Consider the following 57877-nt stretch of genomic DNA (forward strand, 5'->3'; position numbering starts at 1 on the left):
CCAGAAAGTAAAAGAACAGTTTCCACAAAACCTTTATGGTGCCTGTTCTCAGGGATAGAGGACTATCATGAAAGTAGGAGAAAACTCTCAATTACCAGTGGTCAGTTGCTCACCATTTGTTATGGTTTAACCCCAGCCGGCAGCTCAGCCCCACCCAGCCGCTCGCTCACTCCCCGCCCCGGTGGGATGGGGGAGAGAATCGGAAGGGTAAAAGTGAGAAAACCCGTGGGTTGAGATAAAGACAGTTTAATGGGTAAAGCAAAAGCTGCACACACAAGCAAAGCAAAACAAGGAATTCATTCACTTCTTCCCACCGGCAGGCAGGTGTTCAGCCATCTCCAGGAAAGCAGGGCTCCATCACGCGTAACGGTGACTTGGGAAGACAAACGCCATCACTCCGAACGTCCCCCCCTTCCTTCTTCTTCCCCAGCTTTACATGCTGAGCATGACGTCATATGGTATCGAACATCCCTTTGGTCAGTTGGGGTCAGCTGTCCCAGCTGGGTCCCCTCCCAAATCCTTGTGCACCCCCAGCCTCCTCGCTGGTGGGGTGGGGTGAGGAGCAGAAAAGGCCTTGGCTCTGTGTAAGCCCTGCTCAGCAGTGACGAAACATCCCTGTGTTATCAACACTGTTGTCAGCACAAATCCAAACCACAGCCCCGTACTAGCTACTGTGAAGAAAATGAACTCTATCCCAGCCAAAACCAGCACACTGTTTCTACACAGGAAAGTGGTAAATGGAAATGTAATAACGGAGTTCTGCACCGCCACTAAGAAGGCAACGTTGTGATGTATTACATAGCTGGTCCTCAGGAATTCACTGGTAGCTTTACATGCACAGTGTTTCCTAACGGGAGGGATCCAATATTCCTTTGTTCTTACTCTTCTCTCATTTAAGTATCAAACTTCATAAAAGAAAGGAATATTCTTTCACTGTGTTCCAAGCATGCCTGACCACCTCTCATGAAGTTCACATATGTCCGAGCAGTTTTAGGGAAACTCTACGTTGCCTCAAGAGCTGAATTGGCTTTTGGGCAATTCTAGCATGAAGAAGCTGCAACAGCTGGATATCACCATTCTCTTTTCAACCCTGCAATAGTATGCTAAGGCTACTTTAATACTTAAGCAATACTAAAAAATTGGTCACACTGTTAAATTTGCACCGTGGTGAATTCAGGTGCTTTTGTGTATTTCTGAGGTAAAATCATCACTAAGGATGTGTTTATGCCAGGTGTGATTCTGTCCAAAACTGCTGCCCCTCCAATGGAAATAGAGTGTTCACCTTTGAAGTATTTCTTATTCTGGACCAGGGTGCAGCACCTGCTGTTGCCCTCAAACAACATGGTTTTAAATTATAAAGATCAGATTAATTAAAAAAAAAATATTGGCATTTTGTTACATATTATTAGTATTTAAAATTCTCTCGTATCGCTTTTGCAGTCTTTCCTTCATTTCCAATATGCAAGAATAAAGCACTCTTACGTCTTTCCTAACAAATATTTCTTGCTACTCAAGCTATAGAGCTATCCTTGAAACTACATTCCTGGAAGATCCAAGCACACAGGAGAATGGATTTTTTTTTTTCCCAGCAGGCAGGACTTCACAATCATTGAGGTCTGTCAGTTTGTCATATGTAAAAACCAGAACAGTCAGCGAACAAGAACCTGCTGAGAATTGTGGCTAGCTTGAAAGCCCAGGACAGAAAAAAGTGAGTTATGACATTATTTTCTATAGTTGACATTAGTTTATAGATGTTGAAACATAGGAGTTCGACATCTGTTTCACTTGACTGGCTATATTCTAAAACGCAGTAAATGCTGCCATCTAATGGTATCTGATCGTTGAACAAAAGCTGTGGGCTCATTCCAGTCGCACCAAACAGAATAAATAGCTTCACCTCAAAAGCATCACTGTGCACCGCAGGCCCAAAGCAACCCAAGCCGGGCAGGACTAGGTCTCAAGCAGACCCATCAAGTCTCTCTGCGTCCCGCTGCCCAGTGCTGCTGACACCAAGTGCAAATTTCTGGGTTATCCAAGAGGTCTGCAGGCCATCTTTGTCAACTTTTTTCTGAACAGAAGCTGGTTCTGGAAGTAATAAAGCTAGTTCAAACCGTACTGTATCTGAACTCTAACTCTCAGCTTTCGTGTGCCTTTATTTGTCCTGCAAATAGCTTAGATTTTCCTACATCTGTCATATTTTAATAGTATTTAACAAGGTAAATGATAGTAAAAAGTGACTAATTACATTATTGTTCCTGATATTTTTGGCCTGAAAATGCTAAATCTTTTCTGATTCCCTGTAAAAAGTAAAACCTTTTCAGGTTTTTTTTTGTGCTAATAGGTAAGCTATTTTTGGAAAATTATATTACTGTGGTTCTACCCCTCTAATAACAGATTACGTCTTGTAATAAACTGAAACTGAAGATACCTCTTACAAAACAGACAAAAACGTGTTAAACATCTGCACTCTTTATTGAAGAATCTAAAATAGTCCTATTTCATTAGTGGCTCTGAGGCCACCATGACGCTTCACCTGACCAACCTAAACTGCAAAAACCCAGTAAAAGTAATATTAATACACGTTGTTCATACATGGTTTTTTTTCAGAACCAATGAAATAAATATTTCCTCTAACTTTAATAAATGTTGTCTTGTAAGATATACCATGAACTCCTTTTCAGATTACTAAGTAATACTTTCTATGGCATTTGGATGAAGTATAATAATGACATTTTATGTACAATAATTCTTAAGATTTTCTGGAAACAATACCTCTTGCATAACATCCTTTGATTTTGGTAACTATTATTATCATAATTTTCATACACTGAATGATTTAAAGAACAAGTTATATACAACTTTCAAGCACAGACATCTGAGGACGATATGTTAAATCCATTTAGGCGCACATGTAAAGACACCTCAAAAATTCTTAAGCATAAACAAATCCATTCAAAGGCACTAGGAGTAAGGTGGTCCCAAACAACACAGAAATTAGTGGCTCATTATACTCAAGTGTCTTGAGTGAGCTCTTCTACAGAAAATGAAGTAATTATTTAATTTTGCTACACTAACCAGTTTTTCAAACCAGGCTTTTTCTCTAAAGAGAAAGACATTGTTCTACCGCCTTGTGTGCTTATAAATCATATTAATTACATCTGATCTTCTACAGATTTCTTCTGTAAACACAGAAATATGAAGTAATAAAAAAAAGACAGGTGTAAAAATTAACTCACCTACTTCAGTAGCTGAGGAAAAAAAATTCCATGGTTTGATCTTCCTCTAATATTTATGACATAGTTGTTCAAATCTTAATTGTTTTAAGGAGCATTTGCAAAACTGAACAATCACAATACTTAAAGGCTGCCATCATTATTCTAAATTTAGAGTATTATGCTCCAGGATCAACATATTTTCTCCATCTGAAAATAACTGATATCAGTTTAATCAAAAATGCTGCAGCCTGGGGCAACCTTATGTGTCCACGTTATCGCTATCTGTTTCAGCAATGCCATCATAAAATAAAGGGAGAGAGATGGAAGATGTAGCCCTTGATTTATCTAGCTTCCTACCATTATTTTCATTACGCATTGATGAAATAAGACTTTTCTTCTCAAGTGTTTCTTCTTCAAAGACAGCACTGTTATAATGTTTATCACTGTGTAAGAAGGACTTATTTTTAAAAGAACGCTGCATCAAATACCTCCTGAAGGCCCTTTGAATAGTAAGAGCCGATACCTCCTCTTGTTTTCTTTTAAGGGTAGTAGTAATTGGCTTGTAAGAAACTTTAGATGGATTGGCAGCCACAAATTTTTCTTCCATGTGTAATTCAAGACCACCCAAATCCCCAGATTCTCCCAAGACCCTTTTAGTGAGAGCAAGCAAGATATCCAAGCAGTGGATCTTATCTCCACTAACTATAGGGAGGTCCAGGGATATGAGCTCAATTTTATTAGGCTTTGGAATGCGTAAGGGTTCTGCCAGAGCATCTGCAAAGTCTGAAAGAGCAGAATATTCAATAAACTGTGTTGCCTGAGGATCAAATTTTCCCCAGATCTCATAAAACATATCAAAGTCATCCTCACAAAGAGGATCTGTGCTTTCTTCAGTGGCAACACTGAAGTTCTCTAAAATGACAGCTATGTACATATTTACAACAATGAGAAATGATATAATGACATAGCTTACAAAAAATAAAATACCAACCCCCTTACTTGTGCAATTTTTTTTCTGTTCATCTGTTAAATTTAAGTTGGGAGCACACGAATCAGGTCCTTTTAACAGAGGGACCAAAAGACCATCCCAGCCAGCTGATGTTGTAATTTGGAAGAGACAGAGCATGCTACTTACAAACGTTTGAAAATTGAAAAGGTTATCAATCCCACCTTCCCAGCCAAGACAGGCAAAGTTTGTCATGCCCACAATGGCATAAATGAACATAAGCAGAAAAAGCAAAAGACCAATGTTGAACAGTGCGGGAAGAGACATCAGTAATGCAAAAAGAAGAGTTCTAAGTCCTCTAGCTTTTCGAATTAATCTCAGGATTCGGCCAATTCGTGCCAAACGAAAAATTCTCAGAAGTGTAGGAGAGAACAAAGTTCGAAAGCCTTCAGAAAGTCCAATACCTTTGAAATGAGAAAGAAAACAAAATGTTGTCAAGCCATATCCGTGAAATTCCCTATTTACGTCCATTTTGTTATATTCTATGCTTCAGGTGTTGACAGTAACATTGATCATATTACCTCCCTTTCAACAAAACATTATCACCAATACTGCAATTGCTTACAAAAGAGCTTAGGAAAAGAAAGACAAATTGTAATACCTTTAAATATTAAAGAGGTATCAAGATTATGTATAGTTTGGAAACTGCATTCTCCCAGATTTCTCTAATTCAGGGGGTGAAATTATGCATTGCTCAAGTACTTAAAAAATCCTTTTAAATCCATTCAGCTCCTGTGCTGGAAGCTATGGGGCTTGTCTCCCAGCTGCTGTCTGACTGCTGCTTCTTCTACAGGCTTAAGCCACATGCTAAATCTGAGACTTTCATTAATGCTTGGTGCTTGAATGAGACCAGAGAAGAGCAAGAAGAAAATAAAGGAAAACTGTCTTTCAGTATTTGTCCTCCCCCATACCTCATTCTATGATCCTACTACCAGAGTAATGAGTACCTCCAGCAATACAGTAGTAATGTAAATGATTACAAACAGAAGTTAGCGTTTTTCTGGGTTGCATGGGATAGCACAGGGGTACTGTGCTTAGGGACGAAGCAGAGAACTCAGATCAGGTTTTCCTTCCTGTCCTTTATTCTATGACATAACCTGAGCCTGAGTAGGAAGCGCAGACCAAATAAACTGTACAAGAAACTAAAGCTATCTATGACCCTTTATAGAGGAAATGATAAACATCTAGTTTTATTCGAAAAGCAAAACAAAACCAAGCCAATTTTCACAAATTCACAAGCAGTGGCCCAGATTTAGAATGGTGCTGAGCAATTAAATTTTCCTGAGCTTTCTAAATCAGCCCTCAGGATCTGGTTCCTTAAAAGAAAGACCTGGAAAATGAAATAAATCTTTCCCCTTTTTCATACAAATGTAAATATAATACAAATATAAAAGTATTTTTAACCTGAATTCACTTTTACTATGAAAACAATAGTTAATGTGATTACATGTAAATCGAAAGCATAAAAACATTAAGACAACAGTTTAAGCACAATAACTTAGAAAAGATGTTACTGCATTAAATTCCTATTCTGTTAATTACTCAATAAAACTCATACTTTAAAAAAAAATTGAAAACTATCCATTTACCTTTTATTACTCTGCAAAAAATCTAAGGGAAAACAAAAAGATATCCTTTTAGAAGGAATCACTTAGCATATGGTTTGAAAAAGTACAATGGATCTGGAAATTGTTTATCAGATATACGTAGTGGTTACTTCATATTGAAATTTGGCTTAGTATCGGTAAGACACATTACCTGATCTAATAACAATTGATACTTACTAACTAGTGAAAGGATCACAACAGCTAAATCAAATATGTTCCAGCCACTGGTGAAGAAGTAATGTCTTAGGGCAAGTATTTTTATGACACATTCCCCAGTAAATACTGCCACAAAAAAAAAGTTGATTTTATTAAGAACATCCTTGACGTTGTTCTGGCTATTTTCTGCCATCATAACGACCATATTTAGACAGATGAAAGTCACAACAGTAATGTCAAATGCTTTGTGTGATACTAGATCAAACAGTAATCCTTGGAACACATTCTGTGGAGGGAACGAGAAAAACTGCTTAATGCTACTTCTAAGACCCAGGCTACATTCAAATATTAATCAGTAATTTATGCTTAGAAAGAGAATTTAAGAGAACATAAATTTAACAATAAGCTTCTAGAAGCGTTTTTAGGTGATTTCTTTAGACCTTCAAAGAAAACACTCAGTACTTGGCTAAGTATTTTCAGGTATCATGCAACCACATTTCCTTAGGAAAAAAATTATACAGCAGGAAAACATTCAGAGTATATTGTGATTGCTCTTTTGATTGAAATGCTTATTAGAGCAGACATTTTAGGATAAGCAATTCTAATTAAAATGTCATAAGCAAGAAAAACTCTGAATAGTTACTATGTGAAGCCAGGCCTGGAATTAATTTAAGAAACTATAAGAACTAAAGCATAAGATTATTTAAAAGTAAATGACAGCCATGGGGCATGTACTACTCACTATTCATTCTCACCTGCAATAATCCAATCTAGTTGCAGAAGCAATATCATGCAACTTAAGAAACCAAGATCATGTTATGAATAGAAATACTTAATATGAACCTCTATAAATAGATTGTACATTTGAATAGGTGATAAATAGGCTGTAAATTTCCTTAAATTAAAACCCACAAAGAAAGACTGCAATAGATAGAATTAAGAAAAAGAGAATAAAATGTAAATACTATATTGAATGAGGAAGATGATGGGCTCTAACGTGACGTTTATTTCCAGATGCCTGGCTACTGAGTTTAAATATGGTCACCGTCTTTATATCTTCTATCATATTCTACTTAAGATGGTCTCACCAATGGTCTTGGGATAGGTTTTTGAGGTTTCTTGGATCCAAGTTTTTTTAGAGCATTATAGTACTTTTTCTGTTCCTCAGTCAAAAATAGATCTTTTCCACCTAAGTAAAGGGAAAGAATACTGTTGTTCAGCTGAAGTTTAAGCAGTCAACTAAATAAACACCAGCAAGTTTATGTAAAAAAAACGTAAGTTACAGCTGTCATGGGTAGGATCTAAGAGAGCACAGAGACAAAATGTGTCTTCACCTTTTCTTCCTTTCCCCTTGTTCTTTGAAAAGATGTACTGCAAAAAGCTGATCAGGGTTTGATCATGAAAGTCTAGTCTAGGCAGTGTTCCCGAGTCAGTTTTGTCAACTGTGAGAGCCTTTCTGAAGTTTTACAAATCTATTTCATATTTTAAAAATCATGAGACTCATCAAAAAGTAATATACTTCACATTTTTGGGAAAGGCAGGAACAGAAGTATATTGCTGGGCTAGCAAGTAAATGGAGAATTATGAATAAGCACTTTGGGATCAAGTTCTATGGGGGGTTCCTGATAATGAATTTCTGGTACTCATCTTATTACCATCTATGCCACCTGTATAACTTAGCAATAACTTTGAACTGAGTATTCAGAAGCCACTCATCATAAAAGCATTGAATGATTAGTATTTTGTAAAACAAATGTTAACGATGTTCAGTAGGGCATCTGCACTTTGAACCACTCTAGCAAGACCTCTGAAAATTCAGTTTAACTTCATTATATGGAATCGCAATGAAAATCCCCAAGCAGCAGCAAAGAAGCGAAAAAGAAAAAAATGCACACTTATAGCATGTACTGAGAAAAGAAAAAAGTGTTAAGTTCACATCAGCTTTAAGTGTTCAGGCTCATAAGCTACTTAGTCAGCATTGTTTCTGTCTGTTGGGATTCTTATAACTGGGACTTTGTTATAAAAGGAAATTATTATAGTGAAGTCGGACTGTTGTTCCTCAACCCCTACATATCCTTTCTCTGTTCAAATGCAGAGAGCAGAAGAATTTCTTGTGGGTCTTATGGCTATCTATCTCTACCAAGGGCAGTAATTCTTTGGTGTATACACTTATAAGTCAGCCTATGGAAATAACAGATGGCTCCTGTAGAGATTCTGTCTTCCAAACGTGAAGCTTGAAATTGTAAACCTCAAAATTGTAAACCTCCTGCTGGGGTCTCCTTTTGTGGTATTTTTTTAATGAGCAAGGTGCTTATTTGTTTTAAGACTTCCAAGTGGATTAATTGACTCAGCTTGCCTTGATATTCTGGATACTTTAAGCCCCTAATTAATCAGGGAGAGAACTCAACTGACAAATAAGCTTTGCACAAAGAAGTTGAAGTATACCAGTCAACCAGTTGACTGTTGCTTTTCTTTGGTTGTTCCATTTTCCATTCTAAGATTTTGCCTTCCATTTCTTACTGAATAAAAAGAACAGGGAATCTAACAATTATGAGGAGAAAAATGGAAGCAGTCAGTGCTTAATGGGCTTTAAGAAGCCTTTAAATTTCTAGACGGCCTCTTCCTGGGGCCACGGCTTGGATCTCAATGCAGAAATTTTTAAAAACCCCAGTAAATGAATTATTGACAACAGGAATTTTTAAATGCAACTAGTTTTAGAAGAAGTTCTGATTAACAAGATCTTTTCAAGTTTCTCTACCAGGAAAGCAGTGGTTACTCCTCCCATGAGCAGTAGTGTTTCTTGATTATCCTTACCACATTTGTTAGGTGTTTACTCTCAGCAAAAAGGGTTATTCTGTTCTCCAAAGTAAATCTTCAAAGCATAAGAAAATAATTCCACTCTCTGTAGCAAAGTCTATACAACTTTTTTTTGGCTTCTCTTTTCTAAAACTACCCACTTCTTCCTCCTCATCCTCCTACTTAGAACAAAATAAGGACTTGGCATGAAAATAGAATTTACAGGTAAATTACTAAAAGCTTTGAGGAAAAGGGGACTCCTATTTTCAAAACTTGGTATCTAAATATTGTTTTAAATTTCTCCAGTCAAATAGTTATCTGAAAATGTTAGACATCTAGACGTCAAACTAGCATTCACTTAATCAAATTGGATCACAGGAGATGCTGAATTAGCTCATGTAGTACTTATCTTTTTCCTTTGTTGGTTAAAATTGCTGATAACCACTCCAATGAAAAGATTCAGCATGAAGAAAGATCCAAAAATAATGAAAACCACAAAATACATATAAATGGCTAAGAACGCTTCAAACTTTGGCTGGTCATCTATCTGTTAAAAAAATCAAATCATAAAAATAATATTGGTAAAAATCAAATAATCACAGCTTTATCATTTCCAATTTATAATAACAAATCTTTGTATTGTCAGAAGGAATAAATTATTTCTACACATTTAAACCTTTATTTAGATGTATAAGTAGAACAGCTGTCTTGTTCAGTCTTGTTACTGTTTGTAAAGATAATTACAAACAAAGACATATACCCAAATCCAGCTCTAGCAAATTCTTAAGTAATAGCTAAACAGTTCCAATCAGAATTGATACTGTGAATACATAGATTAGAAAAACTCAGACTAAACATAATGGTGAACCGTCATCCTCTTGAATGCTATCCCAGACAAGAAGCAGTTTTAAAAAGCCAGCTCACTATGATCAGCTCTCCAAGGAATGATCTTTTTAATTAGCAGCTATTTCACTATATTCAAGAGTACAGCGCTTGAATGAATAAGGAAAATGTAAATCAAATTAAACATAGAAAAGTTAAAACATACTGTACTAGTGAGAGAGTGAGAAACAATCCATAGGAATGGGGAAGAATTACTAAGGATGTCAAATATAGGGAAGAAAACTTCCAGAAATAACTGCTAAACGTGCATGTCATTTTAATGCTACTGTACACATTTTAAAAAGATGGAAATTTGCTTCAGAGGCACAGTCCCTCCAAGACTTTCTGAACTCTGTTCCCAAAACAGACTTGTCCAAAACTTGCAACATCTGGCCCTCTGCATTCTCGATATAGCAGGTTTTTGTGTGGTGTTTTGACCAGTTTTCTTTTGTCTAAGTTCCAGATATTTGGTACTCCACGGATTATTGTTTCCCTGTGTAGTTTGAAGCATTCACCCACTTGTATTTCTGACTTGATATTGCAAACAAAGCTGAAAAATGAATTCTATGGGTAGAAAAGGAAAGAAGGAAAGGGAAAAAAACTAAAATTTCATTTTAGTGACGTACCTCACGTGAATCCACTGCTGCATACATAATATCCATCCAACCTTTAAAAGTTGCCTGAAAAAAATGCATTATTAAGGTTTTTATCACTAACATAAAAATAAATAAAAAAATTAGATAGAGCTAATATAAATGTGTTAAGAGTTGTGGAAAAGTGAGCAGTGTGCTATAAAAAATGTGCATCACTTCCAAAGATCTGCTTGCAAGTATGATTCACTGGAGTTTAGTAAAGAGAACAAAAAATATTATTTCCTGAAAAGAGAAAAAAATTGCCATGAATCTCGTGAAATGTGTTTTAATGTTAACTCTTGTTAAATTGAAATTTTTGTAAATTCTCTGCTTTTTGAAAAAGCAGGAAAAGTTTCAGCTTAACTAGCAAATATATCCTAAAAGGATAAAAACCATTTCTAAGAAAACAGCAAACGATTCCTTCCTGCAATTCCTAGCAACTCTGCAGAATCATAGAACACTTCGGAGGATACAGGGCAAAGAACTTCATCTAGAAAAGATACAGGGGTATCAGCCATACTTAAAAATGCCTTTCTCTCCTTTTTTGTGGTATTAGGGAGATCAATAAATTAGCATCCCAATACTTCATCACTTATATAATAAAAGAAAATATAGAAATATAAATAAACTGCATTGTGCTTTTTCTTTCTCATCCACTCTGAACTAACTTTTACTAAAGAAAATGAGAATGACTTTAAATCCGGCAACATGCAGACTATTTCAGGTTTAATATGTTAACGAAAATTAAAACAAAATTGAAAAGCCATGAAACACAGTGCTTGATTTTAACACAAGGTTGCATATGCTAATGTGTTCTTTAGGAGGAACTGAGCAGCTTATAGATACGAAAAATATTTATGGAAGCTAAAAAAATCCCAAATTTCAGTGAGATAAACAGAAGAGTAGTGATGTCCCATGGGCTGCTCAACATATTTTCTTGAAGAAAACAAAACTGAGCATGTTTTTATAGAACTTACCACTTGGAGAAGAGCCAAGTATCCCATCCCAACATTATCAAAGTTCACAGCATTATTTGTCCATGTTCCATTATAGAAAGTACAATTATATTTGTTATCAATTAGACTGATATTTCCTTTCTTGAGTGTGCATTTCCAAAATTTTTTTCCAAGTAATTTTACTCCTGCAATGTTAAATAGGAGCCAGAAGACAACACAGACGAGCAAAACGTTCAAGATTGAGGGGATAGCTCCCAAGAGTGCATTCACAACAACCTTAAAAAAATAAAAGGAATGAAAAGAATGAATTATTCACATTCAATAGAACACCTTCCCAGAAAACCACTTATTTTTTCTTCTTCTGTATCTATTGCAGATTCTCACCCATATGAAAACTAGTAGATGACAAATCTAAAGCCAGCCTTCAGCCCAACTTCAAGCTTGCCTTAACATGTACTTCTGTGGTATCTATCTTGCCTTTTTGAGGAAGGAAGAAAAACAGATGGCAACCAGAATTATCCTTGGGTAAAAGGAACACACAAAATAAGATTATGAGTCTGTAGTAGCTATGGGATCTAAAAATCAGGTATAGGGGAATGGGCTGTATGATCTGCATTTACTACAATATCATAAATAACCTTCTCTTTCATCTGGGAGGGGTTTTGTAAGGGAACAGCTTGCTCTCCATAACAAAATGAACCTCACCTAATAACCACTGGCAACTGACTGCACACAGTACATAAAGTAGAGAAGTTTGGTTTCCAGAAGACTGAGTTGTTTGGGTCAGCACTCTTCCTTCATTTAGGCTTGCTTGAGGACAAGGTGAGTGCAAACCCATAATGAGCAGTAAGCCTCTTCCAGATATGGTACCAGTGAAAATGGGATTCCAGCTTCTGGTGTCTGTGCTGGTGACGTCAAGGGACCTGACACAAGCAGTGATAAGGATTCGTATTCGCGAATCCAGCACATTGATGTTGACAGGCAGGACCAGGCTTGGTGCCCGTGGGAATTTGAGGACTATTATCTATTTCTTTTCACCATTTTTCACCACTCTGTCATGGGGCATAGTGAAAATCTCTCTGGAAATGTTTCATTGCTATCATTATGAGAGAATTCTGAGCCTTTTATCCTGGCCTTGGATAATATCCGTATACTAGAAACTCATGGAATGAAGCATGTTGGAAGGGACCTCTGAAGATCAGCTGTTCCAACATAGACCAAGTTGCTCGGCATCTTGCCCAGTCAAGTTCTGAATTTTGAAAAGGGTGGAGATTCAACAACCTTTCTGGACAATCTATTGCAATGCTATCCACCCACACTGTCATCTTTTTTCCAAGGTAGCTAATTGGAATATTCCTCACAGCCAACTCGTTCCCTCTCATTTTCTCACTGTGGGCCTAGCAGAAAACATCAGTTCCATTTCCATTAAATAGCTAAAGGCAACAATTAGATCTCTTATCTAATTAGGTCCCAATCAGATCCTCCCTTTAACCTTCTCTTCTCCAGACAGAACAAGCTCCGTTCTCGCAGCCTCTCCTCTCCAGTCCCTGACCATCTTGGTGACACTTTGCTGGACGCTCTCCAGTATGTTACTATCTTTCTTACACTGGGGAGCCCCAAACTAGACACAATACTCCCAATTCAGTCTCACGGGTACCAAAAACAATGAGTGAATTGCCTCAACATGCTGGCCAGACTCGTGCTAAAACAGCCCAATATGTGGTAGATCTTAGAATCATAGAATCATAGAATAGTTTAAAGGTCACCTAGTCCAATTCCCCCTGCCATGAGCAGGGACATCTTCAACTAGATCAGATTGCTCAGAGCCCCGTCCAACCTGACCTTGAATGTTTCCAGGGATGGAGCATCTACCACCTCTCTGGACAACCTGTTCCACTGTTTCACCACCCTCATTGCAAAAAATTTCTTCCTTATATCTAGTCTAAATCTACCCTCTTTTAGTTTAAAACCATCCCCCCTCGTCCTGTCACAACAGGCCCTGCTAGAAAGTTTGTCACCATCTTTCTTATAAGCCCCCTTTAAGTACTGACAACTTCTTTGTTGCTCTGCTGACTTACATTTAACATGTTGTCCACCCCAGGTCCTTTCCTGCAAAGCTGCTCACTTCTCAGTGTGCCACAGTTACGCGTGGTTATTCTGGCTCAGACTTTGCATTTGCTTTTGCTGAACTTCCTGAGGTTTCTGCAGCCCATATCTCCACTCTGTCAAGCTCTCATTGCAGAGCAGCCTTGCCCCCAGTGTATTAAATGCTCACCCCCGATTTGGTATCATCTGTGAACTTCCTGAGGACAATTTCTACCACATTCTTCAGGTTGTTAATTAAGTCATTAAGCAGTATTGGTCCCAGGACTGACCTCTGAGCCACTAGTAACCAGCTGCAAGTTGAACTTCATCCTGATGACCTCTGCACATGGAACCCGGCAGTTCAGCCAATTTTCTGCCTAGCTTATAGTTCATCTATCCACACCAGATATAACCAACATCTGAGACCACAGATGGCTCTTCCCTCCCTCAGGCATCTCATCATAGAAGACAATCAGGTTTGAGAGGCAAAAATTGCCCTTCCTAAATTCACTCTGGCTGTTTCTAACTGATTCCTTCTTGTCCTTCATGGCTTCCAGGATGATTTGCTCTATATTCATCCCGGGGCCTGAAGTTAGTGTCTCATCACATTCAGTGATCTAACACAGCTCAGATGATTTGCATGATACAATTTTTTACTTCTTCCCATTGACTTTAAAGATTCCAGATAGTTCGCTGTCCTGGTTTTGCTTGGGATAGAGTTAATTTTCTTCCTAGTAGCTGGTATAGTGCTGTGTTTTGGATTTGGTATGAGAATAATGTTGATAACACACTGATGTTTTAGCTGTTGCTAAGCAGTGCTTACGCTAAATCAAGGACTTCTCAGCTTCTCATGCTCTGCCGACTGAGAAGGCTGGAGATGCACAAGAACCTGGGAGGGGGCACAGCCAGGGCAGCTGACCTAAACTGGCCAAAGGGATATTCCATACCATATGACGTCATGTTCAGTATATAAACTAGGGGAAAGCTGTCTGGGGGGGCCACTGCTCGGGAACTGGCTGGGCATCGGTCAGTGGGTGGTGAGCAATTGCATTGTGCATCACTTATTTAGCATATTGTTATATATATAAAATATATATATTCTTTTATATATATATTCTTATATATATTATATATTCTTCTTCTTCTTCTTCTTCTTCTTCTTCTTCTTCTTACTATTATTTTCCCTTCCTTTTCTATCTTATTAAACTGTCTTTATCTCAACCCATGAATTTTACCTTACCTTTGTGGGTTTTTTCCCCCCAATTCTCTCCCCCATCGCACTGAGAGTGGGGAGTGAGTGAACAGCTGTGTGGTGTTTAGCTGCCTGCTGGGTTAAACCACAACATTTGCTCAAAGCAGCTTTTAAAATTAAGTTAGAAGAATCCCCTCTCCTATTAAGAAAATCCCACCTTATTTAAGTTTGAAAGGATTGTTATCTTTCAGATCCACCCTGGAGAATCTGAAATGTGGCACGTGAGCCTGTCTAGATAACTGTCAAGATGAGTTGATATAAGCACAGCAGTTTAAAGAAGGGGAATTATGAAAAGGAGTTACAAAAAGTGAATAGTTTCCACTGAAGCAATGAATTAATGAATCCATTTTTTCAGGTCCCAATTTCTTGCCTCAGGCAATGAGAAAATTAAGAAAGGACTCTGTAGCCACTACATTTCTTATACCATGAAGATTGATAAACTACAACTTTCACAGTACAGGTTTCTTCCTCACATTACAGTTTATTTTCTGTAATAACTACATATATAGCTTCTTTTCTATTGACAAATAATTAAAAATGGTTCCTATTTTTTTCAGAAGAATTTGCCAAATACACTGGATGAAATTTTTCCGTGTCTAAGATAAACCAAATAATGGGTTTCAGAAAAGTACAAGTCTAAAAAAAGTCTTGTTCAGTTTGTTCTGCAAATTGCACTGAAACTGGAAACATGGAAAAATGTTCCAGTGTTCACATTACTATACATAATCATTCCTTCTGGTAGCACATTATAATTCAATTTCCTTATTTCATTTGTATTTATAAATTTCTGTGAAAGTATTAGGTATTATTTCAAAATAACAACCATAAGATGTAAGTAGGCAACCTGAACCATCTTAATGCCATCAAGTCCCAAAACAGAGATTAAAGTTGTAATTTTCACAAAAACTTCAAATGCAGCTATTGCAAAATATGCACCCCCCCAATATCCTTACCTTTATCCCTTCAAATCTTGACAAAGCTCGTAGAGGCCTCAATGCTCTAAGAGTCCTGAGAGATTTCAGGCCACTCCCAGAGGAACAAGGCGATATGTCTTTGGAAACAGTATTTAGTCCCCAGGAAACAAATGACAGCTGCGTTCATTGTATTGAAACTGAGATTATTAAATGGTATACAAAAATTTATTTTATTTGTATCAGTAGACAATCATAGGCTGAATGTTACAGTACCTTTGACCAATAAGTCGAATGAAGAAAATACACATTCAAAGTTATCATAATATAATTTTACTTCATTCTTTCCTAGCATTTTAAAAACAACAGAATTCTTTCATTCTAATTTGAAACACTTTTTTCTCTTTTCTTTTCTTCTTTTTTTTTTTTCCAAAAACAGTTCATATAATTTTTTTGAATAGTAGTATAACAATCAAATTGGTAACTATGGTAATTTCATACACTACAAGACCAGAAAGGATTATTCAAATAAAATATTCCCATTTTCTGCATAGTTATTCCCAGAAGTGTATACAGTAATTCCTTATCATAACTTAAGATGGTGATGTGGAAACAAAAATTATTTTTAAAAGGATATCCAGTCTTCCTTTTAAATTTTCATAAGAGAGAAAATGAACTGAAAAATGAGGGGGTTTTTTTTAACTGTTCATGATTTGCCTCTTCCTTCCTATTTTAATTTGTTGTCTCATTGTCTAGCCATTTAATATTTTCATGCTTTTCCTCTGTTTTGGACAGCATTGCTATTAATATCACAGAACTGTAATTGTTAAAGTCATGCTATATGTTCTTTGTACATAGTCATAATATTAGATTTTTCTGTTGAAATTTCCTACTAGTTCACAACTTTCAATGCTAACTAGTCAGAGGCTATCAAACCGCTACTTTGACATTACTAGAAGTCAGCTGTTTAGATGCCCTTATTTTAAAATATTTAACTTCAGTATCTTCCCAGTGTATTGTTGATAAGCAAAAATATTTCATTTTTATATGGCAAGATTTTATTATTTAACTTTGTCTGAATTCAGAATAAATATGTATATATTGAACACTGCACTTCCTCCATCACACTATTGATGATTTCAGCATTTCTTTTTATAGCTATATAAAGGACTGCTAGGATTTCTTTGGTTGCAAAGCAAAATACATTTTCCTACGTCTTTAACTCTCTGGAAAATGATTTTTCAAACAATACTTTTCAACTCCCTTTACCATCTAAATTTCTTCTCCTTTAAGGAAGCAACTCTACTTTTTTCTGTTTCAGCAGCTTCGCATTTTCCTGTCATCTTAAATAATTTATTTTAGTTTTATTTCTGATCGCTAATTGCACTCCCTCTCTACACTCAGAAAGGTTTTTATAACCAACATGGTCCTCAATGACAGTGATGCCTAATAAAATTTTCTTAAGCTACTTCTGATTATTACTTACAATTTCCATTTAAATTTGTCCTAAAGTCTCTTTTGATTGCAATTTTTTTCAGCTTTTGGAAACTTTGACACTTGTGTTTATTCATGGTCAGATTTTACACGTGGTTCTCTATATAGAAAATATCAAAATTCAAAATGTAAGACAATTTAATGTAATACTTACACACACGATGATGAAGTCAAGACAACACCAGGCATTTGTGAAGTAACTGTGCAAACCACAAGCTACCCATTTCAGAAGCATTTCCATAAAAAAGATGTAGGTAAATATTTCATCAGCATAATCCAGGAGCATTTTCACTTTTTTCCTCTCCTGCAGGTGAATATCTTCAAATGCCTGGAATTTCAGAATTTAGTTTTTAAACAGTTCAGTAGTTTTATGGAAAATTATTTTAAATTGCACAAGAATACACAGTTTGGCTTATTATAACCATTTCATATTAAATTATGGGCAACCACCACTTAGTTTTATGCTTAGAAGTAAAAACCTAAATTGTAAAATGAGTACAATCTCATTTTCAGGTTGGTTGAAAAATCACATACTTTCAGTTGTTCACGCTTAACACTTTTTCCAAAAATATCTGATGAGGGTCAACTGTGGCTATCAAAAATCTTGGCTTCCCAGGGTAGTGGATAATTTCAAAGGTGTTGGTCTAAAATTCTTCATAATGAAGCTTGAATTAAACACATTAACCACTGTCTTTCAGACCTAGACCTTCCAAAGGAGTCATCTTTAGTCAGCCTGCACAGTTGTAATACAGATATGAAAAAATATGACAAACACCTTATCTGCAACTGTTCATTTGTGAAGTTTCACATTTTTTCACCTAAACCTTGACATTACTTTGATGTCAGTAAGGGTTTAGGAAAATGTTTTATTGATTGCTGTAGTTTACATTATTGTTCGCTTATGTTTAATGTATTTGCCCCTTGCTAATTTATTTTAAGTTTTTGATATTGCCGATCTATTCCCAATTCCTTTTAACACCTTGCATTATTTCCTTAGCAAGACTCTGGCTATGTCTTTATTCTTCCTTTCATCCATTTCTCCCCACCTTATAGCTCCACCTCCACTTCATTTCTCTTTTGCTGCCAACATTTCTAATGATCTATCCATCCATTTTCACCACCACTATTTCCCCCTTACAAATCCATGTCTGTCATTACTTTTACTTAAACCTTTTCTTACTTATGTAGATATATCAGAAGCCACCCTGTACCACATCCTTTCCCACACCCCATAATTCCTAAATATAAATTACTCAATCTCCTCTGGTCTCCTTCTCTTCCACACTCTGTCTCAAGAGCTCAACGTGTCTCTAGAGCACATCAGGGCATTTAACAACTTCCCTTTCTCTTATCCTCATTCAAATCTGTGTCCCCTCCTCTGACACTGTCTCTGCAGCTGCTTTCTGTCTTATTTCAACGAGTGAAAAAGTTGAAATGAGAAGTTTAAGCGTCTGTCCTCTCAAGAGGAATACACCATCTCACATCCTTGGAATGTCGGAACACAACATCTTTGTTTTATAGAAGAGCAAATGAAGCGTAGAGAGATCAATTCATTTGCCCAAAGTCACATGGCTGTAGTCTGTGACAAACGTCAGGAACCAAACAGAGGGTGTCAAAACTTTAATCCATATTCAGTTTCAATCTACATCAGATCTTCACTTAACAGCTCCTTACCTGACTATGAAATCTCTTATTCTGCTATTATTTGTTATTAAGCTCATTAACACCCTCTAAGGAAATATCAGGCTGTGTTACATGGGAGACCGACCCAGATGGTCCACAGACCTTTGGTTCAGGGGAGCATGGTAGCAAAGACACCTCAATGGTTTTGCAAGGATTAGCTCAGCTACAGGGGGCCTTTACAGTTACAAGTTATCACCAGTCACATTAAACCATTAAATGTTTCTTGCAGAAACACCTGAGTGCCTCTGCTATGTGTCTCCAGTGCTTTGGCAGAAGATGATTATTTAGGTATTGTAGCAGACCTGATTTGCTCCCATGTATTTATGACATGCTAAACTCAGTCTAAAAGGCCACCGATAAGGGTGAGCAGGAGCACAAGCAGGTATTTAGATCAAGTGAGACCTGAAACAATAAACTCATGTAAAATCATTGCTGTGTTTCCGTTTTATATTCCCACTGAAAAAACATGGGGCAGAGATGCTCTTATGTATAGTTACAACAATCTGGTAAAACTTATGCACTCCTGCTCTGCAGTGTAAGAAAACAGTAGTACTGCTTCTGGAGCTAAGTGGTCTTTGAAGCAGTGGTCATTCAATTGTGCTACAATTAGGAGAAATGTCTACAGAGCGGAGCTGTCACTGTGTCCACAGGACTAGTAATTTGACTATGGGTAATTGAGAACTCCCAGCATTCATGTACATAAACCTATTTACCATTTCCTATCTTTTTTCTGAGCAAGTTTGAAAGTTAGTGTTGTCTTTTTCACTGTTTAACCTTGACTACCTTGACTTCCATCTACTAGTCAAATCACTCATTCATTAGCAGGGATGCTCTTTCAAACTTCTAACTACTCACTCTTCCTTTGCTCTGAGCACTGAGCACTCACCACATACTTTTCTATGCATTCTTCCTATGATCACCATCTCATTTAACTTACTTTCAAGCCACGGACATGCCTGATGGTATGGTAACCCTTCATTCTAGCTGGTTCAGGAAATTCCATATCAGCAAACAACTTTATAAACAAACAGAAAATGGACAAGTGCCTTTTTGCAAGAGGACAACAGTATCTTAGAAATGTGAAAGTTCCCAACACCACAATACATCGTTGATGAAAAGAAATCGTTATTGTTTTGTTATTTTGCATCTGGATACCAAGTAGTTTTGTGTTCAACTTAGCCAGATCCTACAGCACATTAATCCTCACTTCAGTTTGGTTCCACATGAGTACAGAGGAGCCCTCATGGGAACCCCAGGGAGTTCCCTTGGAGATTTTGCCATGGAAATTTTAAAGCAGACAGTTCAAACTACGGTTCAGTGGACAACCTAAATTTAATGCACACAAAATAGATTTTATCTGGAAAATTCTGACATCTACCATATAGATCACTTTCACACTAGTTGGTTATATTCCTTCTGCACTATATAATGTTTTATTTAACAAATTACTTTCAGTAGACTTAGTGAGTATGTTTTCAAATCAAATAAAACTTCTGTTACACTTCAGTAGAAATGGATATAACCAGAGTAGCAATGAAACATTAAGTCACCTACCAGTTTACAGCCATCTGCATTTTTAGATTCTGATCATCTTAATGTTTGGATGATTTTAAATCTAAATTTTTACTGAGCAGTTACTCTGCTTTACAAATTTAGAAGTATTTTTATTTTTTTAAGATTTCCTAAGTAATTTCAAACCTTGGTTTAGCCTCCTAATTAAGCACACAAGTGTGTGAAGAACTACGTTCCATGAAGAATTATGTTCCATAAAGAACTATGAAGACGACTATGATTCCATATATTTAAATATCTTATCCAAGTGGGGGAGAGCCTTATAACTTCTAAGGGATACGTTTATTATATTCTTGTCTATCCCTGGGGAAAGGAATGTGAGAGTAGAAGAAATAAATTAAACATAATAATGGGATTCTTTTCCTTTACTGACAACCATCAATTCAAAATTTGAGAAATTAAATTAAATTTACCAGTGCTCCGCTGCTCAATATTATCATAAAAATTATAAAATTTTCAAACCAGCTATGTTTAACAATTCTGTAGCAGGTTTTTCTAAATTTCCACCAAGTTCTGCCTGGAAACTTAGTGATATCCACTACACAACACGGGAAACATTCAACACAACCTGAAAAGAGAAAGAACAGCATATTGGTTCCACGGAAAATGTAGAGACATGGAATCTAAAAAGTGTATGACATCTTAAAATGAGCTTCTACAGACTATACAAAGAATGTGCTGTTTTACCTATGGGGTGATGCTGTGGCTGAAACAATCTAAAGCTAAAGAAAAGACAAAATTTGTAGGCCAAAATAATCTCTTTTAATAAAGCAACTCATACATGGAAAAAGCAGAGAAGCTTTTGTGCCCAGAAGCCCCTTCTACAGAAGGGCTTGTGGGCACAAAAAAAGCCATTAATTCTATCTAAAAAACTTGTGTATTTTATTTTCTGCATTTATTCTTTTTGTTTTGAAAAAAGATATTACCTTACTAGTGGTTTAGTAAATTATTATTTTTACTGATTGTTTCACTTAATTGCACTGCAGAGACGTTACAATTAGATTCTCTGTTCATTGTTTTGCACCAGAAACACACTTCATTAATCTGTAAAGGCAGTAGCATTGAACCATAAGAGTCAATGGAGTCTAAGGAGCCGTTCAGGCAATCAAAAGGAGGTGGCCACATTGGGATGAGCTGTACAGTCCTCTGGATTCTATTAGCTGTATTGACGGGATATTCATCCTCTGTACTGGGAGCTCAGACAAATTCAGTTGAAGTGCCATTTAAGGTACCAGGTGCGAACATACATATCCTAATCGACCTCCAGCTGCCCCTTCAGAAGTGCTTTGAGAGCCTTTGCTCATATACAGATACCTACAGTCTGATGCCTCAATATAAGACTGAATCACACTCCAAAGATGGCATTTTGCTACCTAAACAGAGGTGTTTTGAACCTCTTCAGGCCTCTTCGGATATTCTACAGCTTCTGTGTCAGTTCTGCCAGCTTCATGCAGTTGTCTTGCATACTCTCAGGCATCTCATTTGGTACTAAATGCCTATGTTCAGGCAGCCCAACCCTGCTTCAGTTCTGTGCTGGCTGTGTATACTTATTTGAGGTTTTATGTTCATAAACAAGTGTCTCAGGCAAACAGTTTCTGCCCATTTGGAAATGTTCCAAACAGGTATCTTTGAATACTGGTTCATTTGGTGTCACCACTATACATAAAAGATTCTTACTTTCTGCAAAACAGTCCTTAGGTAGGTGTGACTTTTCAGGCTGGGAAAACATCTCCAGAAGAATAACTGGATCCACAGTGCTGGCTTCAGAATAGCTACCAGCATCACATTTCTGCACAGGAGAAGGGCAAAGAAGAGAATTTATTTGCTTTTCATTAATAAGGTTACCAGATTGAAAACAAATGAATTGTACCCTTATTGACTATCACGGCAGTATAAATGCCTCACTCACATGCAGAAAGACTTGAGCTTAATCCTGCCCAACACAACAAAATCAAGAGATATAAAGGAGAGTCCAAAGTATCATAGAGATGAATAGGGGATTAAAAAAACATTAAGAATTTTTTTTTTTTAAGGTGAAGCTTTTATTTGCATTCCCTTTGGATTCCATGCAACTGAGAAGCAACATATAAGCAACACAAGAGGCCTGCCTTCCAAAAATTCCAGGTGCCATCTGTAAGGCAAAGGAGACAGAAAGAATGTCTGTCTTGATCAAACTTCGTTTAGCAATTGACAGCCATAAATGGAAACAAAACAGACAGAAGCAGAATTATGGCTATCAATGAGGAGAATGATGAAAAAGTGGATATTCAACACCTTATTGAATAACTAAGACTATTTGGTAGCTCTTGCACTTTGAAGCTACTAGAAGAAGAAAGTAAGTAAAATGGCAGAAATGACAGAAGGGATAACATTTACTGTTGAGTCTTCAAGATTATATTTACAGATGCAAGCTACAATAATTTTTCAAATATTAATATTCCTTACCTGTTTTCTGCGTTCTATTTTTGTGCATACGCTGTGCTCATCATCAACTTCATCGCTGTAAGTCTCTGCTACTGCAATGGGAATACAGGTACTACGACTGGTTAAAAATTCTTCATATTTCCTCATTATTGAGGAACTCTCTTCAGTGTTGTAACACCCAATGTCAAAACAATTGTTGTCTGTATCTTTTTTGACGTCTGTCATGGCATAGTTATTTTCCCCTATGTCTTTGGCAGAAATTTTCACCAAAGTCTTCTCTTTGGCTGTTGTTTTGAGGCTTCGTTTCGTTATTTTGCCACAATGATCCAAAATTCTGTCTTTCACAGACTGCAGGCCCTTGTGAATCCGTGCAATGGCAATCTGACATTTAGTCATTTGTCCAGTTTCCTCTTGTCCCATTGAGGATTCAGTACTGAACGAACTCAGCAGCAAGGCAATGAATAAGTTGAGCACCTTAGAATAGTTAAAGTAAGTTGGAGACACTACTGCTAACAGAAAAGACATTTCAGAAAACCCTCCTTAGGTAAAAAAATCTCAATCTCGCTTTCATCAACCACTGCAATGAAATTATTTACTATTATACTGGAATATTAATATAGTATGATATGGCTCCTTCTGGAAGGAGAGGCAGGAGAAAAGGGAAGGAAGTGAGGGTTTGGGTATATCAAATATATTTTCACATGTTCTGATGTTCATAATGTACGAGAAGGTAGATATGTTGAAAAACAGCAGGCAAAGATAAATTTTAATAACACCACCATCAAAAAGGATCTGGTATAGACCAACAAACCAAGCAGATGAAAAAGATCTAGTCTTCCAGTATATATACATCAGATCTAGTACATGTCACACAAACCAGAAAATCTGGGTACTGTAAACTTTTGATAATATAAGGACAAGTTGGTAAGCATTAAAAGCACTGAACAGTTTGGTTATTTGATCCTAGCAACACAAAAGATGAAGAAATCAGAGACCAAATTATCAAAAGCACTGCACTTCCATACTCTGGGTAGAAGGAATAATTTTGTGCATTTTACTTAGCAGCTACCTCTTGTGTGAGAAAGAGAAAAACAGGGGAAAAGGAAAAAAAGACAGAAGAAAACATATATTAAGTAACATCCAGAAAGGAGAATAGTGTGAATACACTTCAAATGATAAAGTTTGCCTCAGAAAAACAGATGCCAGTGGAACTGGATGCATTCAGTAGGGACTGAAAAATAGCTTGAAACTCACCACCAGGTTTCCTATCACCAGGACTAGCAAGAAAATGGGAAGACATAGCCCTTCTCCAGCCACTTCCATACAGTCCCACATGGTCTCAATCCATTCTCCACATAATATTCGGAATATAATCAGGAATGAATGATAAAAATCCTTCATATGCCAGCGTAAATTCTCATCGGTGTTTATTTTATTGTAATAATTCTTATAATAACTGCCCAAAACCTGCTTTCCTACTACAGCAAAAATAAATACAGTGATAATCAAAACCAGAGTGAGATTACCCAGAGCACCAACTGAATTTAGAATTATTTTCATAAGAGTATTTAAGGCTGGCCAGGACTTTGCCAATTTGAAGATCCTGAGCTGTAAGTAAAACACAAGAAAATAATGTGAGTGGCGAACACTGCATAGATAGCACAGCACACATAAAAACCAGACCCTGCATTTATCATGCTGTCTTTACTTCAGTAACATAATTTTTCCCCCAAAGAAAGGTTTTTAATTGTTCCAATCCAAAAGTGCTATGCTTAAGCCCAGATGGTTAATGTTACTGAGAACAGAGAACTGCCAAAGGAAGCTTTCAAATTGTTAGTGCCAAGTTAGATACGAGCATGTATAAGTCTATTAGTATTAATAGCAATAACAGTAATAATGATGGCTGGACTCAATGATCTTAGAGGTCTTTTCCAACCTTAATGATTCTATGATTCTATGATAATAATCAAGTGGCTTATAGGTACTTGGACGAGGCTTGTGAAATGACTGCATTTTGGACTAAATCAAATGTAATCAGACGAAAATTGAAAAAAGAATTTTTTCTACCTCTCATCCAACAGACTTAAAATAGGATCTGAAAAGCCAGATGGGATCTATTCTATGCACCTTCATGAGTAAAAAGGACATTTTTAGTCAAATTATCATTCAGGGCTGTTAAAATCTCTCAGTCATGATACACAAGATGAAACAGAATTCAACTGAATTTCTAGATGCGATGACTCTGATGACTATGAAGAATTTTAGAAGTAATTAGTAAATTTAGCATTCTAAATACACAGTAAGGACGTAAGCAAAAAAGATGTCTATTATACATAGACATCTCAGAGCTACTCCTCCTTTTCCCTAAGATGGAGGAAAAGCCTTGAGGAGACCTGAAAGTCAAGTCTAAGCCTTGAGGAAAGCTACGTTATTTTACGAATCTCAGCTGTGAAGGAACCTTTTCTATCCTTAAGTTCATGAAAACACTTGGATAATCTTTTCCTAATTGAAGATCTGAAATGTAGCTGAGCAGTGCCACTGTACAGACCTAACAGGGAACCAGTGAACTCTCTGCTAGGTCAAATCTCCAAGGGGCACACTGTGCCAGAGGGTTTGTAATATCCAATATACACAGTACAATAAACACATCGAATGTATTCGTTAATATTCATTTAATATTCACTCTAATTAAACATTCATGTTGGCTTACTAGGTACTAACAAAGAGAACTGATTTAACAGATTCATCAGGAAAATAATTTGAGGGTATTTTACTGTAATTTTTTACAAATCTATACAATACATATACTTTTAAAAAAGAATAAAGAAATAATTACCAGCCTGAGAGATGGCAGATTTTCTTTAAAGCTTATTAGGCCAATCATGACAACTATGCTATCAAAAATATTCCATTTTTGCTGAAAATAGTTGTAAGGATCTAGAGCGATGATTTTCAAGATCATTTCTGCTGTAAAAATCAGGGTGAAGACCTGGAAAGAGGAAAGAGAAATTCAGCAAAAAGTCACTGAAATGTATGTCTCCTTATGGGACTGTCACAGTATCAATATGAGGTTACAACTCCATATTCACTCCAACATAGACCTAACTTACCTTGTCACTTAAAAAAATCATTTGTTGGTAATTGTCTGGCATGCGAGGGTACTCCAGAGCCATGAATAAGGTATTCGTGATAATGCAAACCATGATTAAGAGATCAACAAATGGATCCAAAATTACCAGTTTCACCTTCTCTTTGACTACTCTCCAGAATGGACAACAATTCCAAATTAGATACTTTTGAGCAAAATGTTTCCATAATGAAGGGCATTTCAGTTTTGACTCTTGCAGTTCTAAATGACGAAGAGGGAAAGTGACATATGAATAATCTTATGTGGAATTTCATAGTATGAAGAAAAAGACAATCAGTCATAGGAAAGACTGAAAAGAAAAATCAATCTCGTGAGCAGAATGGCATAATTGAAAAAAATTGTTTCACTCATTCTACACAAACTAATCACAAGCTATTTAAAGGTCACCATCAACAAATCTCATATTTACAGAAAGAGGTGATATTACCCATCTCTTCATCTGTTTATTATACTACTGAAGGATGATAAAGGATCTGCATTAAGGAGAAATAACTTAACTGTCTCTGGGAAAACTGACAACTTGTTTTCTGTGAGTTGCATCTATGCAGTCACAGATGCAGCATGGGTTGAAAAAAAGTCCAGGATAAAATGAAGAAGGGAGTCCCCCATATCTTGTGTGTCCATAGTTGAGGATAGGGTTATAAGGTAAGTCAAGTTGGAAAGGACCTCAGGAGATCTCTAGTGCAACCCCCTTCTCAAAGCAGGGTCAGCCATGAGGTCAGAGACCACATAACCTGTTCCTCTGTCTGACTGTCCTCATGGTGAAAGCTTCTCCTTACACACAGTTTGGAGCTCTCATCTTTCAATTTATGTCTGTTGTCTCATCTTCCCACTGTGCACCACTGTGAAGAGCCTGGCTCCATGTTCTTGATAATGTCTTTGTAGACACTGGAAGGCTAATATTAACTTCTCCTCAAAACCTTCTCTCCAGGTTGAACCAGCCCAGCACTGGGCAAGTGCTCCAGCCCCTGACTTGGTGGCCCTCTACTGAACTCAATGTATTTCTTGTACTGGGGGGTTGGGGGGCAAACTGGGCATAATATGTGGTCTAGCAAGTGCTTAATAAAGGGTGATAATCACTTTTCTCTTAGCTATGCTCCTTTTAATATAGTCCAGGATACTGTTAGCCATTGCTGCTGCATGGGCATGTTGCTGGCTCATGCTCAGCTCACTGCCCACAAGGACCCACAGGGCCTTTCCTGCAGGAGCTGCTTCCCAGCCAGCCAGCCCCCAGCCTGTATTGTTGCAAGAGGTTCTTGCAGATATGCAGAAGTTTACATTTTTTCTGGCTGAATTTTCATAAGGTTCCTATTGGCTCATTCCTCCAGCCTGTCTAAGTCCCTCTAGATGGCAGCCCTTATCTCCAGTGTATCAAGTGGTTCACCCCCAATTTGGTGTCATCTACAAAATTTAAGAGCAAGCCCTCTGTTGCCTCCTCCAGGTCACTTAGGACAAGATGTGTCCTAGGATACACACTGTGATACTCCACTTGTTACCTGCCTCCAGGTAGAATACGACCTGTTCACCAGACACTCGAAGCCCAAACATTCAACCATTTTTTTGTCCAGTTGGTTGTCCAACTGGGCAGACCCTAACACCCTAACTTGGATGAAAAAATACTGTGGGAGACAGTGTTGAAAGCCTTGCTAGAGTCAAGGTAAATGAAAACATTGCTCTCCCCTCATCCACAAACCCCAGACATTTTATTGTACAGGGCAATCAAGTGGGTCAGGCATGATTTATCCTTGGTAATTGCAAGTTACAGTTGCAGTTATGTGAGATACAAGAATATTTATTTTACTGAAATTTACATTTGATTACAACATAATTTCCCCTAGTGACTTCTAAAATAATGTTTGTGACATTTTGATCTCTTAGGTCAAGTTACGCAACCACCACAGGAAAAACACTAAAGAATGACTTACGCAAATTATCTGTAATAACAGTGGCTGCACTCATTAACCTCTGTCTTCGAAAAAGATCATCAATAGAGTCCACTGACAATTCATAGGACAGCAGTACCTGCCTCTTTGGTTAGAAAGACAACAGAAGGTAATATAACAAGGGAATATGAAGAAATGGCAATATAAAAATTATGTGCAGCATAAGATAAATATGCCTTTTTAAATACACATTGTAATGAAGCCTTAACTTGCTGAAAGAATGTAAAACAAAACAATACAACAATATCATGTGTTTGCCTTTGAAGGCAAAGGACATTTCATCAAAACCAGTAATATTTTTCAATAAGTTGTTTCCTTCTGAAAATATTTAACAATAATAATGCCATTATATCAGAAGTATCAGAATCATTAACAGGGAAGCAAAGGAAAAAAATCATTCCATCTTTCCAGTGACTGATAAAAAGAACATACAAAAAGAACACTGATGATCAGTTTGAATAAATTATTGGTTATTTAACTATTAATTATTGATTATTAATAAATAATAAATATATATTAATATTAAGAATAGTTATTTAGTGAATCAAAATTATTGGTTTTCCCAGCCCTATTAAGCCTATCAAGATCTATACTAATATTGAACTGCCTAAAACTAGGAATGGGACTACTTTTGTTTTCATTGGAAGTTACAGAATGCTAAACTCAGTGTTCCTGATGTGCACTGAAGAACAGACAGGCCAACACCCGTACCTTATGGGACACACTGAATCATTACCTAAGATTCAGTTCATGACACTTTAATACACACACACACACACACACACTTTTTAAAGACTAAGTAGACAACTGTAGAACTCGGGCTACAAAGAATAGGCGAGACTCTGAAGTAGATAAAAACAGAAAGAATGAAGATTCCAGTATCAGGGAGGACACAATTAGAACTACCAGCTGACAGGGAGCTACTGACCGACCACATCATAATGCACAGTATCTTAGAATACCCTTTCAGTACAACTTGATTTGTTTCATTTTCGTTTTGTGGGGAGGGTACATAAGTAAAGATATGCCATATCATTACTTCAAACTTCTATGATAACATGATTTTTATGAACATATTCTATAAAACTGTTATTCAGGGAATGAAACTGATATCCTTGGCCTCAGAGGTTTAATAATATTTCTTTTTGTCTCTCTGGTATTTCAATGACTTGAAAAGCTAAGCAAAACTCAGCTGATAGAACTGTCATAGAATAGACATATAAAATATGTGCTCAGATGTTCATTTTTCTATCTGTGTTTTTTCAGAATCTAAAAGACTCAATTAGACTATTCTAATCACAACTCAGTTACCAGCGCAACTTGTCCTTTCATTCCTTTCTGTAATGTTCGGTGTCTTAGAGGAGAGAAACCTAGAAAAATTTGTGCACCAGCCTGATTAAAGTCCTCAGTCGCCTTGTTGAAATTCACATCTGTTCAGAACATCAGAACATCTGTTCACCAACACTAAACCAGTTACTGCTACTCATCTATCTTTAGCTGAAGTAAATAACTGGTGATGAGAAGTCCTCTGACAAACTGGGATATAAAATAGGGATACGCATTAGAGAAATAGTTGATTCAAGTTTTTATAGAACTGATTATGTCCTACCAAAAAGTTTCTACCCAATAGGCTTTTTTCTCTTTGACTTAGCATCTTTACTGCTCTTTTTGTGATTAGAGAGTACATTGTTTGACGAGTCCTCAGTTGCAGCAGAGCCAGTACTACCAGTAGTTGCCATAACATGAAACAAACCGCCATATTTGTTGCAGATTATATTTATTTGACTAATGGTAGAACTCTACATCGGAGCAGCTTACACTGCTGGGATCATACTCTAGGCCTTCCTTTTTTTCTTTTTTCTTTTTTTTTTTTTAACTATGAAATTCCAACATTTGTAGGACAAAGTGAGAACTGTGATGTAGGGGAGTGAGAGGAAGTGGGTGTACAGGTGGACTATGCATCTTGAAGAACCCTCATGATTCATAAATAGCTGCTTCTGCTGTCAAATGATCATCTGTCAGTATGTGTAAGACAGCATAAGAATACAACCAGGATCTTACACAGTCACAGTTACCTGGAGCTGGGTCTTGGAATTCTTCATGCAGATAGTGTAGAGGCATCTGTTAGCAAGCACAGCAATGTAGTTTAAACTTTGCAGAATCTACTCCCGAAAAGTGGGTTCCACTTAACATTTCTCATACCAGGTTCTAATGCAATCTATTATCTGTTTCCAAAAGTTCCTATACAGAGATATTCATAAGTTTGCCATTCTCTGCACATAGAGAGGGGAAGGGACCTTGGGAAGGGTCTGAAAATGTTATCTCTGAAATGTAAAAATTCAGATCGCTTTTGGCATCCAACCTGTGCAGATTTTGCAGCCTTGAAGAAGTAAGGTCTAGGAACTAAACCAAATTTATCTCCTGGCTCAGTCATCGCCTGCAACACAGTCACAGATTTAGAAGAAAAAAACTAAACAGGGGTAATCACATTAAGAGGTGATTTTTATACTTACAGAAGATATGACACCTGCTATGGAAAGACTTTTTTTTTCCTCAGTGGGTATAATAATACACTACCACAGACTGTGACAGAGTGTTCCCTTTAAGTATAGCAGAACCAAATTAGGTCACAAAATGGCATAATATTCTTAACACAGCAGGGGAAACATTAATGACACTCTATAAGGAGCAAATACTATACTAAAGGAGATGACAGATGGCAGTTGCTGCCAAGTGGATGATTTTGACTGCTTCAACGCAGACACATGATTTAATATAGCTAGAATCACGGAATTTAGAAGAAATTCTGACCACGCTGACTGCCAGAATGAAAACTTAATCCATTTTAGCTAGGATGACATGTCTGATAAAAACTCCTCTACAAGGACACTTTTCAAAAGGAAAGAAGTTGGGCCATTACTCCTTCAGCTCTGCTACTGGAAAGTTTCCATTTTCTATGAGATGGGTGGGAACAATTCTGATGTTCTCCCAAAAGCAAGAGAGAATCTGCCACGAGATGGAACAGACTGACATGGGGGGGTCATAGTAAATATGTTAGGAGACAGAGGGGTGAGGGACAATATCAAAATGAACACTGTATGTTTTGGTGATGATTTCCAGCACTCCACATGTAGAGACCCTGCTCAGCCATGGTAAATGATCACCAAAGAAATGGAAGGAAGAAACATATCTGAGAAGGTGAATGAAGACTGGTTTGAAATTCCAGCCTGCATTATCAAAGGTGGCAGTATTTCAGTCAAGGTGTTATTTGGACATATCCATCTACTTTTGCACCGTCTGTTTTTCCAGTGGACCATGTTTGGTCTAAGTCACAAGCCTGTACTGGAGAATGGCTCTTGCTGAACCAGTATAAGAGCATTAAAAGCCTTCTTTCTAGAAACTGTTGAAAATAACTCAGTAATACGGATAATTGCCTGAGATTATTTTGGAAGATTCATGTTGAGATTAAAATACCTAAATATAAGCATCTAAATGTGGATGTCTATATAGAGTCAGAGAAAAAGGAAAGTTGGGAAGGTCCTCTGGAAGTCCTCCTACTCCATCGCTCAAAGCAGGGCAAACTTCAACTGTAGGGCCTTTTCCAGCTACGTTCTGAATATCCCCAAAAACGAAGATCCAAAAATTTCTCTGGATGACCTGTTCTAATGTTTATTCTCTGTCACAGTGATTTTCCACCCCCTTAATAACTAATAGGAATTTCCCTTGTTGCAACTTGTTCCCCTTGACTTTCCATTGTGCATCTGTCAGAAGATCTTGGCTCCTTCCTCTTTATACACTCCCATTAGATAGCAGTAGACAGCAACAATCAGTTTCTTCCCTTTCCCTTTTCTCCTTCAGGCTGAACAAACCCAACCTCTCCACCCCTCCTCACACATCACGTGCTACAGCCCCTTAATCCTCTTGGTGGCCTCCACTGGCTTTGCATGATATCTCAACGTAATCCTTCTACTGGAGAGCTCAAAACTCAACATAATACCCCAGACGCAGTCACACACACACTGGTCATGCCAAGTGAAGATACACAAATGGACTAAGCGTTGAAAAGGTAACAAATCTATACTCTACATGGATGCTGGACCATTGGTAACATGATAGTAAGGACTGTCCATGAGATATACGGTATTTTGCCAGTGTCAAAGTTACTGTGAAAAAAACCCAAGATTAAGCAAAGTAAGAATTACAAGTCTTGATAGCAGTTTCTTAATGGATTTAGAAAGGAGTGATGAGCAGAGGAACCTTTTCCAAAGTCACTGCTGTAATCAAGATATGAAATAGCACGTGTGGGATTCAGCCTAATATTCAGACATCCGCATTTAATTTTAGATACAATGTATCTAAAATCCCATTATAATTGATGCTTTTTTTTTTTAAGAAGTTTGATTTGCTTAAACATAAGTATCTGAAGCCATTTGAGATGGTCTATTGAGACATTTGGTATCCGAGACATCCACAGTCTCAGACTAAGCAGACATGACACATCATGTCTGTACCCTTCTGTAGAGTAGGTGGAGGCCAAGTAAGACACTCTGGAAATCCTCTAATGTCACTAGGTATCAATTTGTGACCCAAAAAATTAAATCTCCATTCGACTTTGGGAGTTTAGAACCTAAATCACATGTAAACACCTGCAAATAAAAACCTAGAACACAATCCAGTTGCCTAAATCTAGGAATTTAGTAACATTTGAGATGCCATACCATATTTGAGATATATCCACACAGTGGTGGAAGATGTGCCACAGATGTCAAAGATATCCAGGATATCCAACCTGTCCAAGAACATCTAAAATGGCACTAGATGCTTATAGTTAGACAAGTGAATCATGCCCCTAACATTAGAAGTCTTCATACTGAACTGAATCCAGCCATAAATATTTAGGCCAGAGAACTAGCTGTGTGTACAAAAGAAGAAAGGTTAGGTCATTAGGGAAATTCTAAAACTTACAGAATTTTATATGTTTGTTTATGCAGCACAACAGAGATGCCAACAGATCTTACCACAGTTATGAGTGCAGAGGGCTATAATGTGTCATAAGTATGCTACCGACGGCCATTTCGAACTCTCCTTTCAAGTCCATATAGTGCTGTCTCCCTCTGGTCCCAAAATCTAACTTTCAGATTGCTTTAAAAAACAAGTTAATCTAATGCATGCAAGAATTAAAAAAAAAAAAAAGTGGGAAAAAAATTGCAAATAAAGAAAGCTTTTCTGCTCACCAAATTCTCATATCACATGCAAGTCTAATGAATATATCTTCTATTTCGAATACTTACAAGCTTCTTGTGGCAATGACCAGGCTGTGAATGAAATATATGCTCCTCTTTGCCATGATCACCTAAAATTAAGCTCTCTCTTAAAACAGGTTTTTCTTTCTTCATCTCTTTTTCTTCCAAATTTTTCAAGTCAGCAACTGACATTTCAGATCTGACCTGTAAGGCCTTATTACCCTCTCCAGCAGCCAACATCTGTAAAAGAAACAGTAAAAAGTCGGTCTATTAATACAAGGCAAATGGACTAGGATCATACAAAATTTGATTATTATGCTATCTGAATGCTTTGCACTACTAATTCTTACCTTTCAAATATTAAACTACTATAAAAAGATAGGAGTACAAAATGCTATTCACAATACTGAAAGATAAAGCAGGGTTACTTATCAGCTACTATAATTAAAATTTGTCCTTGCCACTTTAGATATTGTATTTTGTACCTGAATTACAGAATATTAAGGTGTATCCTTTTACTCTCCTTTTCTTGCTTTGGAAAGGACTTTGAGCCCAAAGACAACAGAAGACTAAGGGCTCAAACTAAATCCTAAAATATTAAACCTTTCTTAACTACTAATCCTGTTGAAAGAAAAATGGAATTTCAGACAGAGAAACATTACAGGCATGTAGACAGTTATAGAGGAGGAATTTGGTAAACTGGTAATGCCTTTCATTTAACAATGAAATTGGATAGTTGCTAGAGAATATTTGTATGTCCTCTTGCAAGTCTGACTTTTCTAATTGTTAGCAGTAAATCAGAGCAGTAAAAGTCAGAAAATAAAATATGTCTTACAATAATTTTCAACTATCTTGTTGCCTCAGCTCAGAGCTTCACTTCTCAAGAATAAAATAAAAACAACAAGGTAATCCCTGATCCCCTACAGGCCAAGGAATGAATTAATCTAGGCAATACAGTGCCAAGAGGAAACACTGTAGAAATCTGAAGTGTGTCTATTAGCTTTTCAACAGTAAAGAAACTAACGCAGTCTCTGGATGTCCTTCAACATTAATATGGAACTAACGGCATCAGCCTGGCCAAAGACTATTCCTGCTCTTGTCAACTGGTAGACCTTCTGCATGCAATCACTCAAAAAGAGGCATGACACCCCTTAAATAGCTGAACACAGTGGCTCTCAGAAAGTTTGCATTTTTAATCAATTCTGAAATCTATCAGCATCAGAACTTCCAATCTCAGGGAACTGAGACAACTTTTCTTATGGATGCAAATTTATTCACTCATACTTCCTTCATCAGACTACGCAGTAACAGCAAGAAGGAATATCCAGAGAAAGGAATTTTTGTACACAGCAATGATGGTAGTGTACAAGAATGGGGCAAACCGCAGAGCCCAGCCCACAGGTATGTGCAATACCATAAAAGCTATATACTTGCCAGCAAGCCATTCCTACACAATGTCAGGTTTGCAAATCCTAAAACTTAATATGATTTAACTTGGATTTATACTGTTTGTTTGCATCACAGAAATGTTTATATATATTTAAATTTATATATATATATACACATGTGTATTTATAAAGAGACAGAAAGAGAAGTGTGAGAAAGTACTATAAGAAGCACATGTTTAATTAAAAACCTTATTTCCCCTAATTCACAAACAGAAGAAAACAAAAGGAACCATATATTATATATAATAATTTACAAACCTGTTCTTTCTCTAGAATTTGTTTGGCCTCCTGAAGTAATTTTTCCTTTGCCTCTGTTTCAGCAAGAGTAGCTCTATTTTGCTCTTCATACGCCATAGTTACTACAGCCAAGATCAGATTGAAGAGATAAAATGAGCATAAAAAGATGACTCCCAGAAAAAAACAAATGTAGCTCTTTCCAGATGTACGGATAGTCTGTGAGGAAAAGGTAAAAGTTGTAGTAAATTCTTTACAAACTAACATTTACAATAGAATTTCAAACTAACTTTAAGCAATTTATTTTCCTATAGAATACAAAAGGTATTCTAAAATATACCGCATTGTTTTCTTTAAAAGTAGGATCTACCTCTGGTCTAAGTTATACAGAAGGTCTAGAAATACATCTAGTATTTCCATACCAAGTTCCCCTGGCCTTCAAGTAAATAAATTTCAGTTCTTAAAAACTTCTCTGTGATCATATGATGTTTTCTCTTTATGTAACAGACGATCAAACATTCATAATGATGCCATGTACTGCAGAGAAGAATTAACAAAATCCATTCTTAAAATTAAATTAAATATCTCCCAGCAAATTGGGCAAATGATCATCAGAGTTTAAGTTATGGGAAGACAACTTCAGCTGTAAAGAGATATACAGGTGACTACAGAAGAAATTAATGAAACTCAGTAATAAGGATGAAAGCTAGAATTATCTAAACAATCATGAAAGATGCTATAATTAGTGAATCAGAGACAATATTTAGACTGATTGCTTATTCTTACGTTTTTTTAAATGGCAGCATCGGAGATGGCTCAAAATAAAGCTCTGAGACATTAAAAACCAAAAACCACGTTACCTCCAAATGGCAAAAAGAAGATGTATCAATTTTAAAAAAACCTCAGTTAATAAAGGTTGGTGGAAAAAAGTTAAAGTGGACCATATGAAAGCTATAGAACAAGGCAGAGGATAATTCCCTTCTAGCAAAGGCACTGCATAGATGTAAGGGTTCCAGAGTTCTCTACATGCAATTTTTGTTTCATTTTTGTCAAAAAACAGAATTTAAAAGTTACATTCAACTCTCCAAATCAAAACATAAAGGCTCCAATTTTTTTAGTACCAGTTGTCAAAAATGATCTGAAATGTAAGTGTGTATGCTGAGACAAAAGATTTGGTGAGGCGTAAGAACTTGAAGAGAAACAGAGTATGTAACAAGTCCTCATATCCCCTGCAGCAGCAGTGAGATCACTAGCTGGATCTACGATATACCCCAATCCTTTGGTAGTTACATTTAACTATTAATCACTGACTCAAGTGTGTTCTCCAACAAAACTATGAGCATTCACAGCAGGATTGCTCCCATCCAATGTGACTTGCAGAAAGTGTTACAACTTAGTCACTTGAAGCTACTTCCTTAATATTTACATTGATTTTAAAAGAAATATGGTATCAAATGTTCAAATAGGTGCAGATTTTTCTAGTGGACATAAAGCTCTAAACTGCATGCCTAAAGTCATTCTAGCCAGTAATAAAAGTACCTACTTGTCTGTAGAGACGCTCCCAGTAATCCTGTGTCATCAGACGGAATAAAGAAAGGAAGGCCCAGCCAAAATGATCAAAACTTGTATAACCAAAGTCAGGATTCTTCCCAATCTTCTTGCAGCTATAGTTTTCTGGGCACTCTTTGCTAACGACAAAAGAAATGTTAAACAATTCTTACTTGCAGTATTAGATTGTACCTGAAAGCATCCAGTACACAACATCCAATATCGATTTGTTCAGTTTATCTGAAAGTCCATTTCATTATTCCCCAATAATATCCCGCCAGAAGGGCTGATTTATATCAGACAATCCTAGAAAGCCATTTGCCTAGTCAAAGAAACTAGACAGAAACTCTAGTTATGTCTAGTTTCTAACTAGACAGAAACTCTCCACTGATGTAGGATGCATGCAAACAAATACGTAGAGAGGGGAATAAATGGAAATATGTTTACTTTTAAATAATTCACCAAGACGAGGAGAGGAGAGTTTATTAATATCTCACAACTCTTTATTGATCTGTTCCCCTCCTCCTTTATATCATTCTATATTACCATTACATTTTCAGTGGTTAGCAACAAAGCACATATATAAGTGCTTGCATCCTAGTACTTCATTCTTTTTCTGATGTGAAATATCTGGTTTTTAATTTAATAACCCACATACACACACTCCACCCTCCTGAAAAATCATCACCATTCCTTTAGGCCAAAAATAAAACCACAGTACATCTGCAGGAAAAAATAAGAAAGTACTAAAAGTGTTTTGGTCACTTACTCAGGATCTGAACTGAACCCACAGAGCAGTATTTCAGAAGATTTATTCATTCTGTAGCAGATGTCTACTAAAACAAATATCAAGGAATCATAAAATCAGAAGTTGTCAGTTCCTACAGCACTCTGACAGTAAACCATACATAACTGCACTTTAAAAAACAGCCTGATGGACCAAACCTCTGTGAAAGACTCCTTTCACACAAAAGGCATATAGGGCTGGTTTTCAGCAGATCTGTCCCTATGGCAATTAAAAAAAAAAAAATTAACTGCATAACTCACAATATAAGATTTTATTTGATCTCTGGTAAAAATAAGAATCTCTGCGAGAAGTAGGCAAAATCCCTGAATGATATAGCTTAAGTGATGGAAAAAATCATTCTCCGTGCCGTACCCCTAAAATTAGGATCCCCGTGCAATGTGCCTAGGTAAAGAAGCAAACGCTCATAGAAAACTCAGTCCCTTCTATCCCACAGACTGCTAATCTTCTCCAAATCCCACATTCACTAATCTCACATTCAGTTGTCCCAGAGACTTCATATTACTACTTGTGCAAATGGAAGGACATACCTTCTTGGGAGAAATACATGCGATTATATTTTAACATCTCTGTGAAAAAACAAGACATACATAGGAAGATATACAGATTATGCAAAGGGAGAAAAGAATAAAATTTACCTTCATCATTTGGTACATATATCTTGGCATCCTGACATAATATGTCACTGTATGTAGTATTACTGAGGACACATTTGGATGTTAAATTGCCCATAAAAAGCTGGAGGCCTATTAGAGCAAATATACTCAAGCAAAAAACAGTCAAGATCAAGACATCAGTAAGTTTCTTAACAGATTCAATAAGTGAATTTACGATGACTTTCAGACCTAGAAAAATAAGATTCAATAATATGCAAAATGAGAAGAGGAATGCAGTAGCGTTCCCATATGACAATATACAACAGTTGCAAGTATGTTAAAAACAATCAGTGTAAACGGTTTTGTAACTTCAGAGTATTAAAAGAGGTAAAATAAAGCATAGGAATGAGTAAAGTATTTTTACTTAAATTTTCTAATCATAACTTATTTGGCTTTTACTTCCTTCTAACACTAATTTTGCTAACTTTAAAATTCTAAATTAAGATGGCATCTAACCAAACTCTTAGGAGCTTTATTGAATATGGACAGATTTCTGTGCTTGATTAACATTAACCAAGTACTTCACATTGTGCCAAATATACATTACAATAAAGGATAGCTTCTGCTGACCTCAGGGAATTCTGTCTCAGAAGATAATGCCTTACAGATGTCACCAGTTTAAAAACAAAAGAACATTTACAACACTGGAAAGGGAACAAATATATGTTGGGGACCACCCAGCCGGAAAGCAGCTTGGCAGAAGAGGACCTGGGGCTTCTGGTGGACATCAAGTTGAACACGAGACAGCAATGTGCCCTTGCCACAAATAAGGCGAATGGTATCCTGGGCTGCATAAGGCAAAGTATTACCAGCAGGTCGAGGGAGGGGATCATTCCCCTCTGCTCAGCACTGGTGGGGCCACATCGGCAGTACTGGGTCCAGTTCTGGGCTCCCCAGTACAAGAGACACATGGGCATACTGGAGAGAGTCCAGCAAAGGGCCACAACGATGATGAAGGGGCTGGAGCACCTCTCCCATGAGGAAAGGCTGAGAGAGCTGGGACTGTTCAGCCTGGGGAAGAGAAGGCTCAGGGGGGATCTCATCAATGTATATAAATACCTGCAGGGAGGGTGCAATGAGGATGGAGCCAGGCTCTTTTCAGTGGGGCCCAGTGACAGGACCAGAGGCCATGGGCACAAACTGAAAGACAGGAGGTTCCCTCTGAACATCAGGAAACACTTTTCTACTGTGAGGGTGACTGAGCACTGGCACGGGTTGCCCAGGGAGGTTGTGGAGTCTCCAGGCTCGGAGATACTCAAAAGCCGTCTGGACACGGTCCTGGGCAACCAGCTCTAGGTGTCCCTGCTTGAGCAGGGGGTTAGACTAGATGATCTCCAGAGGTCCCTCCCAACCTCAACCATTCTGTAACTCTGTGAAAATGGGCAATATATAAACTGAAGACCAATATTCTGGCAGAATAACTGAATTTGAAATATGACATAGGTAGAGAGTGATAACCAGGATTTTTCTAGAAATCCTACATAAGAAAAAAGTAAAATTACATTTAATCTCTGTTCTCCATGGTGAATATGAAAGGAAAAGTATTGATGGGTGGTTTTGACATTAAAAATTAAACACGTCCTACGTTTAATTCCTGTTACAATTCCATAGCAAAATCAAAAATATATTTGTAATTACATAGAAATGGTAAAGTTAATATATATGACAATAGGATATATAGTCATTTATAGATTTTCAAATGAGTTTTTGCAGTTAGATTCTGAAATCCATACTTTGGTATCCTAATCTAGTGACACGACTTACAAAAATACTGCTGAAGCGGAGAGAAAATTAGTAAGACATGTTGTTCCTTACCTGGTATTACTGAAATAGCTTTCAAAGTCCTCAGTACTCTGAAAGTTCGAAGAGCTGAAACCTTGCGTATAGTTTTAGACATAGTAACATACCTATAAAATTAGACCACCAAATAACTGAATGACAAAGATCTAGCTTTTCAGAGCATATGCATATTGAGCACACAGTAATGAATAAGTTACAGAAAATAAATAGGTCAAATATGTCCTAAGATAGATGTCTAAACTTAGGAATCTAAGTCCATTTCTAGGTACTGATATAAAATAATGAGACTTCTGAATAGTGCCTCTGAAAAGAAACACAGGAAGTTTTTACTTAGTGTAGATTTGGATGCTTAACTTTTGAAGTGTTAATTCATCAAAATGTCAAATAAATATATAAAACCTTCTCATACTGAGGCTAATCTGATTTAGATCACATGAAAGTATATGTTGTAGCTATCTCAAAACTACCTAATATATACTTTAGGTGGAGGGAATTGAGCAAAACTAGGTTTACAATATGTTAATCCTGTACCACATGGCTGTCTTTCTAACTTTTATTTAACAGACAGGTAAGAACTTGAGTATTGAAACTAGTTTCAATTTAATTGTTTCAACAATTTGAACATCTCAGAAAATGAGGATTTTAAGAGTTGCATATTCTATACAGCACTTTAACAGGTTACCCCATATTTTATAAGACTTCTTTCATGTCAGAATGGACATGAATTGTGACTCATCTTATGATAAGGTCATAACTGGTAGCAGAATTCCTTAAAATAAAAAGTCTCAATAAGAGAATCTGAGAAACATTGGTTTGAAAGGACCTCTGGAGGTGATCTAGGCAACCTCCCATTCAAAGCATGACTTTTGTCAGCAATAGATAAGAACACTATGGCTTTGCCTAACCTGTAAGATTAAATAATTCTCAAGTACCTTAAGTAATAACTGCACTTGAGTTAACTGTTGAGTTAATTTCCAAATACTTTTATTTGTTGCATAATAATACCCAAAAAAACAGGAGATACTATATTGCACAGTGCTTATATCTGCTTAAACACAAATGAAATAGGAGTATGGGTGGGGAAGTAGGACCATAAAATGAAATTGTTCATAAAGCTGTTGGACTACTTGATAGTTACTGATGATTAACAATGTGTAAGCTCCTTAGTGGTTGATAGATTACCCATAAGAATACTTTGTTCATACACATATATATGCGTCTGAAAACATCTGAGTACAGAACCTATTATTTACAAATAAGGAAAAACCAGTCAGGGATGTGACAGCTGATGGCAGCCTTTGCTACAGAGCCCATGAGATGGTGGTGTTTAAGACCCCAAGAGAAGTAAGCAAGATAAACTGCAGAATAAAAATCTTGGACTTTAGGACAGCAGATTTCAGCGTGTTCAGGGATCTGAAACTGCCCCAAAGGGAAAAGTGGCCCCCAGAACAGCTGGTTGATCTTCAAGGGTATTTTCTTCGAAGCACAGGAACAACGCACTCTACTCTGCAGAAAGTCAAGCGGATGTGGCAGAAAACCAGCTTGTCTGAACAGGGAGCTCCTGAATAATCTCACATTCAAAAAGGAAGTGTGCAGAAGGTTGAAGCAGAGGTAGCTCTGGGACGGGACACTAAGACATTGCCAAACATGCAGGGGTGAAGCAAGGAAAGACAAAGTTCAGCTGAAGTTGAAGCTAGCAAGGGATGTGAAGGGTGACAAGAAAGGCTACTTTAAGTACATCAGCAGTGAGAAGATGACTAAGGAAACTGTGGGCCTGTTGACAAACCTAGTGACAAAGGACATGCAAAAGCTGAAACTACCCAATGCTGCCTTGATTTGGTCTTTACCAGTGAGGTCTGCTCTCAGGCCTCCCAGGTCCCCAAGTCTAGTGTCAAAGCCTGTGGAAGTGAAATATTATCCAGGCATCTATTTGCTCTGAAAAAAGGGACAAAGTTCAGCTGGCAGCCACCCCTCATGGGTCAGTCCTGGGGCCAATATTTAACAATTTCATTAACATCCTGAAGAATGGAATAGAGTTTGCCTTCAGCAAGTTCACAAATACTGAACTGGGGCGGGGAGCAGTCAATATACTGGGTGGTAAGGCTGCTCTGCAGAGTGAGCTTGACAGACTGGAGTTATGGGCTGTAGAAATCTCATGAAGTTCAGCAAAAGCAAAGGCAAAGTCTTGCACCTGAGTCAGCATGACAAGTAGGAGTTGAGGGCAGATTGGATAATGGCAGCTTTGCAGAAAAGGATCTGAGGTCAGGGCAGACAAATTGAACATGAATGAGCAGAGCACCCTTGTGACACGGAACGCCTGTCATGTGTTGGGCTAGATTAGCATGAGTCTAGCTCATATGTTGAGGAGTCTAGCGCATACATTGAAGGAAGTGATTTCTGAGACTGAATCTGGAGTACTGTGTCCAGCTTCAGGCTCTCCAGGGCAAGAAAGACATTCTACGTACTGGAGCAGGTCCAATCAGGGCTCTAAGGGGGGGCAGTAAGACAATTAGATAGTTAAATTGTTAGGCTGGATTGGATTTATTGAGTCTGAAGAAGAGCAGGATAATGGGGTGATGGAGCAGGAATCTTATTGCTGTCTTCAGCTGCCCAATGTAAGGGCTTAGAGAAGATGGAGCCAGGCTGTTCTTGGAAGCTCACCATGAAAGGATGAGAGGCAGCAGACATAAGTTGCTACACAAGACATTTCAGTTAGAAATTTGGGAGAAAAAAAACCCACAATGTGGTTGGAATGGATTGCTCAGAGAATTGTTGAATCTCCATGCTCAGAGAAACTCAGAACTTGACTGGAGCAACCTAATCTAAATTAGTCCTGCTTTTAGCATGGAGCTGGACCACATGATCTCCAGAGGTCCCTTCCAATCTAAATTACTTTACACCTCTAATAAATTAGAACAAGACAACTGAAAACTTATTCAGAAATGCTAAATAATAGAGATTTGCTTTGAAAGCTGAGACTGGGCATGAGTGAATCTGTTCACTGCTGCAAGTAAGACTATTTTGCTTTCAAGATTAACATTCTGTATTTGAGATGCAAATTCTGACTTGGTTTCTTCCTCATTTATTGTCCACCTCACTAGTTGGTTTTGATATGAATTTAAAATTGACCGCAGCAGTGATCCATCTGGCCTATTACCCTGTCTTCAAGAATGACCCACAACAGATGCTTACAGGGGAGTTTAGAATCAAGGCAGTGATGCTTCCCAGATTTAATTCTTCCAGCAAATTTATAACTCAGAGAATTCCTGAACAAGACATAGTATGTTTGTGTTAAAAATAACCCTTAATGTGTTTTCATCCAGGATTTTGTCCAGAAAGCCTTCTGAATGCAGCTAAGTTTTTTGCATCCACAACCTCCGATGGGAATATGACTACACGTAGTGTGAAAAACTACTCCCTTCTTTTTTATTCTGCCATCTGACAACTTCAATTGGTGCCTTTAGCTCTCGTTGCAGGAGAAAAATATAAATTATTTATTCTCTTTTTGGCTCTGTGCCACAGACTTCAACCATGTTCCTGCTCTGTACTTTTTTCATGAGAGTTCTACTCTATTTAGTTTCTTGTTATGTGACATACAAGAGATACATCTTCCCTGTATAATTTTTTTTTAATTCTGTCATCTTTTGAGATGTCAGGAACAAAAAAAAAAATACAGGCCACACAGTGAAATAACTATGTGTTCTGCTTCTTTCTTTATTTCTTACCCATAATGTCCTCATTTTCTATTTCCTTCTCTGACCATGATTGCACACTGGAGTGGTGTTTTCACAAGATTGTCTATTTTAACTCCAACATCGTCTTCCCAACAAGTGAAAGTTATTTCAGAGCCCATAACTGTGTATGTAAAGCTAGCTCTGTTCTCCCTTGAGCGTCACTTTACGTTCTTGGGATTTCATCTGCTATTTATCACCATGTCATTCAACACCTTGTGACTCACTTTGGATCCTTCTCAAATGAGTTTCATCTGATCCAGAGTACAACTAAGACAATATAAAGAGGCATGTTTGGTTTCGGCTGTCTATGCAATCACCTCTTAAAAAAATTTAAATACGTACTAAATTGAGAACAATCAAACAGTTCTAAGATGAGCTTTGCATTTAGGTCTTGCTTTAAGGTCTATGACTATTTTTCTCTTTGCAGATATGCAAAGGGTGATTCAACCACAGTAACTCTTAAGCAGGTAGGATGCCAACCACTCTAAAGAACTTCAGCAATATCAAATAACATTTTATCTGTGTGTTTGTCCCTTGAGTGTAAAAGAACAACTGAGTTTTACTTACGTTATGACAGTAACGACAAGATCCAAGCAGTTCCATGGATCTCGAAGAAAGGTAAATTCATTCCAAACAAATCCTCTTGCTAATATTTTTATCAATATTTCACCAGTATATATGCCAGTAAAAAGATATCTGAGAAGGCAAGTGTATATTAAAGTTATAGAAATAAAAATATTGATGAGATTGAGACACATTCAGGCACATTTCTACCTTTTCTATGATTTAGTCACTGGATGGAGATGAAGGCAGAAAATGTGAAGTGAAATAGGACAGGTTACATTACTTTCAGAAACATCATAGGTATAAAGAAGATGCCTTCCTGAATTTTAGTAAGCTTTCCATGTAAATCTATAATCACAAATGTTCACATAAGCATACTATACTATTTCTGGATGCAGGATAGCTCACACTTCCTTATGAAAAAATTTTAAGACTGTGTTTATGTTCTAAAGCAGTCTGGAAAATTTCAAAGCCTCAACATTTTGGCAGAACAGTAACAGTAAAGACTTATTTTAGCCTGTAAAGTTTGCACATTTTATAAATTTATTCTGACAAATACTCCATAACTGAAAGAAATCCTACATAAAATTAAGCTATCATTCTCACCATGCTTACCCCAAAATAAGAGGAATTAAAGTTATAGAACCTCTGAGGCTCCAGGCACTTTTTCAAGATTCAATTCTAGAACATTAGTTCAAGTTACACTGGATACAGTGCACAATTACAAAAGGTAACAAGACATTATAAATAGATGACTTCCTAATGTGAACAACTGAACTAGGAGTGTCCCCAGGAAACAGCAAGAAAGAATGGAATGAATATTTATCCCTTTATACTTTTTGCATGAGCCGGCTACAACAGACATTCAGGTTATTGCCTTAGAATGAGAGATATTAAGTTAGAATCCTGCTGCACAGTCTCTCTAAAAGGCTTAATCCTTAAAAGGAAAAATGGGGCAACATTCTATGTGACACCAGATGGCAAAAGTAGCCAATGTAGAGAAAAGAGCATATGGCATAAACTTCTAAGAAAAGGCACTGAAGCACCACAGAAGACTGCGTGATATAATAATAATAATCCTAAATCTTCCTCAGATGTCTGTCTGAGAATTTTCAAGCCCCAGAATTAGATCACCACATTATTTAAATTTTTCAGTCCAGCATGTTAGTATCCTTAGAAAAAGCGTGAACAAATGGCAACTGAGATACTTACTCAGTCCAGTTGAGTGCTTCTGGAAGCTTATTTATGGCCATGGAAGCACAATTGAGTACCACAGTACATGTAATAAAGCCAACAAATAATGTGAATAATAAGTTAAGGAAAAGGTGCTATATTATCAAACAATGAAGTTCAGAAAAGTTGCTGATTTACACACAAAAATCTATACAGATATTCAAGTTAGTACTTTGGTTTTGAATATGCTCAGGACTTTTCATGTGTTTTCCAAAGAAACTGATGTCAGATCAAACATCTGCTCAGCTGGGTAAACTTCATGGTTTAAAAATAACAATGAATTACCTGCATGTGGAGATAGTTTTGGAAGCTAGGACATTAGTGGGACATAATATCTTTGACAGAAGAGATGAGGAATACAAATAAATGAAAAAATCTGAGTCCTCTGCTGTCTACTGTTATTTGAAACTTTAGAAACCTCCATTTCTTTCCAGCAGGAGCATGGAATAAAGAGAAATGGGCCACAATCCCATAATAACTAGGGTTTTTAAGCCTAGCAAAACCAGATGAAAAAGCTTAATTATCAATAACCAGTGTTCTCTGAAACTGGGAGTCAATACATACATTCTTACACCTGCGCTCTGCCACGAGTTCAGAAAACTTTCTCATTTTATGTGGCAGGCGATGAAAACATACAGAAGAAAAACCATCCTTCCGTGAAGGTTCACTTGTCACCTAATAGAAGTGGGTGTTTTTTTAAAAACAAACATTGGCCTTAAATTTAGGGTTTATTTGAAACTGAACAGCAAATTTAGTAATTTCTAATAGCATGAATACGCATTCAAAGTCAGCCATAAATTCCCATAAAAGGACCTATTTCTACAAATTAATAATTCCAAATGAGAACAGATGTTTAGTAAAAAGAGAAGAAACTACTCAACCTATGGTTTTGCACCTGCGATCCTTCACATTTTTACATTCTTCAAACTATGTTTATATTTTTGCAAAAATATAAAAAATGGGTGCTCTTCAGAACTTTCTAAACTTGAGTGTGAAATACATTTCTTAGGATAACATCAGAATCTTTCAGCAAAGCATTGCCGTAAATCACATCCTTCACGTTTTAATAACTAGGGAGTCACGGTTTAGGTTTTTTTTCTAAAATTTAAGCTTGTCACCACAGTACAGATTTAGAAAAAGTTCTGGAAAAGGGCTAAAATATCATACAGTAGCCTCTAAATGTTGTTTCATAACAATATCTGCAAAACTGACTTTAAATATGAGCTTTTTGACATTTTTACTTGTACCAACACCATGTAAATATCTTAGCTGTTGTAAAACAAGATTCAATACAACTTTTTAAAAATCTCTACCACAGCCACGAGTTTACATTTACATTAATATGAACAGAGGAACAGAATGACAGAAAATGGTACAGTATATTTTAAAACTGAAAAAAGGGAAGCCAATAAAAGGATATGAATGGATCAGAATTTTAATTGCTGCTTTTCTGACTGGATTAAAAGGACCAACTATACACAAGGCAGGCGTGGCAGTAAACCGGAAAATAGTCCTCCTTTTATTTATCACCATAAAAGTCTATTAAAAAAAAGATTCATAGTATATGAAATATTTTAATGAAGCAAAATTTTCCCCAAAAATTAAATGCTTAGGTTTTCAAATCTGCATCTAGAACTATATCTAACTTACAAGTTACAAGTAAATTACAAGTAAAGCTTTCCTATATTCTTACTTGGAGCTGTGACCTGATGATGCTACATTTTGAAAGAAAGACACCAGCTATATAAAAGTTCATTATTGCCTGTGAGGAAGTAGTAATGGGAATGAATTTGAAGAGCAAGTGATCATATTCACTTGGTCAAAGTAATTAAAGGATACTATTCTGGGACTGCAACAGTGATGTTAGTCATACTCAAAAGTACCTTACTCTTGGACAGTTTTATAGGCTAGAAAAGATTAATTACAAAATATATACTGTGTACGACTGCCAGAATCCAGGCCAGTTAAAGCAAAAATTTTAATTTTCAAATATCTCTAAACTATCAGGTAACACTGTAAATTCCCTCTAAGCTACCTTAAGGTCCATGCAGCTCAGTACTTTTGCCACATGAAGTAAAAATGAAATCTCTTAAATCAAAAACACGGTTCACTAACTTGTATCTAAATTTCTTCAACTGAATCAGCCTTAGTTTCTCTTCATCAAGAACATCACTTCAATTACTTTGAGAAAAAATATCTCTGGAAGAACAAAGCTTTCTGCGTGTTCTCTGATTAAATTATTATATTCCAGTGACTTGCTAGTATACATAAAAGACAGCAATATAGGATTGGATGGAACCTGCTGCTCTTCAGGTCAAGTCCCCCTCAATAGTAAGCAATCATACAATAGACATTTCATTTACAAGTGACTCCTAGAGCATCTACTTTACACACTTCTACAGGCAACAACACAAAACACATTGCATTGAGTATATGCAATATAAATATGGTACAATAAACAAAGCTGACGAGACATAAAATAACAGAAAATTAATTTACTATAATGAAAATATACGCTTTTGCTACACAGAGTACTGGAAATATCTCAAATATATCTCCCCAATTTGTATAGTATTTTTAATTCAGCAAACACATCTGCAGTAAATCAGTGTAATCTACTGTTTGACAGGCACTGTTTATACAACAGTGAGTTCAGCCCCACAGACATCACAGAAACTGCTCTGAAAAACAAAGCATCAGTTATCCCAGAATATATTTCCTATCAAAGTGTAGCTATCAAGTGATCATGTTTTCATAATTAATTCTGATTGCTGACTGGCACTTAAATTACCTTTTCATTACATAATGTGGAGCATACCTTAGCACTCCTGCCCCCAAAAACACTAGTAATGTTTGAAGATCTGTCTACAGAACAATCAAAAACCAGCATCTCCTGAACAGAGCTTTTACTGTCTCAGCAGACAAAATTAAATAAAAAAAGCTTTTGAAAGTTTTAACCTTGTGATCACTGTAGTATGGATCAAAATCTTCCAGGGGTTCCCCAATGAGCTCCACAGGAATATCCCCATACAGGGATGGCAGTTTTTTGCAGGTTTTCAGATCAAGCTGAGGAGTAAGTTTATCTTCTTCAACAACTTGGTCCTTATTCTCCCGGTTAAGTTTGGCTTGCTGCTTTTTTTTCTTAGCAATTCTTTCCTCGATTGCTGCCAAAGACTCAGGGGTGAAACGTCGAAAGCTGTTAGTTTCTGATGGCCAAAACAAGGGATCCATTTTTCCTTCTATATGTTTGTTTCCAGTGCTAGAAGTAACTTAAAAGAGAAAGCTATTGACAATTAGAAAATAACAGAAATAATACACAACTTAAAAGTAATACCCATTAGATAAATTATTTCTTCTTTCTGTGAAACCCCGTACGAAAACAAAAGAGTAGAATTAGAATAGAATAGAATAGAATAGAATAGAATAGAATAGAATAGGACTATTTCAGTTGGAAGGGACCAACAACGATCACCTAGTCCAACTGCCTGACCAATTCAGGGCTGACCAAGTTAAAGCGTGTTATTAAGGGCATTGTCCAAATGCCTCTTAAACACTGGCAGGCTTGGGGCATCAACCACCTCTCTAGGAAGCCTGTTCCAGTGTTTGACCACCCTCTCGGTTAAGAAATGCTTCCTAATGTCCAGTCAGAACCTGCCCTGGCGCGGCTTTGAACCGTTCCCACACGTCTTATCACTGGATCCCAGGGAGAAGAGATCAGCACCTCCCTCTCCACGTCCCCTCCTCAGGAAGCTGTAGAGAGCAATGAGGTTGCCCCTCAGACTCCTTTTCTCCTAACTAGACAAGCCCAAAGTCCTTAGCTGCTCCTCACAGGACATTCCTTCCAGCCCTTTCACCAGCTTTGGTGCCCTCCTTTGGACACATTCAAGGACCTTCACATCCTTCTTAAATTGTGGGGCCCAGAACTGCACACAGCACTCCAGGTGAGGCTGCACCAACGCTGAATTCAGCGGGACAATCACCTCTTTTGACTGGCTCGTTATACTGTGTTTGATGCTCCCCAGGATATAAAGCAAAACCAGCTAGCAGCACATTCATTTAGAAGACAGGTTAATGTAAAACAAAACGGACAAAGATCAACAATTGATTCTGGATCTACCCTATATAATTCAGGTTGCAGAAGAGATACTTTTTTCCTTTGCCTTTCCAGCTAGGAAGCGACAAAATCACATCTCTATCAGAACTCCGACAATCACCTAATTGTTTCTCTCTGTAGCAGCTTATAGTGTCAGCAGCCTTGCACCTTAGTTACTGTACCTCTGCAAACAGAAGTTAGTTCCGTATCTACCAACCCTGCAGCTTACATGGGATCACAAAATGGTCTAATTGGAAAGGACCCTGAGGTTCATCAGATGCATCCCCTGCTCAAAGGAAGGCCAACACTGAATTTGGCTCAAGGCTTTGTCCAGCTGAGTTTTGAGTATATCCAAGGAGATATTTTTGGCTTGTAGCAAAAACAACACAAGAAATGGCAGGTTTTACCTTACTCGTCTTGAGCTTTGCTTTCCTCCGATTCTGCTGATTTGTTAGTCATGCTTTGCTCTTCCTGTTCTTCAGACTCTTAACTCTTTCCCTCCCTATTTAGTTATGGCTGAAAAGCTCTGCTCATGAGGGTTTTTTCTAATTTTATTGAGTAGCAAACTGAGAATGTGGCCACAACTAAGGCTTTACCATATATGGTTTGATGAAAGAATATTTGCATTGACGTTAAATAACCAAATGTATTACAAACTTTTATAAACCTAGGCCAAAACCAAGATGCAGTGTCTGGGAAACATCTGAGTTTCAAATATACCTCCAGATTTCCTGAAGTTTTTATAAGACATCTGTTGAAATTAATTTACCTTGACATGACTTACCACAAGCATACGAAAGGTATGATGCATCACACTACAAAGCATAGCATGCTGCTCGATATTATTTCACTAACTTTGCTGACAGTGAGTCCTGCATGTTTTCACACCAAGACTTGGTAATTAAGAATCATTTAGTACACAGTTGTCGAAAAACTGCAGTAACACCAGTGACAGAACTGGGATAGCGGCTATGCTTAATCCTGCTTGTGACCACCTCTGTTCTATGTGCTTAGAAAAGCCAGGGACCTGCACTTCCTCAAAAAAAACCTCACCAGGAGGTGATTTGACCACTGATCAACCCTCATGAAGCTCCATACCCGCTGACTGTTATGTAGAATTTAAACAATCTAAAGACACCATAAAGGACTACTACAAACCAAATAATCAAGTAAATCCTGTATTGCCCTCCTCACAACTGCATGTCAATAGGAAGATTAGTCTCTCCTAGAATTTTACAGGTGCCTTAATGCTTTGTGGCTTGGCACTAGAGTGTCTGCTGTTTCTGGAGATCTTGGATATGTCTATTTGTTTAATAACTACTCTTTCCCACACATCAGAGGAAACAAATTTAATTACTATTAACTACTCGGATTTGATCCAAGTCATTGACTTGTTTATTCATGCTGACAGGTATGGGTCAATTCTGTCCCCATACCAGCCTGGGAAAACGCAAATATGAGGAAACAAATTCACGTTCTCACATATTCACAAATACTGCAATTCTTCTGGGCATTAGCAAAGTACCTTCAAGAATTTATTTTCAATTATGCTGCTTGAGCTTAAATCACTGACAAAGGGGAAGGGTGGAAAGGTGATGAGAAGCATTGAAGTGACTTAAGGCAAACGGCTGTAAGTATTCAGTTACTAATGACTTCTGGCCCGAATTTACCACGTTACTTGTAGAGGACAGCAATTTACATGACTGCAGTTCTCATCCACAAAACATGAAGAAAATTTTGACAGGATGACTTGCCCTTTGTGACTCATGACAAAACCAATTGCTCCCATCTAATGAACACTTTTAGTCACCAATGAGTCTTTAAAACACTGAGGTCCAGCTGTTAGCTACTTCAGTTTTGTGAGCTCACATATGGACCATGACAGAGAATCAATACTCTCTTGTAATTACAGCTGTCTTCTTTAAATGCATAGAGACATTTCTTTAAAAAAAAAATGCAACTACCTGCAGCCAGAATGACTGTGCAATGATTTTGTTTTGGTTTAGGGGATTTGGGGTTCTTTTTTTCTTCCTCTGGGACTTTACAAGCAAGTTCAGATCTGATCAGGGACCACAACTCAGAGATCAAAATTTACCACGGTAACAAATTGAAAGTATATAATCAAAGAACTGTTACTTTGCAAAACCACACAGACCCATTTCCAATTGAAAGTTCAAAAGATAAAGTGAAAATCAACATGCTCTTTTTCTTTCAATTTTTAATAATTCTAAGAAGATTAATTTTATCTTCAAAGCAGTTTTAAGAACAACAGAGAGACTGAGCTTTTAGGTAACTATATTGACTGTAATAAATGAAGCAAAGAAAATGGTTTTAGTAAATACAAACATTGTTTTAGTATCAAGGATTTAGGAGTGGAATTTTCAAAAAGGCTGAATCTGTCAAAAGCAGTGATCAAGAGCAAAAAAACCCTACACATTCCCTTCAGTAGCAGTGACTAGAAATCATAATTGAACAAACATTCACGGACAATGTGAGAGCATTTCTTCGGAAGACCTGTACCAGCAATGTACTTGTGCTCACATGGAACAACAGACTTTATGGCCTTTCAAAAACTGCCAAGCATTTATAGATTCTGACTTAGGTTAGGAAAAAAGAAACTAAGAAGACATGATTGAAAAAATCCTTGTGATAGAGACGACTAAAAAATTTTTAAAAGACAGAGTGACTACTCAAAATTCCTGAAGCTCATCATATGCTACTGAACTAGCTGAATTTTTAAGTCAAGACACTGAGATAAAGTGTTACCCTTAGAAATAATTTCAGTCTTTGCATTGGATAGAAAAGTCTCCCTAGTAAACGATTCTGGGAGGGAAGCTACAGAACAAGTGTTCTCAGAAGTAAGATAAAGCACTACTGAATGGGATTTCTTCTAGAACCTGGGTGAACAAACTTGGGCGCATAAACACAAGTTAGTCTGGGAAAATCCTAACTATACTCTACCTAAAGCATGCTGCTGAAGGCAAATACAAGGCTAGAGTCCCAATCTGTTAATTTCCAATATAGGATATGTAAGAAATTTCCATTTAAATTAAATTAAGAATTGCAAATTGTACAACAGGTTTTGATATCTCTGGTCCTATAGTAGAGAGTGGTCCATCAGTAACAGATACAAATGCGCTGGTGGGACCTTCAGTTAATAAAGGACCACTCTCTACAGGATCAGAGATACAAAAATATGTCTTCAAATTCACCTTTTTTTTTATAATAAAATGGAAATTACTTCTTTTTCTCATCTTGAGATGAACTGAATTCAGTGTATATAGCAGCCACAGTTTTAGGTTAATTTAATTGGCTTAAGGTTGACTTTGGGTACTGTGGAAATGACACAGAATCTTTTTATGTCAAAACCCAAGGAATTCCAGATATACTGATGAAATTTACGGAACAAATGATCTGCAAAGTATTAGAAAGAGATGAACAAGTCAGCATTAAATGAAATGGACGCATGGGCACTAGTATAGTACAATTATCTATACAAATTTCTTAAGATAAAAGTTGTCCTTTAGGACATTTTTCTCTAGAATAGTAAAGTACTGCCTAAAAATGAGTCTATTAATACAATGTTTCACAGACGCAAATTACAAAATGCTCACCGAGGTAATGACTAATCACTAGACATGATAACTAACAGATTTAGACTTTTAGAATGAAAAACAAAATACAAATTGAAGCCCTATATGCAACTCCTTAATTTGGTTCCATTTATGTGAATTTCAGAACTCCTTTCAGCTCCCTAAAAGCATGTAGAGTTCCTTTTATATGCAGCAAGGCAACAGCAATCAAACTATTGACCACAAGACATTCAATGGTCCCTAAGAGAGGAATTTAAACTAATAGAACTGCTCAGTAAAACACTATTAAGGTCAGTAAGAGGCGTTTTTTGAGGATGAGTTTCCCAAGTATAAGATAGGAAAACTAGGAGGAACATAAATAGAAAAATGTCCTTATTTGTGTTTCAATCTAGTTCTAGCATGTATTATAACCAATTCTGAGTCTCAAATTATTTTTATTTGCTCCCTTGTCAATAGCCACCCACTGAATATTTCATGTGAGCACCTGGATCTGAAAAAAAAAAAGGGTAAACTATCTGTTTAGTTTGTTTTTAATATGCATTTAGTAGATTCTTTCACATGGGAATAAAGAATAAAAATGTGTCCCTGTGGTAGGATTTTGTTTGAAAGCACAAAATCAAATAACTATCTGCTTAAGTCAAGAAGTATCTTAAAATGAATAAATAAAAAAAAAGAATAAAACATGTAGCAATACTTACCATGAGATTCACCACCATAGGACTGGAATTGTTAAAATCTAGTCAAAGCCCTGTTCCTTTTCAGTACTTATCCACAGTGTTTCCAAAAAGCTTGTTTTGATCAATCTGTGTATTTGTCAAAATTCATTTTAAGTGGGCATTTACAAACTCAAATTTTAATAAATCTTATACATAGTTCAGAAAATGTTAATAACAAAACATCCAGAACTAGATATTTCCAAGTAGTTCATGAAGGAGTACCTAACCACACTTAAGTGCATACCTCACATTCAATTTTGGTTCATGGAACAAGATGGCCTTTTCAGCTATATCAACAAAATCAGTAGCCTTTTTAGTATCTTAAAATTATACAAATTTATAGTAACACATAGGCCAGATATACAGAAACACAAAGATGTTATGAATGGATACAATCCAATGTAGATAAGGACATCTTCGTTGAGGTCCTGCATGTGAACAACTCCCATTACAGCCAGTGGATATCTAGTGGTATGTATAGTCAATCAAGGCTGCAGAGATATTCAAATGACCAAAGGGAGACAGCTACTTTAAAATCATCTAAAACTCCAGTGACAACATTAACTAAATCTCCACTGACTGTAATAGGAGTTTAAACACCTAGATCACAGACAGAGAGCAGCATTCAGACACCTAAATATAGGTGTCACTCTTGCACTGAATCATTCCACAGCTGCCAAAACTTTCCTTGCTGTTAAGCAGAGACCTCTAACCCTCTGGAGTCACCTTCCTATATGACCCACAAGAGCAGAACCAGATGTCAGCAAAACCAATGGTCTGCATTAGTTATTTCAGATTTCAAACTTTACATTCAATCAGTTCACCATATACAAGAAACATCGATCTGAAAACTCTGAATATTGTAAGCATCTCCAAATTCATCATCACCATGGATGCACTAGACATGTATACTGTAATGAATGCCCATTATTAAAAATACAAACTTACATTCCACAAAAAAGATGATTTAAAAAGGAATCAAAACACTATTTTTTATATGTGCTCAAATATTTTTGAAACAGATGAACCGCTGTTCATCTGCTCATCTGGAAAAAGATGTTCATCTGGAAAAAGAAAAAATGAGAAAGCAGCTCACAGCAACACCTTATGAAATAGGCTAGGAATTTTCTCTTTTCTGTGTTGTACAGTAGCTTGTAAAAAGCCACTGCTATCACCTACTCGGTTTCAATAAACAGAAAATACTTCTGCTCTCTGATCACCATTTTCTTCTATTTAACTACCAATATTAATCAACAGATTTAACAGATTTATTTTAGTCCTTTCTAAAACCAAACTTGGAAATTTTATTGGACTACTCCTGTTTCTAAAATATGTGGTCATTTCTTCCACCTAGCACTTTGTCCCCCACTCTCTGCCACCCCCGCCAACAAAAACTTCGTGTTTGGATAAATATCTACCCGTGTTTTTTTTTTTTAAATCAGATGTAATATAAAAAGTTATTCACAATATCAATATAATATAATAAAATCTATTCACTCATTGCCTCCAAAATCAGAAATGTATGCAACAGGCTAGATTGTGCATTACTTAAACATCCTGAAAAAAATTACTCACCAGCATTTTTGTGAGAAAAACATTCCAGATTTGCGTAGGTAAAGAAATTCCACTATCTCAAGGTAAGTACAGCTCAGATTAGATAGTACTAAAGCCAATTTGAGGATTACTGTTCATAAGCCAATATAACAAACCAACAAGACAAAAAGTAGTCAGTAATTAATATGAGAAATATATTAATGTTTAGTAAAATGTTATACTGCCACATGTAAACTAAAGGAAGAGCTGCATGTTTACAGAAATATAGTAGTTCTAGATTAAAGGCACATTTTCTTAGGTGCCTGCTACCCTGTACCTAAAATAAAACCACATCTAAGACTTAAAAGCATGTGTGCACATATTTTTTACATATATATACACACATGTATACATATATCCCTGAATATTTTGATCAAACACACATAGATTAAAATTAAGATAATTAGCAATTGAAATTTCTCATAGTATACAAATATTTAGTGAAAACAAAATACTTACAACATCCCTTTCAAAATAAAAAGCCTTCACACTGATTTCTTAAGCTAATTTCAGCTAGCTTGTATCTTCAAAGAGACAGAAAGTCTTCATTTTCTCACCTTCACCATTCCATTCAGAAGAATATCCTATCTACCTAGCTAGCTCCCATGCAGAAAGTTTTCTTTTTGTACTGGGATGGCTGGAGGAGGGATGGAGGGAGGAGCTTGGTTGCTCTTCTGACAGCAATAAAGGGAATTTTGTGATCTCACTGGGAACACTGTAAAAAAGGAAAAAGTGTGTGGGTGATACTTTTGAAGAATAATCACCTAAATATTAATCAATTATTTTCTTTCTGCTAAAATCAGTGTTACATTTAGTAAAAGCAAAGAGGTTTTTTTGTTCAATTGGAAATATGTATGTAAAAACCTATGAAAGCAAAAGCTGACTTGCTTTACATTTCATTCTGAGGTTTTAAACCGATGAACTTCCCAGCATACATTAAATATTGGCACATATTTTGCCCTTCATTAAAAGCTTTTGGTTAGAAATTCAAGTTACATATTACTGTTTTTCATTCTTTAATTTCTATTTTTCATTATTCCCAGGCTATAATGTATGTTCATTGTATCTTACAAAGACAAAATCTCAAAGTCAAATACACTATCTCATATATACAAGATCAGAGCCCAAAATACATTCAATATGACATTATGCCATAACTTCTGTTAAAACATACAAACCTTGTTTGATCAAAATAAAAATCACATTTATCCTCATATCTGAAATCACTTGTATTCATTAAAATAAAAGTTATGTATAAAGCCTGCTAGCAACAGGTATTGGATAGTAACAGGTATAAATTAATGGTAAGCCCTATTGCTAAGTACAATTTTTTCTCTTACAGTTACATCAACAGAATCCATTACTGTCCAAAAATTATTTTACTCTTTATTGGGTAGATTCTAAATCTTTCCTATTGTCTCTCCTGACAATAAGAGAGTTACTATGGGTTTTGCTGGAAGAATTCTACCAAAGGAACTACGCTGCCGTTAAAAGCCAGGCAGCCCTAATGCATGCAAACAGAAAAACAACTGTGATCAAACATTTTGCTTGATAGGTATCATCAGCAAAGGAAACAACTAAAGATGGTTTTAAAGAAATAAAGACGCTAAGTGTTCTGTGATGCAAGCAACAATAAGCCATTTTAAGTTCCAGTGTAAGCTATTTTTCCAGAAAGCAATAGTATGTTCTCAAGACAAGTTCAATTAAGAAAGCAGAATTTTAAAGATCAGCAAAGCATCATTCATTCTATAATGGCACTATATCTGCTACGGTCAAAAGCAGCCACATTTGTAATGCTATACCAGCTAGTATCACTAAATACAAAAAAGATCCTTACCTGGACGTATTTCTTCTGCTGTATCTTCTTCATCACACCGTCCCCGTGAAAAATGGGACACAGGGAGTAAAGACAGAAACAAGTGAAAGGAGGAGCACTCCTCTGCCCTTTTTGCACGCTGTAATATCTATAATTAGAAAAGAGGAAGGCATGGGAAACAACAAGATTTCTATCTTGTAGCTGTTAAAAGAAAGCCTTCGGACTTGCAGCTAAGAGCAAAACATTTAGACAAGTAACTTTTTTTGTGTTACTATGTAAAATTTACTTTCTCCTGTTCAGAAGGCAGTTTCTTAAAGGGGGGACAGGGACAGGGGCAGAAAACTAGCTTCATAGTAAGAACATTGTTTTCTTCCCAGTTTCATTCATTATTCCTCAATACAATAAAAAAAAAGAAAAAAAAACCCCTGAAGTTTAAGAACAAAAAGATAATGTTCATTATAGAAATGACTAACACTGTTAATTTAGTCACCATGTTCTTGACACGGATCTGTCTCTTCCATTAATTGCAAAGTATAGCACTCTTCTTTTTCCTTTTTATTGCCAGAGCACAAGAAAACTATTTTTTCTTGGTAGCATTAGTACACCACCATTAGTCTAATGACTAAGAGCGTGCAGATGTCAAGAGCTGAAAAACCAGATTTTTGCATAATTAAATGTATCTTGTGACTGTGTCATAACTCTAAACACTAAATTACTGATCAGATAAATACAGTCATTAAAGATATCAAGGTATTTGACAGTGCATGCACATTGCATGACCTTCTTATCCTCAAATTCTATCCAGCCACCTCATCTGCTAGCTTCTATCTACTGAGAAATACTCTGTGGTATAATCCTAGAAATCTGTGTTTCCTATATTCAGTGGGATAACAGACACACAATGCATGCCTCTGTCTTAGAGGAAGAAGGTTTCATACAAGGTTTCTCTTCCTATTTTTCCCATTTATAGGAATGAGACTGCTGTTTAAGTTCCTAACAAATTCTGCGCGATTCCCCTCCTTTTCCTATCTGATTGGGA

General features: G+C 36.7%; 1 protein-coding gene across 1 annotated transcript; it reads right to left on the reverse strand.

The window, feature by feature from the left end:
- Positions 1-2453: 2453 nt before the first annotated feature.
- On the reverse strand, positions 2454-48262 carry LOC142079653 (sodium channel protein type 5 subunit alpha-like). The gene is made up of 25 exons (XM_075144253.1): positions 47986-48262; positions 46448-46566; positions 45007-45096; positions 43798-43926; positions 39512-39603; positions 37664-37885; positions 37005-37068; positions 36231-36375; positions 34712-34906; positions 33054-33245; positions 27745-27847; positions 25782-26020; positions 25508-25660; positions 23926-24279; positions 22693-23145; positions 21925-22036; positions 20661-20815; positions 17128-17320; positions 15541-15638; positions 11272-11526; positions 10289-10342; positions 9186-9327; positions 7073-7173; positions 6006-6270; positions 2454-4625 (listed from the first exon to the last, which is right to left on the reverse strand). Exons 1-25 carry the CDS (start codon positions 48256-48258, stop codon positions 3475-3477), a joined length of 5349 nt encoding a protein of 1782 aa, XP_075000354.1. The 5' UTR covers positions 48259-48262; the 3' UTR covers positions 2454-3474.
- Positions 48263-57877: the final 9615 nt, after the last annotated feature.

The sequence above is a fragment of the Calonectris borealis genome, chromosome 2, assembly GCF_964195595.1.
Source record: "Calonectris borealis chromosome 2, bCalBor7.hap1.2, whole genome shotgun sequence".
Classification (NCBI taxonomy): domain Eukaryota; kingdom Metazoa; phylum Chordata; class Aves; order Procellariiformes; family Procellariidae; genus Calonectris; species Calonectris borealis.

Coding starts and splice junctions, on each gene's coding strand:
- LOC142079653 (XM_075144253.1), bottom strand. CDS start 48,258: ATGGATCCCTTGTTTTGGCCATCAGAAACTAACAGCTTTCGACGTTTC. Junction 37,069..37,663: donor TGAAGGTAAATTTTATTCTT/TTCTCCCTTTGC, acceptor TTGTTTTAGTAG/ACATCTGCTACAGAATGAAT. Junction 34,907..36,230: donor GGGAGCGTCTCTACAGACAA/GTAGGTACTTTT, acceptor TTTTCCTCACAG/ACTATCCGTACATCTGGAAA.